Here is a 61934-nt window from a genome sequence, read left to right on the forward strand (position 1 = left end):
ACCAGGAAAACCAGCCTCCGACCACAATTCGTATCGTCCGATTGCAATGCTGTCCTGTATCCGGAAGTTGTTCGAGAAAATGATCCTGTTTCGGCTCGACAATTGGGTCGAAACAAATGGCTTACTGTCAGATACACAATTTGGCTTCCGCAAAGGCAAAGGGACGAACGATTGCCTTGCGTTGCTCTCAACAGAAATTCAAATGGCATATGCTAACAAAGAGCAGATGGCATCAGTATTCTTGGATATTAAGGGGGCTTTCGATTCAGTTTCATGGTCTTTCGCCAATTTTAAATAACTTTTTGCTAAACCTGTTGTCTGAAAAACAAATGCATTTCTCGCATGGCGATTTATCGACATCACGATTTAGCTACATGGGCCTTCCCCAGGGCTCATGTCTAAGCCCTCTCCTCTACAATTTTTACGTGAATGACATTGACGAATGTCTTGTCAATTCCTGCACGCTAAGGCAGCTTGCAGATGACGGTGTGGTCTCTATTACAGGTCCTAAAGCCGTCGACTTGCAAGGACCACTGCAAGATACCTTGGACAATTTGTCTGCATGGGCTCTCCAACTGGGTATCGAGTTCTCCACGGAGAAAACTGAGCTAGTCGTATTTTCTAGAAAGCGTGAACCAGCGCAACTACAGCTTCAATTAATGGATCAAACTATTGCTCAGGCTTCAACATTCAAATATCTCGGGGTATGGTTCGACTCTAAAGGTACCTGGGGATGTCACATTAGGTATCTGAAACAGAAGTGCCAACAAAGGATCAACTTTTTCCGTACAATAACTGGAACATGGTGGGGTGCCCATCCAGGAGACCTAATCAGGTTGTACCAAACAACGATATTATCAGTGTTGGAGTACGGATGTTTCTGCTTTCGCTCCGCTGCGAACATACACTTCATCAAACTGGAGCGAATCCAGTATCGTTGCTTGCGTATTGCCTTGGGTTGCATGCACTCGACCCATACGATGAGTCTCGAAGTGCTGGCGGGCGTTCTTCCGCTGAAAAATCGATTTTGGGACCTCTCATATCGATTGCTCATTCGATGCGATATTCTGAACCCATTGGTGATTGCAAATTGCGAAAGGCTTGTCGAGCTTAATTCTCAGACCCGATTCATGTCCTTGTACTTCGATTACATGGCACAGAACATCAATTCATCTACGTATAACGTCAACCGTGCTCATCTCTTAGGTACTTCTGATCCAACTGTATTTTTCGATACATCCATAAAGGAAGAGATTTGTGGAATTCCGGATCATATTCGCCCACAAGTGGTCCCAAATATTTTCTATAACAAATACCATCAAGTCGACTGCGCCAAAATGTTCTACACTGACGGATCAATTCTCGACGGGTCCACAGGCTTCGGTATCTTCAACGAAAATCGTGCTGCCTCACTCAAACTCAATGATCCTGCTTCAATTTACGTCGCAGAATTAGCTGCCATTCAGTATACTCTCGGGATCCTGCCCTCAGACCATTACTTCATCGTTTCGGATAGTCTCAGCTCCATTGAGGCCATCCGTGCGGCGAAGCCTGGAAAGCACTCACCGTATTTCCTGGGGAAAATACAGGAATATCTGAGTGCTTTATCTGAAAAATCTTACCAGATTACCTTGGTTTGGGTCCCGTCACATTGTTCTATTGCGGGCAATGAGAAGGCGGACTCTTTAGCCAAGGTGGGCGCATTAGAAGGCGACACTTACGAAAGACCAATTTGCTTCAACGAATTTTTCAGTATCTCTCGTCAGAGCACGCTCGATAGTTGGCAAACCTCATGGAGCAATGGGCATCTGGGACGGTGGCTACATTCCATTATCCCGAAGGTATCAACGAATGCTTGGTTTAAGGGGTATGGATGTGAACCGGGACTTTATTCGTACGATGTCAAGGATCATGTCCAACCATTACTCGTTTGACGCGCATCTCCGTCGTATAGGGCTTGCTGAAAGTAATCATTGTGTTTGTGAGAACGGCTACCACGACATCGAGCATGTTGTTTGGCTGTGCGCAGAGTACTGTGTTGCCAGGTCCCAACTAATAGATTCCCTTCGGGCCCGAGGTAGATCACCCTATGTGCCAGTCCGGGACGTCCTGGCAAGCCGTGACCACCCTTATATTTTTCTTATCTATATCTTTTTGAAAACCATTGATGTCCAAGTTTAATACATTTTCCCCTCTCTCATTCACAGTAGAATCTCACCAACCTATCCCTGTATCTACAATATGGCATTGATTCACGAGTCTTCGGTGCATACCCTTCTTGATAACCGTCTACCCAGAACATCATGACATACCTCACATGCAGATGATATAGAGAACATCATGACAGTATCAGAGTGTCAATAATTATCCGAAATATCGACCCTCCCCTCGCCCCTGCGATTACAGGCTGGAAACTACAACACTACAACAAAGTGTGCATATCCGCCACAATGATCAATCAGCAAACGACGATGTCAATTACACAATATGTATCCCACTTCCTACCTTTTTCCTTTACTTACATAAGAGGAGAGCAAGCCGCCCCTAAATACGGCTTTCCCTTCCCCCACTAACATGTGACATGTAATATAAAAAAAAATGAATTATCGGCCTCGTTAAGCTACAGCATTTGGGCCTAAATAAATGTATTTTAAGATAAAAAAAAAATAAGTAGTCGCCTCGCATGATCCCATGGTTACCTTTACGAGCAGTGAGGTCGCATGCAAGGGTTGACGCGGTCCTTCGTGGGGTACCGCGTTCAGAGCCGGATCGGCGCTAGTCAGGAGCCTTCAACTGAGCCTACTTGCACCAGCTAGGGTGGCGGGTTTCGAACGTACTTGGAGACCTACCAAAGTTTTACTGGGACGGGGAGCAGCCAGCACCATTAGCCTCCTCGCCGTTTCGGGGAAGTGTCACCCATCCTTACTAGGGTAGTGGAATGGCGTGGCTGTCGGTCCGTAGATAATTTCGATGAAATCCTTATTCACATCCGTGTTCTGCCGCCAGTATGCCGTTATTAGAATCTTACTGGTGTCGATCCTAATGTGACGGTTGGCACTCACATTGGGTAAGGGTGCTTTATGCTAAAGTCTTGGGTAAAACCTTAGCGGAAGCGGCACCGACTCGCTTCGTCGGAGCTGCATTCGGATTTATATGGCTTTTTCTAGAGGTTTGGCAGAGCTCAACATTGCCTTGCCCCACCATATCCTAGCAAGACTCCCCAACTATATGTATGTTTGTATGTATGTATGTATGTATGTATGTATGTATGTATGTATGTATGTATGTATGTATGTATGTATGTATGTATGTATGTATGTATGTATGTATGTATGTATGTATGTATGTATGTATGTATGTATGTATGTATGTGTGTATGTATGTATGTGTGTATGTGTGTGTATGTGCGGATTTGTTAACAAAATATCCACACCGGTTTCTCGGAGATGGCTGAACCGATTTTTACAAATTAAGTTTCAAATGAAAGGTATAATATTCCCATAGGTCGCCATTGAATCTCATTTTCAACCGACATCTTGTTCCGGATTACGAGTTGAATGGTTAAAAAACAAAATTTGTTGATTTGTCTACATCGGTTTCTCGGAATTTTCTGAACCGATTTTGACAAACTTGATTTTAAATGAATTTTAAATTTAAATGAATGTCCATTAGCTGCTGTTGAATTTTGTGTGGATCCGAATTCTGGTTCCTGAATTACAGGGTGATACGTACGATCACGCAGCAAATCCCGATTCTAACGAATTCTGCGATGAATGTAAAAAGGCGATTTTTTTTTCCAAAATGTAATCACAACTGTGGATTTTGTAGATCTAGGTCACCATCAGTCATTCAAAGTCTCTTTGACCACACTGACCACCATCGACGGATCCGGAAGCATCCAAATTCAGAATAACGGATATATTGGTTTCTCGAAAATGACTAGACCGATTTGATCAACTTAGTCTCAAATGAAAGGTGTTGCGTGTGATATTAAATTCCATCTCCATCCGACTTCCGGCTCCGGCGATCACATAGAAAACTCCGATTCAAACCGATACCGCGATGAATGCAATAAGGTGCTCTTATATATACTTACCAAGTGTAATAAGAATGAAAGACATTTCCATAATGTTATATTGCACGAACCAGCTATTAAATCATAGTTTGGAGAAATGAGAAAGGCACAATTGCACCTCTAGGTGGATTAAAACAGGTTTTGAAGTAGAATACTTCTAACGTTTCAATATGGGGTCCCGTTTCAAAAATTTCAGTTGAGAAATTTTCCCAGGTTTGAAATGCGAATATCTTCCGTTCTACTGGACGCAATCGCAATATTTTTGCACTATCTGATCGGAAATTTGTGCACGTATTTCGTATTAAATTTCGGAATTACTGCGACTACTATAAATAAACCAAAACAAGGATTTTCAGAAAATCCTTCGGAAACAGCGAGGAAAATGCGCAATTTGCCAGTATATCCCACACAGAGCCGTCAAAAAGGAGCATGTAAGTGTTTCATTATACAGGGTGTTTGGTTCATGGTTAAGAATCTCTCGGGGTGTGATAGACTGCCAGATTTGGAGAAAAAAATTGTTCTACACATACCATCAAATCTCAACCGTTACAGAGTTATTTTTTTTTTTTTTTTTTTTTTTTTTTTACCATTTTTTTGTTAACCATTTTTGTTAACGACCTATTGAGTTAATTTGTCAACAGTTTTTTCGGCATTTAATTAGCAAGGGACTGGAAGGTGAAGTATATTTTTCAATATTTAGAGCCATAGTACTCAAGGGAGAGCAAGGTGTTGAAAGGAGAAAGTTTAGAAAAGCGTGGAAGGATCATATATGCAAGCTTAGAGCTCACCGGCGACTTAACCCTTTGTCTGCTACCGTAGTGGTCAAGGTCTTTTGGCATTAGAAATGCGAATCACCTGAGTCTACGGCATGTCCGAACAAGCGTAAAGTAACTTGTTACTTCATGCTGTCGGAACCGACTTTTTCTAAACTTTCTCCTTTCAACACCTTGCTCTCCCTTGAGTACTATGGCTCTAAATATTGAAAAATATACTTCACCTTCCAGTCCCTTGCTAATTAAATGCCGAAAAAACTGTTGACACGTTACAGAGTTATTGAACTTTTTGTGTAAAAAACTTATTTGTCTTAAAATACCTCTAACTTTAAAAGTATACATTGTATTTCAAATGTTTTAGTTCCATTCGAAAGGTGAGAAAATTTTGCATACAGTGATGCCCTCACATGTTTCAGCTAATGAGTTTAAGTAGCCTTTTCAAAGTAATTTATTGAAAATTAAACAATTTTGAACGATTTTTCGTTCATTTCTTGAAAATCCTAATAGTTAACCTCATCATTTTAATAATTCAGATTGTTAGTCTTGATGAGCTGCTTAATTCGTTCTTTGACATGATACACTTATCTTTTCTTATTTTCATGATTTTGGGTTATTCAACTTGGATATTTTTATCTCATTTTCACTAGTACCAGCTCTAATTGAAAAATTATGGCACTTATTGTACTTTTTTTCTTTTTATTCGATAGCCATGAAAATTTTACAGTGAAAAATGCATTAATACCTTTCAGTTAAGTGAATTTAGTATTCTTTTAAAAGTAAATTAGTTTAAAGTTAGTGCTATTATTAGCATTTTCATTAATTTTCTTTAAATAGCAAATAATAAACATCACCATTATTATCATGGAAATAATGTATCTCAGCAAGTTCTACAGTTCTTTCTTTGACTCCATTCAATTATCTCTTTTGGTTTCGACGCAAAATCGTTTTTATCACATCGTTTCATGTGGAAAAATAACGATTTCGAACCGACTACATTTGTGGCGAGCTCATGCTGTGTTAACTATTAAATAGCAGCAAAATGAAAAGAGCTTTAGACAAAGTGTCAAATAAAAAGTTATAGAGAACATTAAGGGGCATCAAATGAACAATAGTAACGATAAATTTTGTTGATTAATAATTAGAATAATTAAAAAACTCTCCAAAAAACACAAATTTTGAGTTATTTCGTTAGTAAAAAATCATTTAGTACACTTAACTAAAAGATATTTGTACATACACTGATAGCACATTTTCTCAGCTTTCCAATGAAATCTTGTAAATAACGATATAAAGCATATTTTTTAGATTATAGTCTTTTAAGCACTTGCAAGTCGGTTACAGGAAAAGTATAGTAATGAAATTACAAAGAAATGAGAAGAGATAGAAATATGACGTCCAAGAACAAATGATAAATCGTCCTAAAACCCAACTTTTGGATAATGGATATTGCTATAATCATACTTCATTATTTCGAGAAAATTAGCAAAAACCCCCTCAAAAACACTAACTTTTAACTACTTTACAGCTAAAAGGTAATTAAAACTAATTACTTAAAAGATATGAGAACACCATTCAATAGAAAATTTTCTCACCTTTCGAATAGAACTAAAATATTTAAAATACAAAGTATACTTTTAAAGTTAGAGGTATTTTAAGACAAATAAGTTTTTTACACAAAAAGTTCAATAACTCTGTAACGGTTGAGATTTGGTGGTATGTGTAGAACAATTTTTTTCTCCAAATATGGCAGTCTATCACCCCCCGAGAGATTCTTAACCATGAACCAAACACCCTGTATACGGGAATCAGTGATGCCACAAGTACAGATTTATCTAGAAAGGTACATATTTTTGAAACATTTTTGGTACAGATTCTGTACGGTACAGATTACAGATTTTTGTAATAAAGTACAGATTGGTACAGATTTTTTTTACATAATAGCAACCCGCATAAATAAATACCATTCCTGAATTCGTTGGAATCGTTGCGTTGCGTTGCGTTGCGTTGTGACGATGATTTTGGCAGATTGCACACTGACTTCATCATGTTTGCTTAGGAAGTGGTAAGTAGGAATTCATACCAATCCGACCCATATTAAAACCTCAACGGCATGATAGCCATCATTGCCGGCCGCCCCCATCTCCATCGTTCACGGGGAAGGGTAAAGGATAAGATAGACGGGAAGTGTTGATGCTCCACCTACTTAACGGAAGGACGACGATTCATCAGACTCTTCCATAGGTGTCGCGGAGTTGGTGGTTTAGAAGGGTATAAGGTCTAGGATTCGCTCCAAGCAAGCGATGTGACCTGTAAAGCATATTTTATTAGGTAGTTGTTTAGTTAGTCTTCGAGTGCACGATGACTCGAAAAAGAAAAGATCTTGTTTAATTTTTGGTTCTTTTTAAACTCTGGGCAGCCGGTCACCGAGAGTATCCCATGTTCCCTAAACAAAAGCAATTTGAACTCCATACGGCCGATCGTGAGAGTATTGCCTAGAAAAGCTAATCTTATCTGCGTAATGGGCCGGATCACTAGTTATTGCAACAGTATTTAGACAGAATTCGCTACTTTTTCTATACGATATATTTATTGGGTTGAAAATTACCGAGTGATAACACATTATACAGGCAAAGAGTTATGATAGCGCGAGATGTTATGAATCAAGGAAAGTATTTATTATTTTCCATATCGGATTGTTTTTGGAATACAAGTATACGAGCGATAATAACGAGCACTGAAAATAAATATAAAGGATTGTTAACCTGATTCACGGACTTGTTAACGGAGCTTGAAATTGGGTTCATAAAAACAGACGCGGCGAATTTTCAATAAGTATTGACCCGTGATCATCGATACTAGTCAGATTGGTCGTATTGGGGCTAATTTTCGATCAACTATTCATTTTTACGGCAATGTTCTCTCGACTAGATCTGTTCGCATCCTCTCATTCTGCTACTATCGGCAGAAGGCTGATAGCACCCAGTCGTCTCCGGTCTAAGGACCAAATGTCATCAATAGACTTAGACTCGCGTGGAGGCATGAGATAGGAAACTTGTGAGAATTTTTTTATCCCACCATTTGACGATCCCATTCCTGAATTCGTTGGAATCATTTCTAAACTATTCATATAATACTCACTATATTGGGAATACTGCTAATATATTCCATCATTATAATTCAACTGTTATACCATACTCAGTTTAGTCAAAGATAAACTCAAGATTACTAGGTCCCATACAAACGATTAACAAAAGATGGATCATTAACCGTGAACCGTTGAACTCAATAACAGTTAGCATTTTCTACCCCCTCGGTAATAGGCATCGATAATTTTTAGAATGCGTCAACAAAATGCTATGGTTACGAATCAAATCAAAGTTGCAAACAATTTTATTATGAAACAAACATGTTTTCCAAATGGACGAGTAAAATTTGTTGTACAGTTATGTTTATTACAAAAGACCTATTTCTAGAAGACTGATGGTCAGAATCATTGATGCGAGCTCGTCCGTTCCTAACACTTCGTATCCTGACCAGGTGAATCTCTGTAACGATTTCCCTCACTCCACGAAAAATATAAACAAAATAATTAAGAATAAGGAAATTCGTAGAGTTCAACATCCACTTAATTCTTCCGCACAATGTAATACAAAGGTACTCTGTTGATGAATTTGACGAAAAATATATCAGTCAGTTAGTGACTAATTTACTAATTAATTATCAATAGCAGAAATTTAACGAAGGGACATCAACTAATTACCAACTATGAAAAGCTCAGTTTGTTTATTTTTCTGTTGAAAAATGTACAGTAGTGATTCGCTGGTTGGACACTTTTTAACTGGACCGCTTTTTAGTTGGACCTCCGCTAGTTGGACCGTTGTCCAACTAAAAAGCATCTGAACGTAAAATCTCATGTCAAATTGACTTTGACAATCTATTTAACAATCTTATACACTACTAATGTCTTCTTTGGAGAGTTTTTGACATTTTTTTATTTCGATTATAGAGGTTTTAACCTTATGGTCATTCGCCTCTTCGGGTTAGGAAAATCTCTTATGAAAAATTTCTAACCCTATGTGCGGGGTCGGGACTCGAACCCAGGGGCGCTGCGTACAAGGCAATCAATTTACCAACTACGCTACGCCCACCCCCCCCCCCCCTTTTTGACATTTGTCAGTCGGTCCAACTAGCGAATTAAATTCGGAATAGTTTGTATTGTCGAGTATGGAAAAACGATAATGCTTATGTTCGTTATTATATCAGGTAATGGTTATTCTACTGTTGAACGAACCATATTGGAAATGGTTTATAAACGTTTGATAAAATGGTTTGCATATGGTACGCAATTATGCGGGTAGGTAAAATAATTTAACCCTGCGATGCATCCCAGTAAACGGAAGGTAAACGTAGAGTTAGGCATCAGAGGTGGCAAGAATCTGAAGTGGAGCTGGTACAGATTGAGCTTGACACTGACATTACCAGCCCCATTTCATCTTCTAGCCGCCACTTTGTTGGCCAGCTTTGGTTGCAAATAAAATGGCAGCGGGAATTTGAGTTGGAGCTGATATTGACATTATTTAGTCAAACTCGTCTGAAGTTCTAACTGGTTTCTTCCGGAATTCCAGCTCAAATTAAATAACCGAGTCAGAATGTCTGGTTTGATTTCCCCGAATGAAAAATCTGTATAAGAAAAATGATTATTTTGAAACAACCTTACCATTGTTTGGGTACAGAATCCGGTACAGATTTTTCTATAGAAGAGTACAGGTAGAAAAGATTTTTCAGCTCCCGGTACAGATTTAATTGTGGCAACACTGACGGGAATGTTATATATACAGGTCACGCGAGCTTGTTTTGTATCAGTGGGTGCTCGCTTACCACACGAGCAACATGCTCGTCCGGACGGTACAATGAGCGGTATCATGTTTGCGTTCCCGTATCAAGCGTCATCGCAAGGTTCCTCGTGATAAAATCCAGGGAATCACCAAATCTGCCATTCGGCGTCTGGGTCGTCGTGGTGGTGTAAAATGCATCTCCAATTTAATCTACGAATGCTGATGGTGTGCAGGAAAATGTCATCCGAGATGTCGTGACCTACACTGAACATGCCAAGCGCAAAACCGCAATGAATGTCGTCTATACTCTGAAGCGGCAGGGACGCACTTTATATGGATTTGGAAGTTGAAAAGGTAAAACTCACTTGTATCATTATAAAAAAGGCATTGAATTGAAAAATTTTTGCGCTGATTGGAAATAGTTGTGACTAATTCTGTAGAATGTACAATTACTGAAAATAACGGATTTTGTGAAAGCAGTGGTTGGTCCGCACAATTCGATTCCAAGCGAGCCAGACTAGTTTTCGTTGGAAGGTTCAGCACAGCTAAAAAACTTTTGGGAAAAACGCGCAAACCTAAATTTTCCACTATAATGGAAACTGCCTGTGCCCCGCCGCACAGCATCATCAAGATTGATAGTAATTCAAGCCGGGAGGAAAGAGGTTGTAAGGCAATGGAAAACGAAAATTTCATTTATATCTTACTGGAATATAATTGGCTGGTCCTGAAAAAAACTTGTTGGTTTGTGGTTTATTTTGGGTCACAATTTAGGCCTGCTCGATTGCTGATAGCTGTGAATTTCTCGCAGGGCGACAGTTTCTGTTCAGTAGTGATGAGGCTTCCTAACGCCAACCGTGACTGGGGCACTTTTGAACGGCCTTCGTTGCTTACTGCTTGCGGGGAGGCTTTCCTCCGGTGGACTTACGAGCGCTATGTTTGGTACGGGCCATTTATCAACAAAGAATCGAATTGAAATTTTGTTATTACAAGCATCCGAAAGTAGCTTGCCAAGAGTGTTCGATGGCAAGTGAGCTAATTGTGAACAATATCGTAGATTTCACGTAGAATGACACAAAATAAAAAGTTATCATTTGTGTGTTTGTTTACAGTTTCGTGTTTACTAGGCGCATTCAAAAAAGGTTTCAATTCTCAAGCATTTTACCAAGGTGCCGTATTACATTACTCTTTTTACCCTGAGTGTGCGATAACCTCCGTATTGGAAACACAATTTCAATTTTGTTGTTTATCAAAAATATGTGGTCGACCAACGAAGGGGTGGAGCTACGAAGAACACATATTGAGGACAACACAAAAAAGGACGAGCTTACATTGTGCTGTAGTCAGGTATAAAAACTCAGCATGCTGTTGTTCACGATCAGTTCGTTTGCAGCATCAGCATGCAGCAGTTCATTTGCAGCATCTCCCGCAAAATTCAAACCGCCGTCCGTTTGCTGCTGTCAGAAGAGTTGGCCAAGCACGCCGTCTCAGATGGCACAAAAACTGTTACCATATACACCAGCTCCAAGTAAATTCCGAACACTGTCCAAACAAAAGGCCCTTTTCAGGGCCACCAATTTATCGACAAAGAATCGAATTGAAGTTTTGTTATTACAAGCATCAGAAAGTGGCTTGCCAAGAGCGTTGGATGGTAAGTGAGCCACTTGTGAACAATATCGTCGCTTTCAAGTAGAATGGCACAAAATAAAAAAGTTATTTGTGTGATTTGTAGACAGGTTAGTGTAATGATTCAATTTACAAAAATCGAACGTTTTATAACGTTTCGATATAGGTGCTCCGTTTCAAAATTTTCGGCCAGAATGTTGCCTGTTTTTCTAAAAGTGAAAATCTGCTATTGTACGGAATGAAAACCTTCGATTTTTGCGCTGATTAGAAATAGTTGTGACTAGTTGTGTAGAATGTTCAATTACTGAAAATAACAGATTTTGTGAAAGCAGTGGTTGGTCCATACAATTCGATTCCAAGCGAGCCAGACTAGTTTTCGTTGGAAGGTCCATCTCTGACAATAGAAATAAACTATTTTATTTTGAATTCAACTACAACTTCCTTGAAAACAGCACAGCTAAAAAACTATTGGGAAAAACGCGCAAACCTAAATTTTCCACTATAATAAAAACTAGTGCCCCCGCCACACAGCATCATCAAGATTGATAGTTATTCAAGCCAGGAGGAAAGGGGGAGGGAGGTTGTAAGGCAATGGAAAATTTCATTTATAATAATAATACTTTATAATTGGCTGGTCCTGAAAACAACTTGTTGGTTTGTGGTTTATTTTGGGTCACAATTTAGGCCCACTCGATTTCTGATAGCTGTGAATTTTTCGCAGGACGACAGTTTCTGTTCAGTAGCGATGAGGCTTCTTAACGCCAACCGTGCCTGGGGCACTTTTATACGGCCTTCGTTGCCAACCAGCCCCCTGTCAAGGACGACGTCTCTGTACAGCCAGCATCACTGCCATGAAAGGCAAAACATTGATTTTGAACCGGATGATTAGAAGCTGTATTTAGTTACAAAATGTCGATTTTCTGAATGATATGATATTAAATCATCCCACAAGATGCAAAACGTCGTGTGGAATGCTTGAATATCGTGCCTAGAGTGACAGGAAAAAAATGACCCCTATCGCCCCACCCCTGAATCGATTTCTAGTCCCACCAGGAGTACTTGTTCCAAATTTGAAGCAAATCGGACAAGTCTAGCTACCGGACCAATGTGCCTGAAGTTTGTATGAGATTTTTCGACAATTTACATGGAGAAAAGCCACTAGCTCACATTTTCGCCGCTAGGTGGCACTGTTCGCATCGTATTATTACTGTAAGTGAAAATAAGAAAGGTAATTTAATTGTCTACAACTTTGTCGAAGACTGCTAGTATATCCGACTTTGTCAAAAGAAGTTATTAAACTTTTAGCGAAGTGATGTCTGAGTCAGTTTTCCATAGGGCCTAGCAGTGCATGGTTGTGCATCGGTACTCGATTCGCACGAACTAATCATTTTTGTGAAATAACCGCTAGATTTAGCTCAATAGTATGTTCCGAAGAATTGTAGTAAATAATAGGAGTTATGTTTTGGTTAGAACATTTTAGTTCCGCATTGTACCGCATAGAGGGCGCCAATACTAACTTTTCAACGGAGAGAGATAGAAATTAGGTGTCTTCCACAATGTTGTAGAACAGGCATTTTTCAATAATTCTCCCGAACATTTCGATATTCTATCTCTCTTCTATGAAAAGTTAGTGTTGCCGCCCTCTATGCGGTCACAGTTGGAACTAAAATTTTCCAACCAAAACGTAACTCGTATTATGTGGTAGAACTCTTCTGAACATACTATTGAGCTAAGCCTAACGGTTATTTGACAAAAATGTATAGTTCGTGGGAATCGAGTACTGATACACAACCTTGCACTGCTAGGCCCCATGGAAAACTGACTCAGACATCACTTCGTTAAAATTTTAATAACTTCTTTTAACAAAGCCGGATTGACTAGCAGTCTTCGACAAAGTTGTAGACAATTAAAATATCTATCTTATTTTCACTTACAGTGATAATACGATGCATACAGTGTCACCTAGCGGCAAAAATGCGAGTTAGTGGGTTATCTCCATGTAAATTGTCAAAAAATCTCATACAAACTTCAGGCACGTTGGTCTGGTAGCTAGACTTGTCCGATTTGCTTCAAATTTTGTGCAAGAACTCCTGGTGTGACTAGGAATCGACTCAAGGGTGGGCCGATTGAGTTTTCAAAAATTCATTATTTTTCTGGGCAGTCTAATAGTGCCGAACATAATTCTTTGTTTGGGGCTTTATAGCTATAACGCCCCATATATGTCGGTCGCTGTCAAACTCCATATGATGGTATAGGGTTGCCAGGAGGCTGTTGCCAACTGCTTACGGGGAGCCTTTCCTCCGGTGGACTTACGAGCGGTTTGTTTGGTACAGGCCATGTAGCGAAAAATGCTGATCTGCTACTTCTCTTATGCTGGTAGTAGGACGACGGTCAAACGCTCGTTTGCGTGCCTTGATTCATAAAAGTTCAACAATATTTTCAAAGAATGTTGCAAATTGTCAACTTGATAATTCCAAAAATACTCCAAATAAACTATGAATGTGCTAAAGTCGACAAAATCGCATAGAAATTGCTTATTCCAGAGCAGAATTTACCGGTCTAAAGTATATTCTACTTCACTCCGGTTATGTCTCTGACATTACCCACCCATCTTTTTTAATTGCGAAAACAGCTGTGTAAGTGAAAGTAAGTAATTTATTGAATCAATGATACATAAATTGGTTTGAACTGAAAAAAGTGAAAAACGATTATATAATATTAAGTTTTACTTACGTAGTAAAACAATAAGTATTTAAACTGATATTGTCACGAATCACATTTCCACTGACAGCACGAAACCGGACGAAATACTAACGGCAACCGTACTCTGGGGTACAAATGTACCACACGCCAACTTGGACACCTGCTTCCATAAAGGCTATAAGCAAATTGGCTATACCACCTTTTCCTACGCTTACTAGGAACTCTAAATTGAATTATGGTTAGGGTCCCAGGTCGGTAAATGCCGAATTCTCGTTTTCACACGGCTCCAAGGCGTGAGGTACATTTTTACCCCAGTGCAATGCTCTTGGGTAATAAAATGCCATACATTTTAAGACAAATACATTCGAAACAAGGAAAAATATTGCCATTCCACTAAATATTAACATAGCGCTGAAGTCCTATGAAATGTAGCTGTATTTCGTCATTTTACATACGCAGCAATTAATAGAAAAACTTTTAATTCATTTAAATGAAAAAATTGAATATTGAAGTTGTATATTTTTACGTTTAACCCTAGAACGTTGCAAATGTACCCCACGTCTTTTTTGGGGCCGTGTAAAAACGAGAATTCGGTATTTACCGACCTGGGACCCTAACCATAATTCAATTTAGAGTTCCTAGCAAGAGTAGGAAAATATGGTATAGTCAGTTTGCTTATAGCCTTCGTGGAAGCAGGTGTCAAAGTTGGCGTGGGGTACATTTGTACCCCAGTGTACGGTTGCTGTTAGTGTTTCGTCCGGTTTCGTGCTGTCAGCGGAAATGTGGTTCGTGACAATACCAGTGTAAATACTGGTTGTTTTATTACGGTAGTAACAATTAGTATTATATAATCGTTTTTAATTGTTTATTTAATTAATTCATTTTTTTTTCAAATTGTTCTCATTTTTGCTGATTTTTATTGTTAATTTTTTATAGTTTTTCAAAGCAATGGCTCGCAAGTATAATTTGCGCACAATAACAGCTGTAAGAGAGACAATGTGTGTTACCAATGTATTACTGGTCAGAAATATTTTTTCATTTTAATTTCCACCCCATTTCGTGGTATTTTCCAAAAACCCGATTTTTAAACGTTCACTCTTCAAAATAATTGCAGTTTTTCAAAAATATCGAAATTCCATTTTATACCGTATCAAGATCATTCTTTCAACTTTTAGAAACATTTGATTTTTTTCAAATCGGTTAAAAATTCGTAAAATTATAGTGATTTTTGTGAAAAAAAAAAGTCCAAACCGTGATTTTTTTTACTTTTTATTGTGTTCAAACCAATGTATGTATCTGATTCAATAAATTCCGTACTTTCACTTACATAGCTGTTTTTGCGATTAGAAAACGAAGAAATTTTTACCTGTGAAAATTGCGATCAAACGCGTGGGGTACATTTGAACCCCAGTGCAACGTTCTAGAATGGAAAACGCAAGTGCAACGTTCTAGGGTTAATTTTCATATTTGCAATGACTGACACATGAAAATGAAATGAATGTTTTTCGAATTAACGTATCAATCATCTTTAATTCTTCGTTCTACATATAACAAATGTTATAACAAATAGGGGATTTTAGGAACCAAATTACGAAAGTTCTGCCATTTTATTTATTTTTTTTCTAATATTTTGTCCATAATGCCAATGGCACAAACTTCAATTGATGTTGGTAGGGGTCAAAAATTCCTCAAACTATGCGAAATTTGGCGTCTGAGCTAACTTTGACACTTGTTACAATATGATGGGAGGCTTTGAGAATTACTAAAAAATCGAAATACTCTACACCATAAAAACACTAACATTGAAATCTTTACTTTCAAAAAGTCAAAAAATACTCCTAGCTGAAAAATATTAGTTGTTAATTTGATAGAAAGCAGACACAAGAGTCGATGAAATAAAACACCGCGGCAGGCAATTAGTGAGGGCAAAACTAGCTCATTCAATGAGTTTCATCGTCGCAAAATGCTTGCGGTGGAAATTTTCCGTGACGTAACTTTTTGTCGGTTTCGACAGCATAAGTCATTAAAGTGACATTACGCTTGTCCGGACATGCCGCAGATTTAGGTGATTCGCATTTAATGGCAAATGATCCTGACTCCTGCGTTGCAGAAGACAAAGAGTTAAGTACCCGAGAGTCCAAACTTGCTGATTGACCCTGCTCCACGCTTTTCTAAACTTTCTTACTCGAAATCCTTGCTCTTCCTTGAGTACTAGGATAACCAATCAATTTTGGACCCCTAAAGGAAGTGAAATTACGTGAACGTCAAAAAATATTTGCTTGCCTATGTTTTTTAATGCAATACATGCACGAGTCTGCTCCATAATTACTGTTCTTGAAAGAAAACTGTCAATGGATGTTTTATACACTCGAAAATGATATTTCTTCACAGCATGAATTTTTCACATTTCGGACCCTTCCACACTAATTTGGACAGTGTTCCAAGCATATTTTGGACATACTGAATGTGACTGAATAAATTTTGAAAACAGTGAAGTTTTTTCTACTAAACTGACCTACTGACTCGTTCTCTTTGCAGTATATTTAATGCATGAAAGAAGAACATAAGCAAATCAGTGACTGCCAATTAAAAATGGTACATTAATCTTTATATGGAAGGCTGACTGCATGAGGATTTTTTTAATTCTATCATTTTGAAAAATAGAAAAACTTTTAGTACAATTAGGTTACTGTAGACTTAACAAAGCAGCATTAAATGTTATGCAATAGAGTTAACAATAATATATTTCGTGTAGCAATTCATCTGTAGCAGTATTATGGAGTAACATCCTCAAGCGGATGATAAATCAAGGTTCAAAGTTCGTCAGGAATCTTCTTGTACTAAATATTATTTTTAATTGTTTTGTTTACGAGGTGGTTTCTAAGCTCAGTTTTTCGTTGTTTCTCTTCCTTTTTTCTTCAGTTTTCGCCTTGTGGTATTCAACTGTTCGGCGCAATGTTAAAACAGCAGGACTACGTCGCGTGAATCGTGATGTTTTTGTTCGTGTGTTTCAGGCGATTCTAGGAATTCAGCAAGCACACTCTTATTATCTTTATTTAGCTGTGATATGTCTCTTAGATTTGTCAACATATAGCTCGTCGAATTCAACAAATTCGAACTACAAATGTTCTTCAACATGGATTTCAGAAGTCTCCTCTTTGGTCATATTATGGTCTTCAATGAAATGTTCCTCAATCGTTTGATTTTCGACATCCATTGGTTTGAACATTTTTAAATAATTTGATCAAAAAGAGCAGGCGACCTACTGTTACGAAATTTTTCACTTTTTGATTATTCTATTTCGATAAACAAATAGCTGTCAAGAAAGAAAACCGATGGGTGTCCAAAATAAGTTGATATAAATTTTTTAAGACATATTGTGGACACCATTTATTTAAGATTTTTTAGATAAAACATTACGAAGAAACCATTTCAAACACATAACATGCATAATACCAAATCAGACAAACTAATTAAATCGAAAAAAAATATTCTAATTGTATTGTGCTTTTCACCGAAGATTAGTATGCGACGGAATCAATTGAAAATAACGAAAGAATTGAAAATATACCCTGTTAGCTCCATCTGCCCAGTTTAAAACAAACATATAGGCCCTGTTCGTCAGGTATCGGGCGGTCATTAATTGACAGTTCATGGATTTATTCACCCCTTCACTAGCTGTTGAGCGAAAATCGGAAATTATTTGTTACTATTTTTTGGTACCCATTTAATTTATTGTTTAGTGTGCCTTTTTCATTCCTAACTCGATTCCTTTGAAGCCTCCTAAGTTTTTCCTTGGTTCAAGAGCAATAGTCGCTCGAACACTTCATATAAAAATTAATTCAAATTACATTTTTGTTGCCTTGCGGAATTAAAAAGGTTAAATCTTGAAAATGGCGGTTTCGCAATCTTGTGGCGATCTTGTCGCTATCTTGTTATTTCGCTATTTTTGCTAATTTCCAGTGATAACCACAATACATTTAAATCCAATTTGAAAATGTATCATTTCCACCGATTCCTCTTGGCTATCGTTGAAACATGAAACGTTTTCGGTGATATTTTTGAAAACTGTGGATTCTGTTTAATTTTAAACAATTAGAGATGAACTGATGATATTGAAAACTTAATAGACAACCCAAGGAATGTAATTGCTGCGTCAAACCAAACAAATTCAGAGAAACTTGTCAGTGTAGGAGGCAAATACATTAACAGGATCCAAAATATGTAGGGGTCCAAATTAGGTTGGTTACCTTATGGCTCTTAATATTTGAAAAATATTTCACCTTCCAGACCCTTGTTAGTTAAATGTCGTTACAACATGAAAAAGAAAATATATTTAATTGCGTCCTTCTCAAATGGTGAAAATCCTAGTTTTAATTCAGTCTGCGACTTTATCAATTATTTTTTGAAGCGCGGTTGCCGTAATACCGCGCGGTAATAACTCATTTCCCGTACCGCATCCGCGGGAAAAAGTGTGCGGTAAATACCGCGCAGTTGCAGTAATTACCGCCACCGCGTCGAGCCCCAATCACATCTGCAATGCATTGGCTAACTCCTTTGATAAATATCAGAATTTCAAAAAAAAAAACAAGTGTGATTTTATAAACTGCCAGATTTTCTCCGATTTTTTTTTCTTTTGAGAAAAGGGGATATGTGTGGATACTTAATCCTCAAACAAAATCCTCTTTTTGTAGTTGTATCAGTGAGATAATCGAAAGCCCGAAAATACTCGATTATTTTTATTTTAAATTATTGCTTATTGCTTTAAAAGTTGGATTTTTGATGCACTTCGCTATCACACTTTTTTCACGGTTGCCAAATGAAATGATATGAAAACGACAAAAAATTAACTTTTTCCATCAAATTTATTGTGAAAACCTGGATACTGGCAGCCATGCTAACCCTCCAGCTACTATAAGTAAGAAGAAGTTTGTTTTTGACACTTTTCTATGTCAATAATTTGTCAGGTCGAAGGAGTTGCACTTTTGATCACACTTGATTCATCACACTTTCATACTGTGCAGTTCGATTTGGTGGGAACTGTGCAATACAAGTCCATTGAAACTAGAGAACTATAACTAGTCGGGCCTCTGAGGCCCCTTGCCTGTTTTGGGGGTTAATAGTTCGAATTATGCAGTGAATTCCATACTGGACATCCACAGAATCACCCTGTGCGCTTACACTCATCGTAAGTGACAACAGATGCTGTTAATCCAAGCAATCTTTGACTCTGCCTCTTTCAGTTTTCAACTCTCCTACAGGTAAGACCCAATTTCCTTCCAGACAACAGTTTGGACATCCACAACTTCTATTTCGTAAGAATTACATTTCAAAAGATATGTATAAGTTCAAAACAGTGATTTATACCAACAAAACACAAGGTCGGCTGAACATAAAAACTCCAGAAAGTAGCTACAATTTTGAACACAACGAAGCAAAATTGTGTTATATCAGTAACTAAGGTGAATGATAACGAGTTTGAATGTCACTTGATATCGCAAATAATTTGTCGATTTGGCAAATTATTTGGAATCCAACTAAATTAAATATTAAAATATGTAGTGGTTTGGAAACAAAAATTATTGGAATATTAAACCTTCAGCATTTTCAATTGCATAGAATCAAAATCTCTCAAGTGCGCAAACGATTTTTCGTCGGTTGAGCTTTTTCTGTCAATTTTTTATGGGTTTATAACGATAAATAAAACCTATTTTAATCCACCTAGCGGTGCAATTGTGCCTTTCTCAATCATGAATCACGAGAATGTGAAAATTTTGAAAAAGAAAAAACAGCCATGGTAATATTGAACTGAAAAACCGATTTAATCCACCTAGCAGTGAGATGAGACATTTCTTACACATTTCACTATTGGATTAGTTTGCAGAACTCACGAGAAGTAGGCACCCAATTAGAGGTGGGATGAAAACAGTTTCTAGTCTTGCACGAATAAAATCTCGAATAAACTGAATAAATTATAGAAATCAACAAAACGACCGAAATAAGAAAGTAAAGCAAAAAATGAAACAATAGGTTTTTAAATTCATAAAATAAGTAGAAAAATTAATGGAAATCATTATAATTTTCATCCAAATACACGAATCAAATTAGATTAGGTTATTACATAAAAATTAAGATTATATTTAGAAATAGTTATAAGATTAATAGAATAAATTGACTCGTACTAACAAATTGAATGAAATAAAACGAATGACTGAACATGAAACGCATAAAATTAAAGATACGAATAAAATGAATCAGATAAATCAAATGAATCAAATGAATCAAATGAATCAAATGAATCAAATGAATCATATGAATCAAATGAATCAAATGAATCAAATGAATCAAATGGATCAAATGGATCAAATGAATCAAATGAATCAAATGAATCAAATGAATCAAATGAATCTAATGAATCTAATGAATCAAATGAATCAAATGAATCAAATGAATCAATTGAATTAAATCAATCAAATAAATCAAATAAATCAAATAAATCAAATGAATCAAATGATTCAAATAAATCAAATGAATCAAATGAAAGGCATCAAATAAATCAAATGAATCATATGAATCAAATGAATCACATGAATCACACGAATCACATGAATCAAATGAATTAAATGAATCAAATTGATTTAATTCATCCAGTGAATACAATGAATCAAATTAATGAAATGGATCAAATGAATAAAAAGAATGGATCAACAAAATGAATAAAGTAAAAAATAAATGAAATGCATTAATAAAACAAACGAATCAAATAAATAAAATGAGCTGGAGTGATAAAATGAATAAAAAGAAGAAAATTAGCAGAATTAAATGCATTGATTGAAATGAAAAATTGAACAACAGTAAAAGGTTATAAATTAATATAAAGAAATAAATTGAATCAAATAAATTATTTGGATGAAATGATTAAAACTGAAAAAGTAGTCAGATTATTAAAATGAAGAAACTGAACAAAATGAATAAACTGGAAAAAAATAATAAAATGCATACAATGAAAACAATGAATGATATGAGTAAAATGCACAAAAAGAATAAACTGATCAGAGTGAATCCAAAGAATGAAACGAATAAAATAAGTAAAATGAACGCAGATGAACAAAACGAATAAAAAGATGCGGAATGAAATTATTAATTAAAATGAAATGGTCATATATTTGAAGCCAAACACATTTTTGAATAAAGATAATGAATAAACCGGATTGTACGAATATGAAAACCATTGCATCAGTAAGTTTTGAAATGTTTTTGAAAATCCCATCTTCTGAGAAAAGGCTAATAAATATGCGATGGACTTTCTAGGGCTTCTATCTTTTTTTTGTTTTATTCTTTTTGTTTTCATGCTTCTTTACTTGACGAATTCAAAGTTTACTTTTTGGTCACATATTCCCGAAAAACGATTTATGTGCAGAACAGAATTTACTGGTCCAGTATTTTAACGCGCAATTGAATATAGTAAAGTGAGACAAGGTCACATGTGCTTTCAAGTCCCTTGAACAGAGAACGACAGAGGGAGAATGCGATTCGTCAATGAGACAGGTAGATATTTCAATGTTTTTATTTGCATTGAAGTAAATAGTGTGAAATGTCTAGGCTATGTCGATTGTATAAAAGCCGTGTTTGTATTGTTTCGTTCGGAATTCTCGTGTAGAAAATATGGATAAATAAGTCCTATACAGACCAATATTGTGAAAAAGAAATGGTTCAAACTACTCAGTATATCCAAATATGGACGACGATAAGTTAGAAGACACATTGTAGTTGCATCCCCCATCGAGAGTGGGTACTTTGGGGACTTCTTTTCCTGGATCTAATTTGTGGATATTTTTGGTCTTTGATCCGTTATTTTTCATGAAAGTTCGTACCAATACAGCGAATGTGCAGCTGATACAACTCATGGTTCATTCGCCTGCGCAACGTTCCGTCTTCCATCTGCACGCCACCATAGATGGTACGCAACACTTTTCGTTCGAAAACTCCAAGGGCGCGTTGGTCCTCCACGAGCATAGTCCAGGTCTCGTGGCCGTAGAGGACCACCGATCTAATCAGCGTCTTGAAGATAATCAACTTCGTGCGGCGGCGAATTTTGTTCGACCGGAGCGTCCTCTGGAGTCCAAAGTAGGCACGATTTCCCGCTATGATCCGTCTCTGAATTTCTCTGCTGTTATCATTGTCGTCGGTTACCAGTGAGCCCAAATACATGAATTCGTCGACCATCTCGATTTCGTCACCGTCAATCCGAACTCGGGTGGGAGGTTCACATTGTCGTCTCTAGAACCTCTTCCTCTCATGTATTTTGTCTTCGAAATCCTGGCTTCAGCTTTAAGTCTTTGAGCATATATTTCATTCAAAATTCAATAGAGATACGAATAGTTTAAATATCGCACGTGGAATGTCTCTTTTGAAAATTTCCATCGTCATACTTTCATATTACCCAGTTAAGCCAAATATTTTTCTGATATAGCCATGAATTTCCTTAATTATAGTGTAGATACAGGCTTTGAATACAATTGAATTAAAGTTGAGTTGATGTAGCAGCAGACAAAAAATAGTTTTGTTTTCTCAAACCTTCGCAATTACAATTAATAAATATTTCAGATTGGCAGAAGATCTTATCACACAACTTAGAAATGCATACAGAAATAGCTAGATAAATGCGATAGAAGAGAGACAGAGAGAGAAAGAGAGAGAGAGAGAGAGAGAGAGAGAGAGAGAGAGAGAGAGAGAGAGAGAGAGATGGGGGGGGGGCGTGTGAGAAACGGCAAATGATGGTTAATGCAGTGACATTATTTGTATAGTATATTATTATGATATATTGATTCTTACATTCTTATCATAAATAATGTAAGTAGTAAGTTTTGCTCCATAACCAGTATAACCAAAATCTTGCAAAAGAGCTAAATTTTCGCTAGATTTTTGGGCTTCAAACATACAGTTGCTTTCGGTGACGCCACAAGTATAATTATATTAGAAATCTTTTATCTCACTACTAGGTGAATTACTTGTTGATCTGTGTATTGATATACCATCCAAAATTTACCTCATGATTGAACGCAATGCCTAATCCAAGGAATAAATACTAGAACTCACTGTTTCTTTATCAACGCATTATTTTGTCTTTGAAGTGAACTTATATATTGATTTTTGAGAAATAGTTCTTTTATTATAAAGGTAATTCACAAAATGTTCTCAACATCGAATTCCTTGAATCACGTAGATGTGTTTTCATACCCCGATATTCAAAATCGGTTTAGTTTTGCCCCTAAAACACCAATAAAGCAATACTCTGTATGAAACAATCTCATTTTTAATTGGTGGAAATTGATAAGCGAGAACTAAAAATACAAAATGTCTAATATCTCCGTCGCTCGTGTACGGATTTAGACAATCTATAGCTTGTTAGAAAGGTATTTTTACAAGTTTTCTATTTATATGCAGTTTGTGGGACAATATCGTATTGTTCAAAAGTTATTTGCGAAAAACCTGCTGTGTTTTGACAAAATCGCCCATATCTCAGAAAGCAAACAACATATCGAAAATCAAAAATAATAGTGTCAAATGGCAACGTTAGGCCTTTCATTTGAAACTAATTTCATTAAGATCGGTTCAGCCATTGCTGAGATAATTACATGACATTTTGTACATACATACATACACACATACACACACACACATACAGACATTGTCTCAATTTGTCGAGCTGAGTCGATTGGTATATGAGACTCGGCCCTCCGGGCCTTGGAAAAAGTTGTCAAAGTTTGAGCGAATCCTATACATTTCTTTTGTAAGAAATGTAAAAAGGCGCGAAATCGGCAGTCCCAAAAAGTCGATTTTTATAAAAAAAATTTTTTCGAGATAACATAAAATCTCGACGTTTCATGCATTTTAAAGATGTTTGGCATCAAAAATACGAATTCGATTTCTGAAATTTCATGAGGTCCCCCCTTTGAAAAAAAAATTTGAGTTCCGGCTTATATGGGAATTTCATATGTGACCGGACGATTTAGTCTATATTTCCGGACCCATATAAGCGATCCGTGCGAAATTTTATTGACATCTATGGGGATATTATAGCTATCATTTGGGACTAAGTTTGTGAAAATCGGCCCAACCATTTTCGGGAAACTGATGTGAGTTCGTAAATTTTGAAAGATGGTCGCTTTTCCCGGGCACTTCCGGAACCGTCTATGGTGGTCAATGTAGTCAACGAAAGTTTGGTTGTCCGTCGGTGACCTAGAACGGATCGGGATGAAATTAAATAACCATTTACGGGGACGCAATACCTTTCATTTGAGGCCAAGTTTAGTCGAATCGGTCTAGCCATCTCCGAGAAACCGATGTGACTGTTATTCTGAATTTAGATACTTCCGCCGGGGCTTCCGGAACCGATGATGGTGGCCAATGTGGCCAAATAGACTTTGAATGGATGTTAGTGACCTAATACTACAAATCGAAGCAGTTGTGGTCATATTTTGGAAAATTTTTCACCTTTATACATTCATTGCAGAATTTATTAAAATCGACATTTTCTGCGTGTTCGTACTTATCACCCTGTAATTCCGGAACCGGAAGTCGGATCCATTAGAAATTCAATAGCAGCCTATGGGACCGTTGCACCTTTCATTTGAGACTAAGTTTGTCAAAATCGGTTCAGCCATCTCTGAGAAAAATGAGTGACATTTTTGGTCACATACACACACATACATACACACATACATACACACACATTTGCCGAACTCGACGAACTGAATCAAATGGTATATGTCACTCGGCCCTCCGGGCCTCCGTTAAAAAGTTGGTTTTCAGAGCAATTGCAATACCTTTCTATTGAGAAAGGCAAAAAGGTGCGAAATCGGCAGTCCCAAAAAGTCGATTTTTATAAAAAAAAAATTTTTCGAGATAACATAAAATCTCGACGTTTCATGCATTTTAAAGATGTTTGGCATCAAAAATACGAATTCGATTTCTGAAATTTCATGAGGTCCCCCCTTTGAAAAAAAATTTGAGTTCCGGCTTATATGGGAATTTCATATGTGACCGGACGGTTTAGTCTATAGTTCCGGAACCATATAAGCGATCCGTACGAAATTTTATAGACATCTATGGGGGTATTATAGCTATCATTTGGGACTAAGTTTGTGAAAATTGGCCCAACCATTTCCGGGAAACTGATGTGAGTTCGTAAATTTTGAAAGATGGCCGCTTTTCCCGGGCACTTCCGGAACCGTCTATGGTGGTTAATGTAGTCAACGAAAGTTTGGTTGGCCGTCGGTGACCTAGAACAGCAAATTTAAGTTGTTTGAGAGATATTTTAGCGAAATTTTTACCTTTTTTGCTTTCATCGGAGTATCGGTTTGAATCACAATTTGCTATGTGATCGCACGCCACAACCTGTAACTCCGGAACCGGAAGTCGGATCGGGATGAAATTAAATAGTAGTAAATATAAGCGATCCGTGCGAAATTTTATTGACATCTATGGGGATATTATAGCTATCATTTGGGACTAAGTTTGTGAAAATCGGCCCAACCATTTTCGGGAAACTGATGTGAGTTCGTAAATTTTGAAAGATGGCCGCTTTTCCCGGGCACTTCCGGAACCGTCTATGGTGGTCAATGTAGTCAACGAAAGTTTGGTTGGCCGTCGGTGACCTAGAACAGCAAATTTAAGTTGGTTGAGAGACATTTTAGCGAAATTTTTACCTTTTTTGCTTTCATCGGAGTATCGGTTTGAATCACAATTTGCTATGTGATCGCACGCCACAACCTGTAACTCCGGAACCGGAAGTCGGATCGGGATGAAATTAAATAGCCATTTACGGGGACGCAATACCTTTCATTTGAGGCCAAGTTTAGTCGAATCGGTCTAGCCATCTCCGAGAAACCGATGTGACTGTTATTCTGAATTTAGATACTTCCGCCGGGGCTTCCGGAACCGATGATGGTGGCCAATGTGGCCAAATAGACTTTGAATGGATGTTAGTGACCTAATACTACAAATCGAAGCAGTTGTGGTCATATTTTGGAAAATTTTTCACCTTTATACATTCATTGCAGAATTTATTAAAATCGACATTTTCTGCGTGTTCGTACTTATCACCCTGTAATTCCGGAACCGGAAGTCGGATCCATTAGAAATTCAATAGCAGCCTATGGGAACGTTGCACCTTTCATTTGAGACTAAGTTTGTCAAAATCGGTTCAGCCATCTCTGAGAAAAATGAGTGACATTTTTGGTCACATACACACACATACACACACACATACATACATACACACATACATACACACACACGCAGACATTTGCCGAACTCGACGAACTGAATCGAATGGTATATGTCACTCGGCCCTCCGGGCCTCCGTTAAAAAGTTGGTTTTCAGAGCATTTGCAATACCTTTCTATTGAGAAAGGCAAAAAGGTGCGAAATCGGCAGTCCCAAAAAGTCGATTTTTATAAAAAAAATTTTTTCGAGATAACATAAAATCTCGACGTTTCATGCATTTTAAAGATGTTTGGCATCAAAAACACGAATTCGATTTCTGAAATTTCCCTTTGAAAAAAAATTTGAGTTCCGGCTTATATGGGAATTTCATATGTGACCGGACGGTTTAGTCTATAGTTCCGGAACCATATAAGCGATCCGTACGAAATTTTATAGACATCTATGGGGGTATTATAGCTATCATTTGGGACTAAGTTTGTAAAAATTGGCCCAACCATTTTCGGGAAACTGATGTGAGTTCGTAAATTTTGAAAGATGGCCGCTTTTCCCGGGCACTTCCGGAACCGTCTATGGTGGTTAATGTAGTCAACGAAAGTTTGGTTGGCCGTCGGTGACCTAGAACAGCAAATTTAAGTTGTTTGAGAGACATTTTAGCGAAATTTTTACCTTTTTTGCTTTCATCGGAGTATCGGTTTGAATCACAATTTGCTATGTGATCGCACGCCACAACCTGTAACTCCGGAACCGGAAGTCGGATCGGGATGAAATTAAATAGCCATTTACGGGGACGCAATACCTTTCATTTGAGGCCAAGTTTAGTCGAATCGGTCTAGCCATCTCCGAGAAACCGATGTGACTGTTATTCTGAATTTAGATACTTCCGCCGGGGCTTCCGGAACCGAGGATGGTGGCCAATGTGGCCAAATAGACTTTGAATGGATGTTAGTGACCTAATACTACAAATCGAAGCAGTTGTGGTCATATTTTGGAAAAATTTTCACCTTTATACATTCATTGCAGAATTTATTAAAATCGACATTTTCTGCGTGTTCGTACTTATCACCCTGTAATTCCGGAACCGGAAGTCGGATCCATTAGAAATTCAATAGCAGCCTATGGGAACGTTGCACCTTTCATTTGAGACTAAGTTTGTCAAAATCGGTTCAGCCATCTCTGAGAAAAATGAGTGACATTTTTGGTCACATACACACACACATACACACACATACATACATACACACATACATACATACACACACAGACATTTGCCGAACTCGACGAACTGAATCGAATGGTATATGTCACTCGGCCCTCCGGGCCTCCGTTAAAAAGTCGGTTTTCAGAGCAATTGCAATACCTTTCTATTGAGAAAGGCAAAAAGGACAATTTGAATAGTTTTTCAAAATTTGAATTTATTTCAATGTTATGGATATTTACTTTATTAACATGAGTATGGATGATTTAGTATCGATCCTGTTAATTTTCTTACCAGTTAAAAGTCATTCTTCCTTTAAAAATTTTGTATGACTTAAAAAAAGTTTACTGCCAAAGTTATTAACAATAAATAATTTGAATAAACAGTCACTTCTCAATCGAATTTAAATGTCATTTTGGTCTAATATTGTTGTATATTTCATAATAAATCATATGCAAAAATTAAAACAGGAAAACTTACAACACGGAGAAAGCTATTCGCGTTTTTCTAATGACGCGCAACGAACACCGCACCTAACGCGCTTGTCGTACAGCCCGCGCGCCTTGCATGCGTGTTGCAACATGTTTTGGTTGGCAGCGATTCTAATGTGTTTCGTTATATTTCGGTATTGACGATCTATCACTTAAAGTGCATCTCATGTAACGAGAATAAACGTACAGCACAGAGCGAATTCTTGTTGCTATCTTCTCAACGTTATTTTGTGTTATCAAGAATGTTGTTTAGTGGGAGTGAGTTGGAATATATTATCATGATTAGATGGTTTCACTTAATTGAAGAACATAGCAAGTTTTTTAAACTCCTACATATCGAATGTAAAAATCTGTGAAACGCTCAATCTTTTTATTGTTACCCACTTGCATGTAAGCTATATATTGCTTCAGAAAAAGTTTAGAACGATTTTTTAAATAGATTCAATAAAAATAATGCATTCGGAGAAATGTCAAAAAAAAACAATCGAATTCAATCAACCAACCAGGATATGTCTCACACTTCACAAAAATCATTTCGCAGCGTATGATTGCGCACTTAGAAGAACTATCGCCTATATCGAAATAAAACAAAATATACCACAATCGCTACCATTTAAAACTGTTCGCAACACGCTCGGAGAGGTACCTACCAGATGTACGACAAACACGAGTAGATACAGAACACTAGATTAGGATTGTCGCTGGTGTTCCCATTGTTTTCGTCTCGGAACATGTTTGTTTTGCTTTCGGTATATATCTGTCAAGGTATCGAAAGTCTCTCTAGTAAAAGTCTTTGGTCCGCACTTTTGGTACACGCAGAAAAATATGGCCTGCTTGTAACCACAAACCGTTTAGTTGAACTTCAAATTAGTAAAATGCAGAGTTTACCTTTTATATTTCAGTCTCGTTTATTCTACTGTGATTTTTATGCATTCAAAACCGAAAATGTCCAATGCATAAAATTTACAGCAGAATAAACAATAGGCAAACAGAAAAATGATGTGATATCTGTTATGGAACAAATTTCTATGTGCCATACTATTTTAATTTTATTAATTTTCACATGGTATCTATGCGTGACAGATAATTTTTATGTTCTACTACAAATTGCAAAAAACTATGTTTGAAATCAATATATTCAATATAACGAATTTTCTCGGTGTAAATTTTCGACTGTTATTGTTATGAAATGAAAGAGTTTGTATATACCGCACAAGGAAATGAAAATTCATCAAAATTCAGTACAGGTTTAGATAATTTGTGCATTCTAATTAGTGAGAATACATCAGCCAATAATGGCCATTGTGTTGGTGGCTAAAAGGAACAAAAATGATTCGTCGCTATGAAACGACGATAGAGGATTCTTTTTTTGCTTTTTTTTATTTGGCCTATTTGACAGGTATATCCCGGAATCAAAACAATGATGTTCCTACCACTGATGCCAGCGACAATCCTAATCTAGTGTTCTGTATCTACTCAAACACGATATGCGCGATGCTCTTTGCGCGTCAATAGAAAAAAGGGAATAACTTGTGTCGTGTTGAAAATTTTCACGTTTTTACATTTTTTAGAAAAGAAATGTATAGAATTCGCTCAAACTTTCAAGATTGTTTCCGAGGCCCGGAGGGCCGAGTCTTATAGACCAATCGACTCAGCTCGACGATTTGGGACAATGTCCGTGTGTGTCTGTGTATGTGTGTGTATGTAACGGACAAACTCACTCGTGTTTCTCAGCAATGGCTGAACCGATCTTATCCAAACCAATTTTAAATGAAAAGCCTATAGCCCAGACAGAACGCTATTAAATAATTTTTGATTCTTTAGTTTAGTTTGCAAGATATGAATGTTTGGTTTTTATTTATTTATTTACTGGTCTTCGAGTTCCTTAATTAATATTAATAATATTATAGAGTTCCTTAATTAATATTAATTATATGTTTAAAGGTAGTCTTAGTAATGCTAAAATCATATTTGTCAGCTACATTATTAAAATTACGACAGCATACATTGAACGCATTGTTTTGAGAAAAAAGAGTACGATACATCGGTAACCGAAAGAAACCAGTTCGTCTGGTGGGTCTAGGCGGTACGTTGAATCGGAGCTGGTTCAGCAACTCCGGGCTGTCTATATTGTTTCACAGAAGATCAAACACGAAGCATTATCCTCCGACTTGCAAGAGTCGGCAAACGTAGAAGATTGCATCGATGTTCATAGGGCGGTAGACGAATAGGATCAGTCCAAGGTAGTAACCGCAGAGCGTAACGAACAAAGTGACGCTGAATTCGTTCGACGCGGTTGATTTGTACAGCATGATAGGGTGCCCTCACAAGTACACCGTACTCGAGAATGCTACGTACAAGTGCGCAGAAGAGCGATTTTAGGCAGTATACATCGTTGAATTGTTGCGTGTTTCTTTTGATGAACCCCAATACGGCATATGCTTTGGTTGTTGACATTGTAATGTGCTGCGCGAAACTCAATTTGCTATCGAGAAGAATGCCTAGATCCGTAACTGTGTTTACACGGTTGATAATGCTTGTTGACATTCTATAATCAAACGTTGTTAAGTGCCTGTTACGACAGAACGAGATCACATTACACTTTTGTACGTTTACTTCCATCCCATTTAGTGTGCACCAATTTAGCAGCGAATCGATATCGGCTTGGATGGCACAGCAATCGACTGCCGAAGCAATTAGGGGAATTGGGGGTAAGACGGACATGTTAAGGTTATACTCAAATAAAACATAGTAAAATCATGTTTTTGTCAACATGAAGTACACTATGTTGTAGCTCCATATGTTGGATTTCGAGTGCCCAGAGGGATTATGTTACAAAAATCAACAAGCATCTTTTTTGAAAGAAATAGAAAACAAAGAAATATCTGAACTTTTTCCAGACTGCGGGTGAAACGGACATATGGTGGGGGTAAGACGGACATGTCGCCGAAAGGATGATCACAATACAAAATATTAAAATTTACTGTTTCTAACGGATGTTTTGGATAGTTTGTGGTTCTTCTTAATATATATGTTCAATTCGAGGTGAAAAATAACGTTTTGGGGTTCAAATTAAAGTTGATGCAAATGATATATTTTCTAATATCGTTTTTTCCGTTGTCATAAAGAGAGCTATACAATCACTTCCAATGATCAGACAAATCATTTATACAAAACTGGAAAGTTACATATTAAATACGCAATTGGTAACATCAGTTCTTCGATTACACATAGCCAGAATATGGGACCTGCACAAAGTATTCTACCTTTTCCAGGTCCTATGAATTCCGTATTCAGCCTCGGTCACATTAACGTACATCTTGCGGTCTACTACATGTGAGACTTCAGCTAACTGGATGGTTCTCCACGTTTGACTGCTAGAATTTCGTTTCTACACGCGAGACATTCATATAAGGATGAATCAATAGAATTAATCAAGACTGGCCGTCTTGCCCCACCAGTACACATATTTTTTAAACGCTTGCACTTATTTACTCGTATAAGAACTTACCTGTTATTTTCCTTGAAGATGTCATTTAAGAGATACATTATAGAAATAAAAGAAAAAATCCGCTAAAAAGTTGATTTTTTCCTCGACAAACTTTAAAATCAGAGACGTAAAAATTACATCCGCACGAAGATGCACTACTGATTATCAATGTTTACTTACATTTTTCGCTTTTAACAATATTCAAGGCCTACTGAGTGCTTCATAATTCAAGGATATCAATGAAGAGAGAGTACTCATATAATTCAATTTAACTTTACATGTTATATGCCTAAAATAACCATGTGTCCGTCTTACCCAACCTGTCCGCCTTACCCACAGTTCCCCTACACGAAAGAATTTCAGATTTTCCGCGAACATGTACATGGTCGATTTTAAGCAGTGGTAACGGTGGCTCCAACAATTCCACACAACTATTATCGCTAACAAACGCTAAGTCGAGCAGTCTTCCATTCACGTTCACTTTATCGTTAATTTGAAACACTACGTTGGTTAAAACAGACTCGACCAGAGATATTTCCTGTTCCGACGAAGCATTCAATGAATGTTTGAGGGTGCAAAAATCGCGTTTTTTTTTTAATTTGCTGCCGAAATTGCCGACATAACCAAACAATTTATATATTTTTAGGAAGCTTTTACGAATACCTTTCGAATATATAGATTGTTGAAATCGGACTATTATCAAAAGAGATATTTAACATTAAATGCGGACAAAAGATTTTTATCATATCACATAGCCAGAAATAAGACCAAAAACATTCAATGTATTATTAGTGCCAAAACGGATAATTTTAGGTCAATAGTATCTTTGGAGAATTTAAAGCATACAATATGCCCTTTCTTTTGGTATTGTGTGAGTAAGAGTAAGATATTTTCGTGAATTTTCTTGGAAGAGATTGTATTGAAATAATGCCTTCAGAAAATTTGTAGCTCTTACTTTTGCGAATAACTTTACTGAAGACATCAAATACATATTGCGAATACTTTAAAAGTTATGGCTTGTGGATTATTTATTTATTGTTCAATATAGTTATAATCCATTTGAATGAGCCCAATATTATTTCGATAAATCGAATTTCGTATTTCATTTTTCTATCTACAACCGCTAGAATAACCACCGAACAATTCCAAGTTGTCTAAATGGAACTTGATCACTTATCGGTGCAAAAAATTTCATTTACGCGAACCTTCTGACTTGTAACCATCGGATCGATCTGAAACATATCTCGGAAAATGAAAAGCGAAATGAATAACTCCAAGCAGTGGTGTAGCCAAGAGGATGCTTTGAGGATTAAACAACACCCCCCCTTCACACAAAAAAATAATTGGATTGAAGTTAAAAATTTATTGATGCAGACTGATTTAATTCAATATTACAATGATAATTATCTGATCAGTAGATTGATAACCCATTGTTTGAAACATCATGGGGACCTTTGAAAAAAATGTGGGAGTGCGATCCTGATCTGTAACTGATCTATTGGTCTTGAGCTCAATGTTGTCTAATAACATCAATATCAAATACTTGCCTAAAACATTCCAATAGAAACTCATTCCAGAGTTCTGAGTTCAACCATATTCATAAACATAGTTTGAAGGGGTGTACTGTAATATGGATTGGGGTCTTTTTAATAGGAATCGAACCTGGAATTGCTGGAACTGCTCACCGAAAAATTGCATAACTTCCAAGATCAACAAATAAAAATGGAATAGTACATGAAACCCAGCGGTAGGTTTCTAAATTATCATTCTAATCATCCACAACATCAAAAGTTAAATATGGCTAAAAGCTATGTTAGCCGTGTAAACCGTTTATCGACCAACTTAAACACATCACAAAAAGCTGCAATAATTGAACAACAACTAAGCCTTAGCGACTACCCTAAGAGTCTACGCCGCAGACTCATAAATCACAAGGATGAACACAGCGTTACACCAGCAAACCAAGCATCCGATATTCCGCAGCATACCTACCGTTCTTTTGCATACACAGGGGCGGCGAAAAACTTTACGCCCGAGTGGGTAGAAAACATAGGGTAAGGGGTCCATTAGTAACGATTTTTCCCTTTTCGCAATGCACACGCTTACATTACATTCACATTAAATGACGTTCGTTTATGCAAATGGTACATCGATGTTTTCAAATGTGTGTAGTGCGAGATACATGCGTTGAGCGTCTAATTTTTTAAAATGGTTCAAAATTTCGAGTGGGTAATTACCCACTCGGTTATTTTCGGTATGGGTAGTACTACCCATACTACCCACGCTTTCCGCCGGCCCTGTGCATACATACCACAGCTGACCAGCAAAACCGATAAAAACCTGAAAGAAGAATACCCGAACATACGACTAGCAACATACAACATCAATACAGTGGGACTTTCATTCTCCAAAATCAATGACACCATTGTCGTGTCCGGATGTCCCAAATGCTGAACTTACTCGTTCAAAGTCAATCACACAACTGACCAGCGTTGCCAACATTTTTTTCAAAAAAAACTGGAACATTTCTTGAAAAAAAACACTGGATGCTTGAAAAAACCTACTTTACTCTAGTAATATTTAAGTCAACGTTTTTTTCATATTGTTAAAAAAATATTAAAACGGTAGAATTTGATTGTTATTCTAATAGTTAGTCTAAATTTACTGTTTTGAAGGTTTAAATCTACACATCAACAAAATCCTTAATTTAAGAACATTTGCTAAACATGAGGATGCGCTCAAACCTTGCTTTAGATACCACTATAGCAACTAGCTGAGAATTCAACAAATCTTCATCAAAATCTTTGACACAATGTACTGCCACCTTTATGTTTGAGTAAAATTCATTTGAAATCAAATCAAAATGTACATTTGCGAACCGTTTTACTCACACGTGGTATAAAAAGGTTCAGGTTACGGTGGATCAAAATCTTATTCTGGGGCACTAGGCATCATCCTACAGCTTGCTTGAAAATTCTATGAATCAAGTTACAATTTGTGAGAAAAAGAAACTAAATAAATGATTATTTAAAAAAAAACTGGATAAAACTGGCTCAAATTTTAAAAAACTGGAAGATTTTTCCGATTGTCTGTTGGACTGGATGTTGTAATAAAACTGGAAGAATCCAGTTTAAACTGGAAGGTTGGCATCGCTGCAACTGACGAGCTTCATTCACCTCGCTTCATTATATCTGTCTCCGACCTATTCTCTCCACTCATTCAGTTTCAACTTTATTTTCGATCTCTCATTCTCTCCCTCTCAATCTCTGCTTTCATTTTATTTATGTATCATTTATATATTTTCTGTCGGGCTCTGTCTCAATCCCTACATCCTCCTTTACCTCTATTCTAATTTTGTACATGCGAACGGAATTGTGAGTTCAATTTAGTTCTTTGATACGCTCAAACACATACTTAATTTACAAAATTCATCAATTGGACACCTTAGCTCGAGATCGGTACAACCAAGTATAAGTAAGCTATTAATTTACACTGCTACTCATAGTGTCATACAAACGATTTTAGCATGCCAAACATATGTGGGGTAGGCATCAGTGCTTTACTTTAAAAATCTTTCATTTCTACTTAACAGAATCTGTAACAACAAAATATAAACAAATCTATGAATATGTAGACAAATTTGTACCTTCATAGATAATTCTGTACCTATGACAAAACTGGAGCCAACATCTTATGCACTCTGGTGAAACGAGAAAGCGATAGCGATTTCATATTTTCTCACTTTATTCGCCCGGTCATGTGCCACAAAATGTTACACGTACCAACGACCATGTGTAAAGGAAACATAAACAATGCCAGTATGTCTGCCTGGAGAGGCAACGCGAATGAAATATCGCTATACTGCATGGATGCATCTCGAGATCCATCATCTCTGAGAACGCGACATGCCGAGTGTTCAATTAATCGGTGTCGAAGCCCAAGCAAGCACCTTTGCAAAACGAAATGGCGATATCGTGTTAATTTTTTTTCTTCTTCCGCGCACCACGTGTGAAAAAAAACAGAAACAGTGCCAACGTGCCTGCCTCCGAGAGATAACTCGAACTCCAACTCGTTTTTTCACAAATACCGTCTTCCATTTCTTTCGTTCTGAGAACACTACACCCGCGTATTCAATCCATCCGTTGACGAAAGTTTCGGAAACCCAACCCCAGCAAGACTTTCGCAAAATAAAATGGCGATAGGGATTACATTTTCTTTCCTTCTTCCGTGCGCCGCCTTAAATAAGATAAAAAATCGAAAACATTCCAACATGCTTGCCCGGAGAGCAATAGACCTTTCTCGTCAAAAATTTATATATGATAGGATGCTTCATTTTTTATCCCCGATTCGTTACTGCCTATTGCCGCGATGATTTGGTACCTGTAACTATTGAAAAAATCAAAAATAGTGCAAGCTGCTCATTTAACCCCATATTCTGAATACCTATCTTGCCTTGTTTCCCCGTATTTTTACACCATTTGGATGAATTTCCTGTGGGGAATACTAAAAGGATTCCAGATCTGCATATAAATTAGTAAATCTGCAGATTTTGCATTTTTACTGCAGATCTTTTGCAGATTACAAATATTTAGCAGAACAAAGCCTATGCCAGCCAATTTATACACCAGCCTTCAACATTTTTGATCATTTAAATTATATACATACTACATTTCTACGTCAAATTTATTGAAGATTTTTGTAGCAATCTGCAGACTTTTATATTTTTACTGCAGGCTATTGTTTAAATAGACCTGGCATCACTGATGCTGAAATGATTCATTCATATACCTGTCAAAAACATAGAGCATTGTATGGGCTGGATGTTGTTGGCTCGAATCAAAACTTGTCGAAAGTAAACAAAGTTCATTTCATATCGTCAACCTGGCGCCCAGGTGGTGAAATCAACGGGGTGCTTGAGCGATGCCAAAAAAATTTTATTTCCAGATTAAATTTTACTAAACTTCCCAGTTTAACTAAGCCGGAATGCTGGCTGGATCTAATTCGTATTCCGGCTCCGGTGACACAACCGATTCAAGTTAGAATGTTTAAGGGGTACCATTTCGATGCGGCTTACCCGCATAACCGAGGCCCGGGCGAGGTGGCCACCGACCCGCCGTCGGAAGCAAGCGAACCTGTGATCCACTCGTTTGCCCGGCTTACTCAAACATAGGGGCTATCCCTAGTTTAAGTCCGACTGAGCGGTAGCGAAGTCGGACAGCACGCGCAAAATCGATGTGGCGTAGCCACATTGGGTGCTGGACACAAAATAAAATTGGCAACGCTAACAAAATGTAAACACAAATGAACACTCCGGATGAACCTATCGTCAATTGACATTTCGACGAGTTTTGATTCGAGCCAATAATATGGGCCCATTGTATGAAAATGTATAACCTCACTTTTCTGACAGTTCGGTGTGCTTGTTTACCTAAGACTTGTCTACATGTACTTTAAAATTTACATTACTTGAATACTTTCGATGCTCTTTGAAAGAATATCAACTCAAGAGGGTGGTATATGCTGAATCGTAAGATCGAGCATTGGGCTATAAAACGATTGCTTTCTGGATGATGGATAAGGATTTGTACACATTTGTTTGTTTGCTCGTGGGTTAAGTCCTAACAAGATGATCCGATTGATTACTCATTTTTAGGTGGTGAAGTTTACTTGAACTTTATAGGTAACGAATTCGGTCAATGATAAGTTGTTGAAATGATTTTGATCGTTCAATACCCATTTCGAAGAACGTTTCCATGGGTCAGAATGCCTACCAGCGTATGATAGCTGCAAACATGAGGACAACAAGGTTATCACTTTCGAATGGAACAATTATTTATTATTCGTGTTCAAGTTCCATTACAGGAAAAGTTTCGTAGATTATCGCATTGTCGTTGATTTAGCCGGCAAATGCAAAATAGTGCTCGGCACTGACAATAAGGAGTAAGAAGGATTTGATAGGAGTGATAATAATGCAAAGCATTATACATTCTGGAAGAATATCAGGGAGGAGAAATTATATGTAAATTTATATTATATCCCGAGTTGCCATCATTTTGGCACCGCAATAAAGCTATCTGCAACTGCTGTCTTGTTCGAATTGGCACGAAATAACTAGGCAGCGAATGATAATTTTCATAGTCAATTTATTTACTTTTTCGGAAGGATAAGTAATTAGTATGTTGTGAATATATGTGTCGCCGGTGCCGTGTGTTATGGTGGTACGGAACGGAACCGTTGGTCAGCAGACAGTCCTTGTCGTACTGGTCATAGATGCGACGTTTTTTCTCATCTGATAGCACTTGACATGCTTCAGAGATCTGTCTTAACGCTCTCTACTTAGCGCAGGATACGCGAAACCGCTGCTAGCTTTCGAAAGAAAATTCTTAGCTTCTGCTACTCTATCAGCCTCTCTCTCGACTGAGGACTACAATTTCGGTCGATAAAATTATGCTATGAAAATTGTACTTCCTGGAATTTCATCTAACGAGATCAATTCATTGTGAGGAATTTCGCTGCGTTCCAATATTGCTTGCCTCTGTAGGTGATAATGTGTGTGGATTCACTTCAGCAGCCAGCTCTTGTTTTGGATAATTTTGGTATCTTATTCTGCTAAATAAATCATCTGCCTAAAGTTTCTACGTTATACTACGGTCACTTTAAAAAACGCCCTGCTATTTAATCTTGTAGCTCTCGGCAAGTCAGTCCTGGCACTCTTCTCGACTATTCCTGGCACTATACCGCTGACGTCACACTTATGACGGTGATCAAACTTGGCGAGAGCGGCAGTGGTTTCGTCGGAATTGGTCACTCGACAAGCAGTAAGTGCAAGGACTCTGCTACTTATGCCTGAGCCCCTCATTGAAACCTTCGTCCTGCAAGAGTGTTAGCTTCTTCCGATACCGGAGCGTATTGCTGAACCGAAGCCGTCTGCTACTGGCTAAATTCAACCCAAACATTTGAAACATTTGAAAAGGGTCTAACTGCCAAACGTAAACCTTGAGAAAAAGGCAAAAGAAGTTTTGGTCGAATTCATTATAATTCTATTTATTTGTGTATATTGTTTACATCAGACACTCCCCTTAATTCATTGAGTACGTATTTCACTGCCTTTATAATCCTTTTGGAATCAGTTACAATAATCCTTTATTATCATTTTATAATAAGCGTATTGCTAGTTAGGACTTTTATATCAGCCGAGCCCTTTGATAATTTGTTATAAAATCATTATCAAAATTCTTCATAATCCATTGTTGCGTTATGTTTATACACAGGGCCAGATAGATAGTTTTTAACTGGAAGGTGACGTGTGGATACGGAAAAAACCTAATGTCAATTGCAGCCAGGGGGAGCTGTCAAATGCAGCCAAAGGGAACCGTCAAATGTTGGGTTATTAACCGTCCTTATTTTAAAGGACATGTCCTTATTTTCGAGGTTTTTGGAAAGCGTCCTTATTTTACTTCAAATGTCCTTAATTTTAGTCTCAAACCTTGGCATATACAGGGTGGTTCAACATGAAGTTTTTAACAGGGCATTTTCTAGTAGGTAACGGGCCCATATTATTGGCTCGAATCAAAACTCGTCGAAATGTCAATTGACGATAGGTTCATCCGGAGTGTTCATTTGTGTTTACCTTTTGCTAGCGTTGCCAATTTTATTTTGTGTCCAGCACCCAATGTGGCTACGCCACATCGCTTTTGCGCGTGCTGTCCGACTTCGCTGCCGCTCAGTCGGACTTAAACTAGGGATAGCCCCTATGTTTGAGTAAGCCGGGCAAACGAGTGGATCACAGGTTCGCTTGTTCCGACGGCGGGTCGGTGGCCACCTCGCCCGGGCCTCGGTTATGCGGCTAAGCCGCATCGGAATGGTACCCCTTAAACATTCTAACTTGAATCGGTTGTGTCACCGGAGCCGGAATACGAATTAGATCCAGCCAGCATTTCGGCTGAGTTAAACTGGGAAGTTTAAAGTAAAATTTAATCTGGAAATAAAATTTTTTTGGCAACGCTCCAGCACCCCGTTGATTTCACCACCTGGGCGCCAGGTTGACGATATGAAATGAACTTTGTTTACTTTCGACAAGTTTTGATTCGAGCCAACAACATCCAGCCGTAGGTAACGGGTACTAACTGCAAACTGTTATGCTATTGTAGTTTAGTATTGTTTGCCATTTCATAATGGAACGACTTACACTGGCTCACCATCTTCAAATTATTCAACTATATTACGAAAATCTGTGGGAAATAAGTTTAATACACTCCGACCATAATATGGTCGACATAATCGGCCAACTGATTCAACTATTCGCCATACAACCAAAAAGTAAGCGTTGTAGTTCTCGTTATTGGATGATTACCCGAGCAAATACTCATGGGTTCAAATACCACATAGCCCCTTGAAAAGACCTTAAACATGGTCCGTGCCAAAATTCACAACCATCAAGACACCATAAAATGGTCTCAATAACCAATAAATACACCAACCTATGGTATTTTATATGGGATCTACCGGACCATGGTGATGGTATTTTCATGGGTTGAACCCATTTCAAACACCCATGCCAAACCCCATGAGCATGGGTGTATTATGGGCTTTTCGTTTCGGTAGCGAACAAATCGACCACATCCAGCACGCAGTGAAGAAAACATAGCGGCGGTGACATCCCCAAGCATTGGAAATCAATATTACTCGAGTAATTAGCCAGATACCACTTGAAATGCTCGAATCCGTCATCAAAAATTGGACCAGTTGAATGGACTACCTAAAGCGCCAACATGGTCAACATTTAAAAGAAATTGTTTTCAAACAATTACTGGCAAAAAATGTTCTTTCGATTGACAAATAAACAATTCGCGATTTACTCCATTTTTCAATTTTTTCACAACAATAAAAAAATATCATGACGAATCACCCTGAATTAAATTATTCAGATCAACTTTATTCCAAGAGAATTAATTTCAATTCCTTTCAGCGATTTTTTTTGTTAATGCATACTCTCTACGACTCATGGCAACCAAAATTTGTTTTACTCAGAAATAACCAAAATTAGTTGGATAGCTCAATATGAGGTTTGGCCAAAGTGGTATCTTCGTTCAAGATTGGTACTACACCATTCTAATTTGTCTCGATTGAGATTCAACGTTCCAATTCAACTGTTGGAAAATGAGACAGAATTCTGGCTCAAGTGACATAACTGGCATAAAATTTGTCCTTAATTTGCTCTCAGTCCATTTGGTAACGCTAGTCAAATGTAGCCAGTCCATTTAAAATATGTGAGGAAGAAAGAGTGGCTATGCAAGACAAGAGATCAAATAAACAGAAAAAAAGAAAAAGAAAACATCTATCCACAGGTTTTGTCCCAGGATTTTAATAGAGAACATGAAAATTCGATTTGTTTGCATTTGGCAGTAGGCCTTTTTCAAATGCTTGGCTAAAAATTCCTTACTTCTTCAATGAATCATGTACAAGAAAAGTAAAAATGTTAAATTTATCGAAACAATGTATGATGCCGACTTCAAATAAAAAATTACAGCTGAGCGACCTTGTTTGGAAAGTGTTAACATTTGGCAGCGAACCAAACCAAGTTTCTCATACTATGATCGAATTAACAAAAATTCCAAGACCATGTAAACAATCTCTCTGAACTGTCAAAAAAGTGAGGTTAAACATTATCATGCAATGTTCTCCACCGAGAGGTTCACTTTAGTTTGTTTACATAACCAATGAACTTTGTACCGCCACTCACCTAGGGTAGGATCCGCCAGGTCTGTCCCCTGTTTTTGAACCAATTCTGAACCAGCTCGTGATTGGACAAAAGTGACATTGGCAAACGTTCGACTTGGAAACTAAAACTACTAAAGGGCTGCTTGGAAGTGTTGTCGTATTGTGATATAAAACGTAAAACGACGTTTGTTTACCGTTTTGTTTTTTTTTTTGTTTTCTTGAGATTCCGCTTTCTTTCCATAACGTCCGTCTGTAATTATGAAGTGCAAGGCATTTTCTGGCAGACGAATTCAAACATATTATCCAGAACTGAAGTTCTACAGGTTTCCGAGAGATCCGGTAGCGCGGTGTGCGGATTAATGCGGAAATGTCTCTTTTCGAAGTCTAACCGAGTAACTGACTATTTAGCCGAAATATGAAAATTATTTCAACTTCATGTAAAAATTGGCTTTGTTCCAGCGCCGAGTAAATTGGGAGTATTGTCTATCGCGAGATAATATAGCATTTCGTCGAGTTGTTGCTATATGGGATACACACGACTGCGGTCGAAACAAAAACAAACGTCAAAATGCTTTCTCACTCGCACTGATGCAAACTAGATGGGCGCGTAATTCAACGCACGGCCCGGTGGCGCATGGCTGAAAAGTCGCAATGTGGATTTAAGAAAAGATTCGCAATACTTTGGGCAAACAGTGAGAAAGTTATCCTGGAAATCGCTTGTTGTTCTTCTTTTAGTATTATCGATACAGTTGAATTTTACAGTTTTCAACTGCATCAATCATCGGTGTAAATAGGAGCGTGTTATTTTCTACTGCTATTTTCTCCGAAAAAATCACACGAAGTACTGGAACAAACCTAAACACCTATACAAACTACACAAAAATTAAGCCTTGCAAAAAAGTAGTTTTAGAATATTTAAACCAAATGCGAACAGAGAAGATTGATCTTGTGAATGAGGTTGCTCGACTCAGAAAGCAACTTACAAAAATGAAGAGAATGGAAATATTTTTCGTAATGGCCAACAACAAATATATATTATTTTGCTTTGCTGTATGTCGATGGAAGACCCGTAGTGATCATTTAAATGCGGATATAAAGACTAAATAATTGATTTTTCCCGGAACGTGAAATTGATACATAATATAGAATATTTTAATCAGAACAATTTAAGTTTTGGACACGACTGTAACAAAACAAATATTTTGGCAACATTTGGTCGAGTGGGGGTATGTCGTTTTCAGCAGGGATTAGCAAAATATAAGAAGAAGCCAGCTGGCGGATCCTATTAAGTTCTACAAGATGACGACACGAATGAACTCATGATGAATGAAGTTCATGTTTGACAATTCTCGGTGGTTTGTTTACTTTGTCAGTTGCGTGAGTTCGAGTGCAACGGGTGCTCATCTGTCACATTCGAACTCACGTAACTCCCATGTAAACAAACCACAAAGAGTTGTCAAACGAAGTTCATCCAGCTCATTTTGTGGGGTTATGTCGGTTGATGTAAAACCTAATCCTAGCCACTCACACCTTCATTTGACGCGTTGCCAGGAACTCAAGCAAAAATATACAAAACAGTGTTGCCCAAACACACATTTTGAGTCCCACCATTCTTGCAAAGGTAAAAAAAATACTCAACATTCTTGCATTTTTCAAATTTAAAAAATCCATTAAAAAATCACGATAGCTCCAAATAGTCTCATTTCAACGATAATATTCTTAAAAATGTGTAGTCTTTTGAATAAAAATAAGAGAAAAGGGGGTTAGGTCGGACGAGAATGGTCTATTTCGGGATACTGAGAGGCAACGCAATTTCCATATTTAATTTTTTTCGCTCTTAAAACCGATAATCTCGTGTTCAACGGTGATAGCGAGGTTCATTTTCTCTCTTTATCATGCCATGAGTGAAAAAAAGCCATGCCAACATAACAAGAGATAAACAGAAACCAATCTGGCAACCAAACAAACACACATCGCAAAACGAAATATTCGTTTTTTTCCCACACTGTGTGATACAGTTGACACAATGCAAACTTTCCTGTACGAAAAGGCGAGCAAAATTCATTCTAGCGATACGGTGAGCCAACACGGGTTAAATTTATGTCCTCCTCGCTCACCAAAACCGACACCGCTTGTTCAGATGGAGTTGTGGTAGCTCAAGTGCTTGTGCGGAACAAAAAGGAGATAAAAAATACTTATGCTGTTTTCGGTTTTAGAATCGAGTCGCCCTAGGTTCGCTCTAATGTTTATAGTTTCCATACAAAAGTGACAGCTCCGAGCGAACCTAGAGCAACTCTGATTTAAAAACGAAATCAGTATTAATTTCCTTCATCTTTAGCAAACCTCGTGAAAACAATAATCTAATGGAAACCATGCCGACCACCAACAAGGAACAAGAAAACATCCATAGCAAATGCAGACTGAACTATAAATTCATGCTTTCGTTTTATATTTCATGATCCTCTCTGGGGCAATACATAGTCATATTTCGAATTCTCTCTCAGAAGACTTACTCGTAGGAATGCCCTCCCGGGGGCAGTACGTAGTCATATTCCAAATGCCCTCTCGTAGGCATGCCCTTGCTCGTAGACATGCCCTCTCGGGGACAGTACTTCAGTACCCTCTCAGGGGCAATGCTTCAATTTCCCTCTCAGGGGGATAACAATTGCAATACCCTCTCGGGGGCAATACTCACAATGCCCTCTCAGAGGATTGTATTTCAGGTACCTTCTCGAGGGAAATTTTCCTTTCACATACTTACTTATTTACCGAACTGCGCCATTGTCGTGTCCGGACGTCCCAGATGCTGAACTTACTCGTTCAAAGTGCATGCTCTCTTGGGGGCAGTACTTCAGTACCCTCTCAGGGGCCATGCTTCAATTTCCCTCTCAGGGGGATAACAATTGCAATACCCTCTCGGGGGCAATACTCACAATGCCCTCTCAGAGGATTGTATTTCAGGTATCCTCTCGAGGGAAATTTTCCTTTCACATACTTACTTATTTACCGATCTGCGCCATTGTCGTGTCGGGACGTCCCAGATGCTGAACTTACTCGTTCAAAGTCAATCACACAACTGACGAGCTTTATTCACCTCGCTTCATTCTATCTGTGTCCGACCTATTCTCTCCACTCATTCAGTTTAAACTTTATTTTCGATCTCTCATTCTCTCCCTCTCAATCTCTGCTTTCATTTTATTTATGTATCATTTATATATTTTCTGTCGCGCTCTGTCTCAATCCCTACAACCATCTCCGAGGAAAACCAATACAACGTCATCTATAGCATACCCAGTTTCAATTGCAACGCATGCTACTTAGGAATGACAACAAATAGGTTAAAAACAAGAATCAACGGATACAAAAAAACTCTACAATGCGTGGGACAAACTTCTTTCTCAAGGCACCAGCAACACCGATCCGATAACATCAAGACAAAGGACAGCACTTATGGACCACAGCATTGCGTTTGATCACAGGTTCGATTTAAAACGAAGCAAGATTGTAGACAGCCACAACAGAAAACAGTCACTAGCATATCTTGAAGTTTGCCACATTATTTTCACCGAAAATAGCATAAACAAACGAACCGACACACAGGGACTAAGTACTATATACGCAGGAATTATTCACACATTAAAAAACTCAAATCAACAAACACAATCCCGATAGACAAGAAAAATGCTATAAAAACTTGAAACACAAACACCAATGTGACAAAACTATGTCACATTGGTGTTTGTGTTTCAAGTGAGTGTGTGATGGTCAACAGTAGCAAGTGAGTTGTTCGTGGTCGCAATTCGATTGGATTTTTAACCATGTAAAGTGCACCCATGCTACGATAGTTAACGACATAGTGTTTTCTCGCTCGAGCACCTATTTACGGAACATAGTTGATTATTCCATCCTACCACCGGTGATGTGAAATTATCGTTTTGTTTTACTGATTTTGTCTTCGGTATTGACGCTGTGCTGAGTTCATCATTCCACCATTGTGTAACAAACCATCTTAATCACTCACTTGAATGAACACCAACAGAGCTCTCACTCGTGCTGCTCTGACAAAAATGGGTAAAGATAGTAAGGATAAACAAATGCTTGCTGTGCCAGTGGGATCCACCAGTGGCGAAAATCAAAACAAAAAACGATCACGAGAGGATTTGGACCGAACCGACGACGATGTTGAAAGTTTTGATCAGCTGTTAATTCGTATCACGCAGATGATTGATGATGGAAATGCGAAGATTGAGAGGAAGATCGATTGCAGTAATGCGGCTCTCGTCAGTGAAATATCAACCCTGCGTCAGGAGGTGAATCAACAAGATCGACTACGCTCGGGATTTCAGCGGATTGAGTGAATCTCACGTGAAAACAACAGAGGAAGTGCGCCGGCATAGAGATACGGCTGGTAAACTGCTGAAATCGAATGATCTCATTCTCACAGGTGTACCCTATAGCCCTACGGAAAAAACAGATGATTTCCTACAAAAAATATGTACAACTCTTGGGTTTATACTAAACGTCTGGCTCGAGTTCCTATTGCCGCCGGTGCAACACCGCCAATCCTATTTCAATTTGCGTTCAAAGCGGCGAAAGATGAATTCTTTCATCGTTATTTCGCTACGAAGAAATTGAGCTTGCTTCATCTTGGCTTTGGTGTTGATAAGCGCATTTATTTTAATGAAAATCTTACCGAAGCTGCACGAAACATCAAGGGAGCTGCACTGAAATTGAAGCGTAGTGGTCATCTTCAGAACGTGTTTTCCAAGGACGGAACTATCTACGTGAAACCGCTCGAAGACATTCCGGCTCAACCTATCTTCGATTTGGACCAGTTAGCAAATTTTGGTGGCCGAAAATAAACCCTTCCTTGAAATTTCTTATTTTCCTACCAACAATATTTCCATCATTCCATCCCTACTTCATCCCATGTTATCTTCCTTCCTGAAAGTTAAAACGATGTTACGCAGAAAGTGCTCTACGATCCATTAGGACGTTGCTGTGGTCGCTGTTGTTGCTGTTGCTGTTGTTGCTGTTGCTGTTGTTGCTGCTTTCACCAATCAATATCACCGATATCGTTGTGCTTTAGCTATAATTTTCAATTGAATTTGCGATCCAAAAGCCACATTCTAGGTAGAAAAATTAGAATAATGATGATTTCAAATGTTAGTGATATACATGTTACCCTATTCATAGATTTAGCGTTCTCTTCTCTCCTGTTCTCCTTTCAGCTCGGCCGGCTTATATATTTACGATTGATCTTGTTTCTACCATTCGATGATGTTGGTTAATCATTTTAATGATAATGCACGTGCGCAAAGAAGTGTTGTTAATATTCCACGTGTGGTTATGAATGTTGCTTTACGTGATGATTGTATTAATCTGTGTCATATAAATGCACAAAGTCTGTGTGCTCGACGTTTAAGCAAGCTCGATGAATTCAAAATTTGTTTCACGAACAGTAAAGTTGACATAGTATGCATAACGGAATCATGGTTAAACGAAAACATAAGCGATGCAACAGTTGCCGTTGATGGTTACTGCATTCTAAGAAACGATCGTACTACCGGTCGCGGTGAAGGAATCTGCATTTATCATAGGTTTGTTCTGGATTGCAAAGTAATTGCTGGTTCTGGAAATCATGCGGGTCAGGGTGATGGTGACCGAACTGAATATTTATTTATTGAAGTTCGTGTGAATAACGATAAATTTCTTCTAGGTGTAGTCTATTCTCCTCCAGAGATCGATTGCTCTAATATCCTTGATCAGAAACTCTCCGAATTGTCACTTGATTATGAAAAGATTGTTGTGACAGGTGATTTTAAGACAAATTTGAAAAAAGTTAGCACCAAAACTGCTCGTCTCTGTGAAGTTCTAGATAATTTTGGCTTATTTTGCATTAACAATGAACCTACCCACTTTTATCCCGGTGGAAGTTCATTATTAGACCTATTGATAACAAATGACATAAACTTTGTTCTCAATTTTAACCAAGTGTCAGCCCCTGGTTTCTCCCATCATGATATGATTTTTGCATCTCTCAATATAACTCGCAACAGTAACAACCGTTCTAACATGTATAGAGACTATAATCGAATCAATTTTCTGGCATTACAAGACGCCTTGAATGTTATAAATTGGTCTTTACTTTATAGTATAACCGATTCTGATTTAGCTCTCGATTTCTTCAATAGTCATATTGTTCAGCTCTATGATAGCTTCGTACCATTGCGAGCTCTTCGACCTAAATCCAATGCTCCATGATTCAATAACGAAATCTTGAATGCAATGATTGCCAGAGATACTGCATATCGCCTATGGACTTCTAGTAAAAGAATTGTTGACCGGGTCCAGTTCAAAAGACTTCGTAATAAAGTAACTCAACTCGTTAATAAAGCTAAATCGAACTATATGACCTCTAACTTAGAATCATCTAATTCAAGTAAAGAGCTTTGGATGAAACTCAAAAATCTAAACGTTACTGGTGGCACGAAGAACTGTGCAAAGTTCGATAACACTGCAGACGAAATTAACGTATTTTTTGGTGACAACTTTACACAAGATCCTGAACCTGAATCTATACCACCATCAAATTCTAATGGTTTTCTATTCACGCCGTGCAATGAGCTGGAAGTCTCTAATGCTATTTTTTCGATAACTTCAAATGCCATCGGTATGGATAATATCCCACTAAGGTTTATAAAGGTCATTTTACCGTATATCCTCACCCCAATAACGTACCTTTTCAATTTATTCATTTCAACTGCTAAATTTCCTCGAGCATGGAAGACCGCTAAAATAATTCCGATACGAAAAACACCTGCCGGATCTAGCTTGAATAATCTCCGTCCAATCAGCATTTTATGTTCACTGTCCAAAGCATTTCAAGTTTGAAACTCAAGTGCAAGCCTATATTCAACGGTTTAATCTCCTCAGTCCGTACCAGTCTGGCTTCAGATCTGGACACAGTACCACCTCGGCGCTTCTTAAAGTACATGATGATATACACCAGTGTATCGACAAAAAAGGTGTTGCCTTTTTGCTTTTGATAGATTTCTCTAAAGCTTTTGATAGAGTATCTCACGTCAAATTGCTTCGGAAACTATCATATCAGTTTGGTTTCAGTCGTGATGCTGTTTCTCTCATCAAGTCATATTTGAATTCACGTACACAAGCAGTAGAAATAGGTGGAAGCCTATCAAGTCCAATTAATATTTCATCAGGCATACCTCAGGGATCCGTTCTAGGACCGCTCTTATTCGCGTTGTTCATAAACGATTTGCCTTCAGTTCTAAAATTCTGCTTAATTCATATGTTCGCAGATGATGTACAACTGTACATTTGCTCAACTGATTCCAACTTAGAGGACTTAGCCACACTTATCAATTCGGATTTAAAAAACATTTTGGAGTGGTTCTCGAGTAATCTGCTTCCCATTAATTCGTCGAAAACTAAAGTCATGTGTATTTCCAGAAGGCAGATTCGTACCGTGTTACCAGATATAATTATCCACAATGAAAAAATAGAATACGTTGCCAAAGCTCGCAATCTAGCTGTGATATTCCAATCGAACCTTGAATGGGACTCTCAAATAAATGTTCAGTGTGGGCGCATCTATGCAGGATTGCGACACTTGAGACTTTCAGCGGGAATGCTTCATGTTTCTACGAAACTTAAGCTGTTTGAATCACTTCTGTTACCCTATTTTTCTTATGGTTTGAAATTGATTTTGAATGCTTCAGCTGCTTCTTATAATCGATTAAGAGTATCATTGAACCATTGTGTTCGATGGGTTTACAATCTATCTAGATTTGCTAGCGTAACCCACTTACAGCGGCAACTGTTGGGATGTTCTTTTTATAGCTTTTTCCAATATCGATGCTATGTCACTTTATATAATATTATACACAATGGTCCAAACTACCTCCTTGACAAGTTGCAACCTTTTAGAAGCACTAGAGTCCGCCACTTTGCTCTTATACCTCATAACTCTTCTCATTACAACGGCACTTTTTTCGTTCGTCCAGTGGAATCTGCTTCCAATCCGAGTAAAATCTCTCAATTCAATAGCAAGATTCCGTCGTGAATGTATGGCCTGGCTAAATGAAGGGAACTAACTCGAGTGAAATGAGCGACAAATAGTGGAATAAGGTTCACATGTCTGTTTTTAGTTTATAGTTTACAAATATTTTTTTTATTTAATATGAAAAAGTTTGTGGTGTGAGCAACGTGTAAACCGATTGTAGAAATTTTATAAGGGTGATCCCTTACTCTGCAAGTATAATGAAATACAAATACAAACTAGCAGAAAGAGATTAGGCAAACAGATAGACAGGGAATTTTTTAAACCGTATACCAGCAGACTAACAATTCGATGCAAAAAAAGAAAATACAATCGACCGCAAAAATATCGACACACTTGCACATTTTTCAGACGCCATTACATTTTTACCTAGACGATTTGATGTTAGAGATACACACACACACACACTTAAAAGCAAAACGAAATAGCCTCTGTAAGTCTAACACACAGAAAAAACTCCCTAACGCAAAATGAAACAAAAACCGAAAATTATATAAAAATAAAATTAATGTTAGATTCCTTGAAAAAAGGTGGAATAAACCACCGAAACGTCGGAGTTGAAACGATTCATCGTTTTTGCTGCTACCATAGACTGAATATCCGAAAAAACCCCATTCATATGGTCCTAATAAGATTATGTAAATAATGAAGCATTTGAAAATTTTTAGTAGAAGTGACGAAAGGTTATCGAAAAGTTTCGTGAAAAAGAAAATTCCAGTAATGATAATGATTATCCCTAACGGGTTTCGAGAGTTTTTTATTTGTTCTTTGGCATTAGGATTAGGGATAATAATTCAGATCAAAGATACTAGTGGGAAGTCATTTTTAGAAAGTCGATATCGAAGTAAAGTTTGAACTATGCACGCATGTACTTCAGAGGTAGCAAGATATCAAGAGCTGAAATTTCAGTGCTTAGTTCTCAGCCGCGTTAGGAATTTGAGTAAACGCTATTGAGTATGAACTTGAAATCCAGTCGAAAATTTGTTTCTCGAATTTTTTGAATCAGCACAACATATATAACCCCTTAAGGAAAATTCAGTTTTCCCTACACAATGCATTCATTGAAGAACTTATATATGTTATTAACGGAGCATTAGCAATAATTCGTTTGTATTTCTATTTTATGGGCCATTTTTCCACTTTTCCATTAAATTATATCAACTAGTACATAAAAATGGATAGGCCGCTATTTTTAAACAAAAATATTCACTAAATAATGATAATACATATAGTTGAGATCAATTATATTGTCTATTTATTGATGTAGATTTCTATTTTATATTCTTCTTAATGAAAGTTAACGATGAAACGTCCACTTGTTCAATAATGAAAAAATAAATAGAATCGGACAACAAACCATTGAGATATTACCTTTTGAAATAAACAATCCAACTTTTATCCATTTTTTTTTAATTTACGCATTATATTTAACATTTGGTAGGCAACCCTATTTTCATATTTTTTCAGTGCACCATATAAATAACACTTTTTGAACATTATATTTATGTAATTAAATGGTAAGGTTTTCCTTTAAAAACCGCGACACTTATAAACGATCTAAATAGTCAATGGACAAACATGGATTTACGCTTGAAGTCTAGTAGAAAACCCATCTATGACCGCATACCACATCCGAACCGTTATAAATTTCGATTCCGTCAATGAAATATTTTCAAACTTGCAGGGGATATACATGATTACTATATCTTTCAAATGCCCTGTCCTAAAAAAGTAGACAAATATTTTTTGTTTATAGAGATAGGACCAAACCCGTGGGTGTTTGATGGTGCCTTATGAAACGTGTCATAAAACTTCAAATTGCAATTTCTCTCGAATCTCTCGACGGATCATTTTGAAATTCACTGAGAAGATGCTTGGATATTGTATCTTTCGAATGCCGTTTGACAAATTTATGGTCATTTTTTTGTTAATAACGGTTTTAGGAACACCGTGGGGGAGTAAAGGAAAATTTCAAAATCGAATTTGCATTTTTGATGCCAAATGACATTAAAATGCATAAAACGTTGAGATTTGATGAAATCTCGAAAAAAAAATTTTTGACAAAAATTGACTTTTTTGGACTTTGGCATATTTTTGTCTTTCTCATATAGAAAGGTTATGCAATCGCTCTAAAAATCGTCAAACTAATCCCGGCCCACAGGGCCGCGTGTCATATGCCATTCGACTGAGTTCGTCGAGATCAAAAAATGTCTGTGTGTGTTTGTGTGTGTATGTGGTAAAAAATATCACCTCTGTTTCTCAGAGATGACTGGACCGATTTGATTTGATTGCACTTCTGGTTCCGAAGTTACGGGTTGATAAGTGCGTCCTCACAGCGAATTCCCATATAAACTGAAATGAAAAATTCTCAAAGGGGGGAGTAAGGGAAAATTTCAAAATCGAATTTGCATTTTTGATGCCAAGTGACTTTAAAATACACAAAACGTTGAGATTTGATGCCATTTCGAAATTTTTTTTTGACGAATATGGACTTTTTGGACTTTGGCATATTTTTGCCTTTCTCATATAGAAAGGTTATGCAATTACTCTAAAAATCCCTATTTTTGAGGAGTTGCTACTTTAAAATTAAAACTAGTTTAAAATTTCTTAACAAGTTGAAAATTTCCGGCAGGGTCCGGACCCCTCGAATTTTCCTCCTTTATCCGCCGCTGGTTTCAAGCGATGTTTCAGTGTCGACACATAGTATCTCGAGATCTTGGCTGTCGATCCATTGTATGTATGTATGTAATCGTACTGAATATGTAATATACATTTCCATCATTGCATTGAACACAACCAGCCATGAAATGAGAATGGCACAATTGCATCACTAGGTGGATTAAAACAGGTTTTTAGTTATGATGATGCCCTATCATGTATTTTCAAGTATTCAAAAAAATTCAACATTATTCGGAATTTTGTCCAAAAATCTGTGAACTTTTTTGTGCTTTTACAATACTAGTAATGATACATCTGTTATATTCCAATTTTTACATTGAATAGAACGAGAGTATTTTTTTTTTGTATAGGCTAAAATGAAACTAGGTTCAGTAGGGTGAATAATTATGTTTGCGCCTTTCGATTATCTACTACTATTTCCAACAGTACAGTCTCCCAAAAAGAAAAAGGCAAGTATTTTTGTAACGAATTTGATGATCTATTACATAAATAATATAACATGCAAATAAAAATGTTCTTTTGAAGGATTTTTTAAAAGCACAACACAACACAAATACTGATGGTAGTGCATAGACTTTTTTATATACTGTAGGTATGAATCTGAACAAAAAGTAGATACAGAGCACTAGATTAGGATTTTCGCAGGCTTCAGTGTTAGGATTTGTTAGGATTGTTTTGATTCTAGTATATACCTGTTAAGCGGATGGGCATAGCGTAGTTGGTAAATCAATTGCCTTGTACGCAGCTCACATGGGTTCAATATCCAACCCCGCACATAGAGTTAGAGATTTTTCTCAGAAAGAGGCGAATAACCCTAAGGTTAAAACCTCTATATTCAAAATTTAAAAATAATATCTGTCAAATTGGCCAAAAAACGCAAGAAAAAATCCTGTATCTTCGTTTCATAGCGACTAATCATTTAAGTTTCATTTTGCCAGCAAAACAATTCTCGGCTTATGTATTCTCACTAATTAAAAAGCACAGATTGTCTAACCTGTACTGAATTTTTAAAATTTTTCATTTCCTTGTGTGGTACATATATACAAACTCTTTCATTTTATAACAATAACAGTCGAAGATGTCCACCGATTACATTTGCTATATTGAATCTATTGATTTCACACATGATTTTTTGCAATTTGTAGCAGTACATAAAATTATCCGTCGCACATAAATATCAATACTTCAAAATTATAATAGCATACCATATAGATCTTTGTTTTGTGGCAGATTTCACATCATTTTTCTGTCTACCTCTCGTTTCTTCTGCTGAAAACTTTATGTATTGGACATTTTCGGTCTTGACTACATAAAAATCACAGTAGAATAAAAAGGACGGAAATGAAAAATATTCAAGCTCTGATTTTTGTGTACCAAAGTCTTTTACTGGAGAGACGCTCGGTACCTTGACAGATATATACCGAAAACAAAAAAAAGCATGCTTCGAAGTGAAAACAATGGGAACACCAGTGACAACCCTAATATAGTGTTCTGTATCTACTGTACTGAACGAATTTTTTTTAAAGCATTGTGATAAAGTGAATAGTGCATTTTTCTAAGTATAAATATTTCCAGTCCTTGTTAATAAGAAACTAGTGATCAAGTTTTAAACAGTTAATGGTTACCACAATTTATCTTGAATCACTTAAATTTAGAAAGGTCCAAGCGTATAATAGGTAAATCCATTTTTCTCTGAATTCCCTAGATTTTTAATACTTACAAAAGATTAGAATTTTTCACCGCTCAACAGTTTACAGAATGAAGAAGTCATTAAATATTATATGCAATCATCATTATATGCAACTAGACCAAGGAACAAAAAAGCATGTTACAGAATTCAATGAAGTAAATATCTTAGAAACGATCAATTATTGCATTCAAACCTGTAACTTTTACACGCAATACAAAACAAACATTTACACTAGAACGCAAACTCTTCGACAGATGTGAACCACTTTGTTACTATTTTGATTAAAATGTTGATACGCAAATAATTAAATAAAATATTTTCCTTCTATTAATACCGATAGTGGTTTCAGTATATTATGCAACCAAAGTTTTGCTTCCGTTTACATTTCTGCAACGTTTCAACATAGGGGTCCCGTTTCAAAGCTTCTGCTGAGATATTTTCCCAGTTTTCAAATGCGAATAACTTCTGTTGTATTGATCGAAATCGCAATATTTTTGCACTATCTGATCGGAAATATGTGCACGCATATTGTATTTAATTCCGTAAAATATACAATTACAGTAATGTTTCGATTATATCACTATGCATTTATATCAATACTCGTTTATATCACCCTCGATTATATCACGGTTTTGTCTCGATTATATCACGCCTTTTGAAAAACAGACAAGGCACACTACGTTTTGATCTAATTAAGCCACATGTTGTGTCCTGGCACTTTTAGGATTTTTTACAATTGATTTGCTTATTTACATGTAGGGTAATGAGCCTATTATTGGGCTTCGGACTATTTCGTTAAGGGTTTATATATGATGAGATTGGTCAAAAAGTCGAGCTTTTTTATTTTTTTAATCTTAATGTATAGATTCTTAAGAAAGTATCTGAAATTTTTGAAGAGGTCTAAACAGTAGAAGCAAAGTTATAGCACTGTTCATCTTGTCCCTTTACATGAACGGAGGGCGTGGCGTGAAACGTATCTTGAAATCATGTTGTACAAAAACGTTGTTGCAATGTCTAGGAGTGCCGACATATCTTTCGATCGATTCCAATTTTAGTTTTAAATTCCTATTTGCCGTGTCCTTGAGGGGCCGTCTGGTGTATTGTGTAAACAAATCGACTTCTTATTTATTCGGTTAATTGTTTGTTATCCGCAGGAAAATCTAACAAAATAATGAGAAAACCAAAATACGCACGATATGGTAGGTATGCCGAGATATGCATTTTCTCTTAAATTGATTGTCTAACCTGTACTGAATTTTGAAATTTTTTTATTTCCTTGTGCGGTACATATATACAAACTCTTTCATTTTATAACAATAACGGTCGAAGATGTCCACCGATTACATTTGCTATATTGAATCTATTGATTTCACATATGATTTTTTGCAATTTGTAGCAATACATAAAATTATCCGTCGCACATAAATATCAATACTTCAAAATTACAATAGCATGCCAAATAGATCTTTGTTTCATAGCAGATTTCACATCATTTTTCTGTCTACCTCTCGTTTCTTTCGCTGTAAACTTTATGTATTGGACATTTTCGGTCTTGACTGCATAAAAATCATAGTAGAATAAAAAGGACGGAAATGAAAAATATTCAAACTCTGATTTTTGTGTACCAAAGCAGAGAGCCAGGTACTTTTTTCAAATGTCTGCAATAATAATTTTAAAAGTCTGGGAAGAACAAAAAATGTCAGGAAAGCTAGTGTAACCAAAAGCCTTTATATTCAAAAATCTGCAAATATCTGCAACAAAACATAAAAATCTGCAAATATCTGCAACCAAACTAGAAACTCTGCAAATATCTGCGTCATCCAAAAAATCTGCAGCTTAAATTAAAAGTCTGCGAATTTGCAGACTTGTCTGCAAATCTGGCATCTCTGTACCAAAGTCTTTTACTGGAGAGACGCTCGATACCTTGACAGATATATACCGAAAACAAAACAAACATGCTTCGAAGTGAAAACAATGGGAACACTAGCGACAACCCTAATATAGTGTTCTGTATCTACAGTGGTCCAGATCGCTAATTTAGGAGGAATTTTTACTTTCTGACAAACCTGTATAATTTAGCCGTATCATGTCTTAGGATGAATTTATGTACATCAGAAGATGCTTTTTTTTATTGGTATAGTTATTAGGGTGGTTCTAATTTATCTAAAATACGAAACTAATCATTTTACTGATGAAAGACAGAGCTCCACAGTCTTCCACAAAGTTGTAAAGTAACTTATTTTGAATAAATTTGTTGAATATATTAAAGCTCTATCTCTTTTAGTTTTTGTTATACAAGAAATTAAAAAAAAGATAAGGATGTTCCTGAAAAAAACGTTTTTCTAGTATAACTTTCGCATCTTTTACTTTTTGTTAACACAACCTTTAAACAGCTTATTGAAAACTTCAAGCCGAGTATTTTTCTCCAAGACACCGTAGGTCTAACTTTTTTCTTTTAAAAAGTTATGGACACTTTTCGTTAAAAAATAGCCTATTTCAAGGCTCATTATCGATGATGCGGGCACCTAAAATTTAGTACTGTTTAAACCACATGAAAGATCATACTTTTTAGTATATTTGAGCAAAAATTGGCGAATACGATATTTTTATAAAATTTGCAATTTAGATTTAAAGTTTGTAGTTTTGCAGGTTCAACGCATTAACGCATTTACACACATATCGTTGTATTATGAAAAAAAAAGCCACTTTCAAATGTCATTCTCTCATCGCAGCAAGCTTTGCATAAGTGAAACGACTGTCAAAAAATGTTTTCTGATTTTATTCGTTTTAAATAAAACTAGTAATTATGGATATTAGTCGAAGAGAGTTGGCGAATTTGCTTATCACTGGTGAAAAGACAGATGAACAGCTTAAGTTCATTACAAGTAGTAATCCAAATGTAAAATTGAGACTTGTTAATGTTCGAAAGAAATTTTATATTTTGTTAAAACAACCTTTGAACAGCTTTTAGAAAACTTCAATCCACATTTTTTTCGTAACTCGGAAAGTCTAACTTTATTCTTTCAAAATTTATGGAAACTTTTCGCTCATAAATAGCCCTTTTTCAAATGTCATTATCTCTGATTGGAGCATATAAAAGTAAGTTCGGATTGAACATACTTTTAAGTATATTTCAGCAAAAATTGGAAAATATTATTTTTTTAAACATGTAATTTTAAATTTATTAACCAAAGTTTTAAATTTTGTCGCATAGCGACATAAAAGAAATTGCCTAAAGCCTTTGTATTTCCTTTTCTGTTTTGCTTACATATCAACAATACAGAATGTGTTCATTGAAAATAATTTGGCTATAAAAACAATTTATGATTTATATAAGGAGAATTTATTCAATGCCAATTAATTTAAAAGTAGATGCATTGCATTTTCAGGTATATCCAGCGGTGCTCGATGAATTCGACGTTTTTTTTTTCAGAAACCGAGATGTCGTTGCAGAAGAAACAGGGTTGGACGAAATGTTGCTAGAACGTATGTATGTGCTGTTAACAATCATCAACAGCAAATTGGGAATCAACGCGGATGCTTACCGGAGTTACGCCGAAGATACACGATTGCTTTATGTACGCCTGTATGGCTGGTACGCTCTCTCACCAACCGTGCATAAACTCCTGGTCCATGGAGGAAGTATTATTCAGCATAACATGCTGCCAGTAGGTATGTGCAGTGAAGAAGTTCAAGAAACCAGGAATAAAAGTATTTGCAGATTCCGAGAATTCCACGCACGCAAATTCGATCGACTCGTCAATCTTGATGGCGTTTTCAAGAGACTTCTTGTTTCATCAGATCCTATAATTTCTCTTAAATGTAAACGTCGAATTCATCGAGCACCGCTGGATATATCTGAAAATGCAATGCATCTGCTTTTGAATTAATTGGCATTGAATAAATTCTCCTTATATAAATCATAAATTGTTTTTATAGCCAAATTATTTTTAAGGGATAAGTATTTTAGGAACACTGTTGATTACTTTGATGGGTTATGGCAAGACACGCATTACAAATAAATAAGCGTTACATTTGAAAAGGTCCTTTAGTTGTTACACAATTTAATAACATGCGAATAATGTCGATTTTGCATGAAGCTGATCTCAGATGCGCGCCTAAAGTTTTTTCAGCATTGATCAAAAAACCGATTTAATCCACCTAGCAGTGAGATGAGACATTTCTTACACATATCACTGTTGGATCATTCATTAGTTTGCAGAACTCATGCGAAGTAGTAAATCAAAATTATCAAATACACGAATCAAATTATATTAGCTTAATTAATGAAAATTTAGACTATATTTAGAAATAAGTATAAGATCAATAGAATGAATTGACTCAAACTAACAAATTGAATGAAATAAATAAATGGAATGACTGAACCTGAAATGAATAAAATTAAAGATATGAACAAAATGAATTAAATGAATCAAATTAATCAAATGAATCATGTGAAGCAAATGAATCAAAAGAATTAAATGAATCAATTTAATTTAAGGGTTCAAATGAATATAATGAATGGAATGAACTAAGAACCTAAAATGAATAAAGAATAAATTAAATGAATAAATGAAACAAACGAACCAAATAAATAAAATGAAGTGAATTGACAAAATGAATAAAAAAGAAGAAAATGCATTGATTGAAATGATAAATTAATCGATGTTGTAAGGTTATAAATTAATAGAAAAAATAAATTGTGTCAGAAGCATTATTTGGATGAAATGAATAAAACTGAAAAAATAGTCAGGTTAATAAAATGTTCTTCATTTTAAACAAAATGTATGAAATGAATGAAAACAGGGAATAAAATAAGTGAAATGAATGATATGACTAAAATGCACGAAATGAATAAACTGATCAGAGTGAATCCAAATGATAAAACGAATAAAGTATATTAAGTGAACGCTGATTAACAAAATTAATAAAAAGATGCTGAATGAAACAATTAATTAAAATGCAATGATCATTTAAAGTTAAAGTTAAAAAACATTTTTGAATAAAATAAGAAAATAGATAATCCAGATTGTACGAATTTGAGAACCATTACATCAGAAAGTTATGAAATGATTTTGAAAATTGTATCTTCCGAGGAAAGGCTAATTAATATACGATGGGATTTCTAGAGCTTCTATCTTTTTTGTTTTAGTCTTTTCGTTTTTACGCTTCTTTACTTGACGGCGTCGTTTTAAGATTATTTAGTGTTTCAACATTATTGATAGACCTTAATTAGTTATCAGGAACCTGGAACGTTCAATTTGCTTTGGAAATCAAAGTTTACTTTTTGGCCATATATTCCCGAAAAATATTGTGCAGAATAGAATTTGCTGGTCCAGTAATTTAACGCGCAGTTGAATATAGTAAAGTGAGACAAGGTCACATGACACATTCTTTTGTGACGTTTACAACGATTTGACGAATCATCATTCGACAAATATGTCATAACTTTATCAAATTAACGCCTACATCAAAACTTATTACAGATTCGGAAAGTAGACAAAATCTCACGAAAGCCCTTTGAACAGAGAGCAAAAGATGGAGAATGCGATTTGTAAAAGAGACAAGTAGATATTTCAAAGTTTTCATTTGAATTAAAATAAATAGTGTAAAGTGTCTAGGCTATGTCGATAGCATAAAAGGCGTGCATTCAGTTGATTATAATGCAGTCTCTTTCCAGTCATCCTTATAGCTTGCATATTATTTCGTTCGGAATTCTCGTTCAGGAAATATGGATAAATAAGCCCTGTACAATCCAATACTGTGAAAAAGAAATGGTTCAAACTGTCAGGATGGCAAAAATGTAGTCAGATCAACTATCTGTCCAATGCATAAACTCTGATTGCAATCCTCGCTAATTTACTTGTACAATATGGAAAACTCGAACGAAACGTGTGCTGTATTATCCAATGCCTCACTACTAATTGTGACTTCCATTGAAACTTCAATTGAAGTGTACTCAGTATAGAGCAGATATGGACGAGGATAAGTTAGAAGACACCTTGTACTTGCATCCCCCATTGAGAGTGGGGACTTTAGGAGACTTCTTTTCCCGGATCTAATTCGTGGATATTTTTGGGCTTTGATCCGTTATTTTTCATGTAAGCTCGTACCAATATAAAGTATGTGCATTTTCAATAATATCATCACAAAAAGGTGTTCTCAGTTTTCACATGACATATTTGAGCATATGTTTTATTCAAAATTCAATAGAGATACGAAGAGTTGAAATATCGCACGTGGAATGTCCCACCTCCCAGTTAAGCCACATATTTTTCTGAGATAGCCATGAATTTCCTTTATTATAGTGTTTATACAAGCTTTGAATGAAACAGAAATAAATTTGAGTTGATGTAGTTTTCGATGGTCACCTGTCTACCCATAGTGCAACGTTTCGAAATACCAATTCCACCTTGAAAATAGTCATAGTTTTCCCATAAGGCAAATATTTTGCAAATTTTCTCGGACTACAAATATTTTATTTGACATGTAGGATGTATTATTAAACTTGTTTCCGCGAGTCTCTTGTACACTAAAATGCAAAGAAAATAATTGGGTAACAGACAAAAAATAGTTTTGTTTTCTCAAACCTTCAGAATTACATCGCACACATGAAATTAGCTTGAATATTAATAAAGATTAGCAGAGAATCTTATCACACAACTTAGAAATGGATAGAGAAAAAGCATGATAGATGTGAGTCGTGACAGTTGTTACCAACATGAAGAAAGAGAGAGAGAGTGAAAGAGAGAGTGAGATAGATATGGGGAGGGCATGTGAGGCCATGCCAGACCTTATTTTTATAGGTATATTATGCGATATATTGATTCCTTACATCCTTATTATAAATAATGTAAGTAGTAATTTTTGCGCCATAACCAATATAATCTAAATTTTGCAAAGAGCTAAATTTTTGCTAGAGTTTTGGGATTCAAAAATACAGTTTCTTTCGGTGATGCCACGAGTATAATTGTATGAGAAGTCTTATCTCACTACTAGGTGAATTATTTGATGATCTGTATAGTTATATACCATCCAATATTTACTTCACGATTGAACGCAACGCCTAATCCAAGGGATAAATACATGAACTCTAGAAAAAAATCACTATGAACGCATTATTTTGTTTTTGTAGTGAACTTACATATTGATTTTTGAGAAATAGTTCAATTATTATATAGGTAATTCACAAAATGTTTTCAAAATCGAATTCCTTGAATCACGTAGATGTGTTTTCATACCCTGATGTTCAAAATCGGTTTAGTTTTGCCCCTAAAACACCAGTAAAGCAATACTCTATATGAAACGGTCTCCTTTTTAATTAGTGAAAATTGGTGAGCGAGGAATACAAATACAAAATGTTTAATATCTCCGTCGCTAGTGAGCGGATTTTGACAATATATAGCTTGATAGAAAGGTATTTTTACAAGGTTTCTAATTATGTGCAGTTTGTGGGACAACGTTGCTTTGTTTGAAAGTTATTTACTAAAAACCTGCAATGTTTTGACAAAATGACCTATATCTCAGAAAGTAAACAACATATCGAAAAACAAAAATAATAGTGTCAAATGGCAACGTTAGGCCTTTCATTTGAAACTAGTTTCATTAAGATCGGTTCAGCCATTGCTGAGATAATTACATGACATTTTGTACATACATACATACACACATACACACACACACATACAGACATTGTCTCAATTTGTCGAGCTGAGTCGATTGGTATATGAAACTCGGCCCTCCGGGCCTCGGAAAAAGTTTTCAAAGTTTGAGCGAATCCTATACATTTCTTTTGTAAGAAATGTAAAACCGAATTGGGTTCTTACATGAATTGCAGCATGGATTCCTTTTTATCACCACTGGTGTTGTGTGAATCCACTCAGCTTCTTCAAAAACGATTGGAGAAATGAAGTAGGTTTTCAAACTGATTTCTAAAGAAAAAATATATAGGAGAATCGAAGAATTCAATGCAAGTCAGTTGCAATGTAATTGACTGTGACGACGCTTTCCAGATACTAAGTTGCCTATTCTTCCAATAATCATCTGCCAAGCATTACTGATACCAGCTGGAAACTTTCACGTCAATACAATACAGCGTTTACCCCTGTGTGTGGAGCGTATAGCTAATTTAAAAAAAAACGACTGTTTATAAGTCCTTGGGTATAACTTGTTTTGCTTCAACAGATTTTTTATTGTAGAAGTTTTCAACCATAACTCCTTGTTCAGGGTTAGGAAAACCCGTGCGATGGTTTCGAATCGGACCCAGGTGAGCTGCGTACCACACAATCCATTTATAAACTATATTGTATCCGCGCTTTTCAAGAGATTTCGAAGCAGACATTCAGT

General features: G+C 36.7%; 1 protein-coding gene across 1 annotated transcript; it reads left to right on the plus strand.

Annotated features, from left to right (window-relative positions):
* Nucleotides 1–29240: 29240 nt before the first annotated feature.
* LOC131691217 (uncharacterized) lies at nt 29241–53921 on the plus strand. Its single transcript, XM_058977447.1, has 2 exons — nt 29241–38958; nt 39529–53921. Exon 2 carries the CDS (start codon nt 46414–46416, stop codon nt 47398–47400), a length of 987 nt encoding a protein of 328 aa, XP_058833430.1. The 5' UTR covers nt 29241–38958; nt 39529–46413; the 3' UTR covers nt 47401–53921.
* Nucleotides 53922–61934: the final 8013 nt, after the last annotated feature.

Source organism: Topomyia yanbarensis, chromosome 3 (genome assembly GCF_030247195.1).
Source record: "Topomyia yanbarensis strain Yona2022 chromosome 3, ASM3024719v1, whole genome shotgun sequence".
Lineage (NCBI taxonomy): Eukaryota > Metazoa > Arthropoda > Insecta > Diptera > Culicidae > Topomyia > Topomyia yanbarensis.

Bases quoted from the DNA above. Each gene is read 5' to 3' on its own strand.
- LOC131691217 (XM_058977447.1), top strand. From the start codon at position 46,414: ATGATGTTGGTTAATCATTTTAATGATAATGCACGTGCGCAAAGAAGT.